At 43.4% G+C, this 72089-nt stretch overlaps 1 protein-coding gene across 2 annotated transcripts; it reads right to left on the bottom strand.

Annotated features, from left to right (window-relative positions):
• Positions 1–15728: 15728 nt before the first annotated feature.
• LOC147608444 (zinc finger CCCH domain-containing protein 33-like) lies at positions 15729–55685 on the bottom strand. Of its 2 annotated transcripts, XM_086789380.1 has the most exons (7): positions 55215–55685; positions 54714–54868; positions 54413–54472; positions 54211–54330; positions 17454–17741; positions 17042–17365; positions 15729–16883 (listed from the first exon to the last, which is right to left on the bottom strand). In XM_086789380.1, the coding sequence occupies exons 1-7, from the start codon at positions 55267–55269 to the stop codon at positions 16590–16592; spliced, it is 1296 nt and encodes a 431-aa protein (XP_086645506.1). In that variant the 5' UTR covers positions 55270–55685; the 3' UTR covers positions 15729–16589. The 2 variants fall into 2 exon arrangements, with proteins under 2 accessions (XP_086645506.1, XP_086645507.1); XM_086789381.1 differs by lacking the exon at positions 54714–54868 and having other exon boundaries at positions 55215–55487.
• Positions 55686–72089: the final 16404 nt, after the last annotated feature.

The following is a 72089-nucleotide window of genomic DNA, read 5'->3' as shown; positions in this document are numbered from 1 at the left end:
GTTGTTCTTTTGAACTTGTGAGTAACAATGGTACGCATTTTATAAATGAAGTGATTAAGGAGCTCACAACAAATTTCATGATATCCCATTATAAATCTACTCTTTATTATCCGCAAGCGAATGGCCAAGCCAAGAGTACCAACAAGACCTTAATCTCTATTCTGACAAAGACAGTTGAGGCTCATCGCACGGATTGGGATCTAAAGCTTACGTCAGCTTTATGGGTCTATCGTACTGCGTACAAAGTGGCTATTAATTGCACACCATTCAAGATGGTATATGGCCAAGAATCAGTCATGCCGTGGGAATTTGTCATTCCTAGTCTTCGTGTTGCTACTCAAGAGGGCTGGGATGGTAATCCCTTAGTAGAGCGTTTGTATATCCTTGAGCGGTTAGATGAAGAAAGACAATTGACGGTGTACAATGCCCTTGTAGAGAAGGATAGAAGGAAGAAATGGTTTGATCGCCACGTGAAAAATAAGGACATCAAAGTTGGGGATAAAGTCCTGATGTATGGAGTGCGTAACGAAAAGAAGAAGCTAAAATATGCTGGTAAGGGACCGTACAGAGTATGTGAAATTACCCCGCAAGGTACCATCCGACTCTCGAGACAGAGTTGAAACCGTTGGATTCCTGAATGGGAGTAAATTCAAAAGATACTATGACCCCCTAAGCCAAGAGGAATTACATGCAATCCATCAGAAGAAGGCAGCTAAAGAACAAGCTGAGACCGTTGGATTTCTCAATGGGAGTAAATTCAAAATATACTATGACCCCCTAAGCCAAGAGGAATTACATGTAATCCATCAGAAGAAGGCAGCTAAAGAACACGCTGAGCTTAAGAAGATACAAGCGAGAGTTGAAGCTCAGCGTGTTAAGCGCCAACAACGAGAGGCCAACTTGGGGATTACACTTGGGGATTACGCAAGCATTTTTCGAGGAGGCAGAGGAGGATTCACTAGAATCTGACCCGCCTCTACGATACCCAATTGGAGTCCTTACGGGAAGGTGCTATATAATGCATTATTGGATACGGGAGCTCAACACAATTTGCTGTCATATGGAGTGGGGTGTCAACTTGGAAAACCACCCTTATCCAAGAGTACTATCCAAGTTAAGGGTATCAATAAGAAGAAAACCACTGTCTTGGGAATTCTGCACACTCCTGTTGCCTATGACAAGGGGACTGTGGTTCAAAGCTTTTTGGTTATGGTGCCTGCTGGTACCATGGAGGGAACTGTAAACTTAGGGTATAAATGGATGTTAGCCACCACCAAGTGAAATATTGATTGGGCAACCAGGCGAGTTACAACGCAAGAACTAGCTCTCAGCCTGACCACTCAGGGTCCCACACCTAAGCCATCAACTCTGGACAAAACGCTAGATAAGGAAAAATCACAAAGTCAAGTGGCTACACCATCTTTGATTGTTTGCGAAAAATCACAAAGTCAAGTGGCTACACCATCTTTGATTGTTTGCCACCCCTCTAACGCTTCAACGCCAAGAGTCGAGACACAGGCAGTGTGGTCCCCAAGGCTCCGCTTAATTTACCGAAGAGTACATATAAATGGGTCCCAAAAGCTTCGTTAAAACGGCTACCTCTACTGCTCAATCTCGTTCAGACAAGAAGCCTCGTAGTAGGAAAGCAGCTACCCGCCCTAGAAAAGGCAAGGTAACATCACGTTGGATTCCTAAAATATTATTAGCAGCCCAAGGGTACTACGAAGGGAATGACCAGATTTGGGTTCCTAAACATAAGCTGAATTCCTCTGCATCACATGTAAAATCTTGTAAGCCAAATGTTGCCACCCCAACGACAATTCAAGACCGTGGTAAGGGAAAGGTAACGGAGTACTCCACACGACTTCTTCCAGAGCTAGTTTGGATTCCCAAACAATATCGATCGATACCACCTAGCTCAGGAAGGGGGGAGTCACAGGAAGCTTCTAGCTCCTCATGCCATTCACACGTTGATATAGAAGTTTTTGCACGCTCTATACCTACCCTTGTCAATACCCACCAAGAAACCAATGAGTCTACGTCTCCCCTTGTAAATGTATCGTTGGAAGCCATATCCTCCGTTTGTTCATGGGAGCGTACACTACCATCTCTGCAACTTGATGTGGCCACAAGGGTCATAAAGCTATCTGCCCACATCACCACCTATAACCCACTGGACAAATTGGTTCCAAGGGGCTACATCATTGCAAAAAAAATGATCTACCCAAGGAAGGGGGAGCATGTACTCACGTTCGACATTCTATTGCTTCCTCCCTAACCTTCTCCCCTGACCATGTAACTTCCAAATTCAAGGGAATGTATATATATAGCTTCATACACAAAAAATAAAATAAAAGAAAAAAAATATATATAGTAAAAAGAGCAAGAGCACATTAAGAGGAGAGTTATCCGCACACAATTAGAAACAAGATTGACCTGTCTTCATGAACCTACTGATGCTATATCTGTGTTTGCAGATATGGCAGATGTACGAGCATCACACACTTCATCCACTCCCACCTTTGGTGAGAGGTATCATCTGTACCTTTCTCAGATATTTCACATGTGCTATCCTGTAATCAAAACCGAATTGGGTCATATAGATGTACTAGCCAGTGAGGAAAATGTTGAGGAATTAGAATGGCTAATTCACCTATTGACCACGACTGACCCCTACTCCGTAGAGTACGTATCCCCGATAGCCCAAGTCTTTACTTTTCCACAGGATGACTATCCTCGCATGGTTACATTCTTGACGAGTCTATGTGGATGGGAGGACGAAGAAGATATATTTGACGATGAATGGATGGATGAGACTCATGGCACTACCAAGGCTGATTTTATTTATTTGGATGATGCGGATAGAGGCTTAGCCTTAGGGCTATAGCCAGAACTCTACAACATCCCCTCTTACCTTGATCCTCAGTATTAGTGTGGTGACTGGTAGGTAGGTTATGTTTTCAAGTTGTTTCTAGTTTTGTGTCCTTAACGAGTCCTTATTTTTTCCCACTGATGTGTCTCTCAAGGTATAGTGCTTGTTAGTTAATTATACAAGTTGAAAAGTTTGAGGTGGGTTCACTTTCATAGTCCTGGGACTGCCGCAATGTTCATACATGGATATCTACATCAAATTAGATGTCCAAAATACATGTGTAATTCTTCCATGCCCACTCTCTTTCATTTTTACCGTTCAATTAATTGCATGAACTATAATGCATGACCACATGGAATTTGTCAAGCACTACTTAGTTTTTGAAGTTTCCTACTAGGGTGTTAGTGTAAATCATTAATTGAGTTTAACCTTATTTTATAAATTCTTGGGAATGCATGATGTCTTTAGTTAACCTTGGAATATGGTTGTCTTAGGTCTAGGGTTAAAACCATCTTAATGCTTGAACAACCTAGCCGTGTGTGTTGACCTCTAAGATATAGCTTCTACCCCTTTGTCGAAAGGATGTAAGAACGCATGATAATTTGGGAGCAAAAATCCAAAGAGAAATAAAAAATAAAAAGGAAGGCCTACAAAAATGGTAATGTATGTCTGTTATGTGCTTTCATGTCAGCCTATCGCCCTATTGACACTTGGTAGGAGAGGAGTATTCCACTCCCCAGACCGATGCCCTGGGTTAGTAGGGGGTAGCCTTGCCTAAGGTGAGCTAGTAGATTCCTGGAGAAGGCCTTGTCGTAAACATGGCACCAGGGTCGATGCTAGTTTTTCTTTAGGGAGGTCGTCATTGTTTTTAAAAATTGTCACAGCAGCATAAAAGAAATAAAGGTAAAAGACTCCTATAACTCTGATATTTCTTGTGTCCTTAGGCTCTTGGGATTAGCTTGTTCTTAGACACATTGTGGTCATTTGTTTATTTATTACGCTTGGTAAATTTCTTTGACTTAGGCCAGTTGTTGTAGACCTTGATTAACCTTCGACACCTTGCTAACTCTTGAATTACTTTCAATAATTTTAAACTCCTGTTAATTTGCTACGCTAGCTCCTTAATGTGACCTCTTAAACTAGGTTCTCATGGCATACTTCCATTGTGGTCTAACATGCTTGATTTTATTTTTGATACACTCTATATCTTTTGAAGACCAAGCATGCTTTCACTCTACTTCCCTGTTTTTTACAGATACAGTCTACCACAACAAACCATGTCGAGCTTACCATACCATAGCTTTCAAGGATGAAATCTACATCAAGAAGGGGGGCATGTTAACCTATGGCGGACATTGAGACGTATTACTTTTTACGTCATATAATTATTTTACGTATTTTGAGTCATGGGCCGGGCTTGTCGGCACCACATGTAAAGGGTAAGGGGATTGGGTGCCGATGAGAGGCGCACCTCGAATTTCATCAAGATAAGGGTTAAGATTGGCCGGCCATGTGTGGGCGCCCATGTGTGAACGGCCAGGTCACATATAAAAGTTAAATGTAACCTAAAACCTCTCATTCTCTGAGTGTTGAATACAAGGAGTGCTCTTGCTTCATCTTCTCCATCTCCTTCTCCAGCGTGTGTGTGTGTGTGTGTGTGTGTGTGTGTGTGTGTGAGAGAGAGAGAGAGAGAGAGAGAGAGAGAGAGAGAGTAGCGATCGAGCATTGCGTGGCGGCACGGCGGTAGAGCGGCGACGACGGCTCCTTCTTCATCGCGACGCAAGAATCCTTCACGACGGCGGTCTGAGCAGTGAGTGACACACCATTGCTCCCTATTTTGAGCTTGCTCGTTTCCTGGTTGTGTACTTGCAGCCATTCGTGGCTCGCACACGATTCCTGGTAAGTCCCTAGCTCCGACACGTGCGCGGCAAGAGCGCACAGAGTGACAATATGGGTGTGGGTCACCATCCTAACATCTCAAATGGGAGAAGTTCACCATGAAAGCTTGGGCATGAGTGCAGGAAGAAAGATAATAGTCAAAATGATGAATAATGTGTACAATGCCCATGTGCCCAATGTATCATATAGCCCAAGGCCCCCAAAGGCACATATGGAAATGATTCTAAACCCAAGTGCCTAGGCCCCATCCCCTGTGTGCATGTGCCTGTGTGCATACCAAATCTACTTTGTTACAAATCATCTCCTCCTACAATGATTTCGGCCTTGAAATCAAAGGGTGGTCATGCAAAAACATATAAAATTGGCTATATACAAAAGCCAAAAAATGCACTCATGGCCTAGATGTATCTGTGATCAAAAACATGTCCACGACGCCCACCAGGATCGAATGGAAAGGATAAGAGGGAGTCGTCGATGGTGAGGCTAATGATAATAATGCTTGGATCGAATGGAAATCCAAGACATGCCTGACCCATGACCATATCAATCGTGCATCCTCTTGGATCAAATGGATGATGTTATGTACCACATCCATCAATGAGATACATGGAATGTCACCTTAGGTCAAAAAAAATAATGCACCCATGCATAGGATCCTACAGGTACATGATAGCCCCGTAGTATAACACCACCCACTCAGATCATAGGTAAATACATCATGTCCAAGAGTGAATGCCTGATAGACTATGTCTGTATCAATGCATAGGCATCCATGATCATCAAAAGATAATGCCTCATAATCCATATCATGCTCCATCAAATGTGAATCCATGTCCTCACTGCATCCATCACCATGAATAGGTCCATAGGCATGATCCACATCACAAATGACTACCTGAGCATAATCCATATGTACCAAGGCATAATCCTCATCACTGTCCATATAACCCTCGTAGAGGTCAGAATCATAGACTCTCCACTCATCTCTCAATAAAGGGTCATAGAGTAGGTTCCCATAGAACCTCCACGAAGTATCCAATAGCTGCTCACTACTAGATGCATGAATAGCCTCATCATTGATGTCATCCATATCATCAATATCACATCGATAATGTCATCCACATGCTCACTAGCATCATAGAACTCATCCTCATCATATGTAGCATGTGAATGTATACTACCATCATCCACATCACCATAGATGCTCTCCTCATCACTAGTAATGATGGTAGATGAATCATCAACACTTGCATAAGCATCATCATCGAGATGCCTAATGTCACCATGACTAATAATGCATATGTCTTCACCATATGCATAATCCACATCCCCATGTGCATGAACTATGTCAAATGCATCCTCATAGACATGTGTATCATCACATGAATCATAATCCCTTGTTTCAAACACAATTTCATGCACATCCAAAATATCCTCCATGATTATGTCTTCATGATATTGTGGCATCATATCATAAGCTGAAAATGTATCAATTAAAGCACTTATGGAAGTACTCCAAGCATTCCCATTTTCAACTTGTGTATTTCCATTGGCCCCACAAACACATCGGTGATGTCTTGTCGAGAGAAAACTGGCATTGAGATCTCCTCATGTACTTGCTGTCCAAAAATTACAGCAAGCGTCTCATCCACTTTAACACCCACAATGTGTGCATAAAAACCTACATAGGCATACTCTATGCAATGACCAAAAGATTGAGTGAGTGGGTAACCTCTTTTATCAATCTTGATATCCAAATCTTTTAACATGAGCTGAAGCATTCCATCCCCATTCAAACATGAAGCGTCTCATCCACTTCAACACCCACAATGTGTGCATAAAAACCTACATAGTCATACTCTATGCAATGACCAAAAGATTGAGTGAGTGGGTAACCTCTTTTATCAATCTTAATATCCAAATCTTTTAACATGAGCTGAAGCATTCCATCCCCGTTCAAACATGAAATGTAGCCAAGAATGGGTACCACCAATTCAATCATTTCTATCTTGCTTAGCTTAACAAACTTGCCCTTGTAATTGACCCTTTGGGTATGCATGTGGACACGTCTCATCAACACCATGATATCATCTAAACCAATATCCTCATCAATTTTCAAAAATACTTTGAGATACTTGCATGAAATATTTGTCTAATCTTTGCACAAAACCCTCTATACTTTCCTTCTCTTTGATGTTGGAAATGAAGAAGGAAAGGTACCAATATCTCTCCATATAGCTAGATAGAGAGTCCTCATTTGAGAATACCATGCATTGATCTCTAAAGCAATTTTTCTCTTGGGTGGTCACAAAGTATTGCACAACATCATATGCCAAATTTTGCGAATCCCAATTATAGTTGTGCATTTCCTTCAACCACCAAGATCTAGCTCTTCCTTTGAAATGAGAAGTCACTTTCTTCACTTTGGCAAGCTCTCGCAGGGCATGAAAATAAGCATCCAAATTATGAATCCAATCCTTAAGTCCCATGCAAGTGACTCCTTCACCATCAAATGCAAATAATCTTTATGCAAATGGCTCTCCTCTTTTGAACCATAAACTACTCACTTGAGTAGATACCATATAATCAAGAAAAGCTTGCACTTTCATTGATTCCAACAACCTTATATGCAAAAGTCCATGTATCATGGCAAATCTAAACCATGCTTTTGCATAATAATGTTCTATAATCCTTCTGTCTTCAAAAGCATATTGTCCTTTATCTTGACTCTCAAATGATAAAGGTCTTCGATAAGCATTTCCTTCCATTGCCTTGGAAAATGAAGCATCTCCGGTTGGCCTTGCTTGAGAGAAGCCTTGTCCTTGTACACCATATATGGTTGAAGAAGGTTGTTTGGAAAAAAAATTGCTTACAAGATACCCATTCACCATTTCCTTATCTTCCCTTATCTCTTGAAGTTACATCGCTTGCTTGAATGGACGCCCACTTGACATAATGGCTGCAAATGGAAATTGGCTAGTAGAAGGCTCAAATGGTGTCGGAATTTGATGATCTAGGGCTCTATTGAAAGATCTTGTGGCGTAGAATGCAAATATGAAAGAATGGAAGATTTTCAAATAGTCATAATATTCTCTGTTTTAGGGTTTATGCGACACTGCTAAAAATAGGAATTAGGCCATAAAGTACTTAAAAGTCATCAGATTTAGATGAAATTTGGTGTGTGGTCTTGTGATGATAAGTACTAACTATACCTAAGATGGTTTAACAAAAGTCAAAGTGCAGATATCCTGTGTTTTAACTTTTTGGTCAAAGTCAACTTGCTAGTTTTGACCTATCAAACGATGTTAAAAATAGAGTGGTTCTTAGCTCATTGGATAGTCCTAAGAGAGTATTACAAAGACCTCTAAACATTTTTTTGACAACCCTAAGGGTCTATGACTGAATTAGGATTTTCAGTTTACTGCTAAACCCTAATTTGGGTATCCTACAGGTGTCCGATTCAAAAGGTTAATAGCTCTCTTCGTAGCTTCCAATTGGCTCTTCCAAGAGGTGTGATTGTCCAATAGAGACTCTTAATCACCAATGAATGATTAGTGATTTTCTTGATCAGCTATGGACTTTTGGGAAAAATTGGGCAGCATCTTCTTTGTATTTTGGATAAAATCTCAATGTCAACAATCTAATATCCACCATTCACATCAATTCTTGTTAACACCCCATCAATAAATTTGCATCACTCTGCATCCCAACAAAGACATCATTTACCCTATCATGCATGTAACATAGGCTCATGCAATGCCATTGCCATTGTCCATCATTACTTATCCATGTGCCATAATTGCATTTGCCCATACAATTTCTTCAATGCAATGCCGAATGTAAGATGTTGATCATCTCGGAATCAATCCCAATTGTTGTTGAGGTAGTGAGTTGATGCTTGCCGATCTCCTGGCCAAGCACTTCCCACCCTCCTACCTAGGTTCAAACTAGGCACAAGTTGGAGCCATGTCTTCACATCCAATGTACCTAATCCTCCACCTTACCACTTTTCCAAGGTACTCACAGCAAGGCGGATTCAAAACATACTCCCCCCGGCCTCTCCTCCAAATACCGAGGTACAAGTGTGTGTGAGTTGTATAGCATGAACTTGAAAGTGTATATGAATTCACTTACAATTGGCACTTATAGTTGCATGCCCATAGCCATTCATAACAAGAGTTTAATTCCACTGAAGAGGCTCACAAGGTTTCACTCCAAGTGGTAGTATTCAAGGAAAACAACCGTAAGCTATGTCCTCGTTGCATCATAGTCTTCAAGGACACCACATAATGCATTCAACCTCTTCCATTCCATTGATTGGACCATGTAATACCATCAAATGGCATGAATCTTGAGTAGATTCAATGGAACAGTCTCAAGAAATCATGTAGATGTAAAATGTAATCATCCATAAACTTCATATTCATCTGCAAGGCATCTAAGGCTATGACAAAGCCCTTAATCAATCAAGAAACACCATTGAAGCATCAGTGAGGTGAATCTTTGATCAATAGGAATGCAGAGTGTATCCAACCTTGCCGTCGTGAGTGATGAAATATCAAACTAATGGTGTAGAGAGTAACCCTTCTTGATTTCTTGATGAAAATCAATGGTAGAAACATGAAAATCAACCATAGGCAACCAAGAACACTCACCAATGTATCAATCACCATGGAAATGAAGGAGCGTTGAGGATCTTGAAGAGCCATTCCACATTGCAATACATTCCATCATTGAAAGTAGCAATGGTAGCTTCAAATGATGGTAATGGAAGCTTCAAATGATGGTTCACTACTAGAAGCAACTCAATGTTCTTTGCACAATGAATGCATGTCTGATTTACACACTTGCAAAGCTTAAGGCAAGATCCTAATCTGCAGTTGGTCGAAATTGCCCAGAATAGGTTCCGTAGCAAGGTTGTTATGTGTTTAATGCTTAATTAGGTCTTGTATATGCTTGATCAAGCGCTAATTGACTTCAAGATCAGGGCGATTTGAACCTGCATACACGCATCAGACTGCCGAATCATAAACCTCCCCAAATGCTGTAAATCATGTCATTGCTGAGGTTTATACGCTTGTAATGATTCCTAAGCCTTAGCTAAGCTTCGCTAGGCTTAGCAATGCCAACCCTAACGTCAATTAGACCGGATTTAGGCAGAAAATGACACTGTTAAAAAAAAAACACCTAATCGGCCACAAAATTGTGTGGAATACAAGCTTGATGGTGCTCTATATGAAGAGAAGGACTAGGACAATTATAACCCTAAAGTTTGGGCAACAAAAATTGAAAGATGGAGGCAAGATTAACTCCAAGTATTAAACAAGGGTGAGGGAGAAGGGAAAAAATGTTTTGATTAGTTACATTCATCTTGATTAGTGGATTAATGATCCTCTTCCCCAAATGTGGTCCCGAATTTCAAATTTGACGAAACCATCCCCAAATTTGATCTACCATAACCCATAGCTCCCAAAAGCTCATGAAAATGTGAATCAAAAAGATCAAATCAACTCAAGCAGAATCATCATATCCCCATTTCTTGATCAAAGAAATCAGTTTTTCAAGAAAATGGATCAATTCAAAGCTCTGATACCAATGCAAGAAACTAGGGTTGGCCGCTCAAGGGATGGAGTGACAACATGGGTGTGGGTAACCATCCTAACATCTCATATGGGAGAAGTTCACCATGAAAGCTTGGGCATGAGAGCTCGAAGAAAGATAATAGTCAAAATGATCAATAATGTGTACAATGTCCATGTGCCCAATGTATCATATAGCCCAAGGCCTCTAAAGGCACATATGTAAATGAATCTAAACCCAAGTGCCTAGGCCCCATCCCCCATGTGCATGTGACACCAAATCTACTTTGTTACATTGGCCCTCACTTTGGATAATGTCCAAGAAACGTTGCATCTGCCCCAAGAGTAACAAAGCCATATCAGAAGCTAAGGGGTGTGTATAGGGAATGGTCAAGGACATTATCAAAGGTCCTACCAACAAGGATGGGGTAAAGTGGTAGGACCTCTCTTGCTCGGACATGGTTACCCTCCGTCACAGTGCTAACTATGCTCACAAATCTCCAATGGATAGACAATAATAGCAAGTGCAGCCTCTCTCTTCTCGCTTGTTTAAGAAATGGGTGTTGATTGGGCTGGCCACCTCCACCATGATCTGCACAATATCCGCAAGCAAATTTGGAGCTGCAATAATATAAAAGGCATCTATTATTTGTTTTAGGGTGGGAAGAGCTCCTAGAACCCTATAGTTACCAAGGTGCTGCCACTTAGGGAAGGCCCCTCTCGCTGCACACAACCCCAAGGCTCCCTCACCCCCCACTGGTTCTCCTTAACCCAAAAGCCAAAGCTAGATTAGGAGATAATGGCCACCACAAATTCCTATGTAGAATTCTTATAGAAACCAATTCGATGGACACTCCCACAAGGAATGTGGCACATTCGAAGCAAGTGGCAGGCTAGGTACCCATGGAGCACACCCTGTAGGAGGATCCTTAACTCGGCCATGTAAGATTTTTGAGGAGATGCCTAAAGGAGTCTGACACACATTCTACTTTCCTAGTACCATGTTCTCAAGCTCTTATACACTTGCCAAAAACGCTATTGAAACCCATAGGTGGATTCATGATGAAGGTTACCTTGCCTCAGTAGTGTAGAAATATTATCATGAGAAATCCTCAACTCCCAGGGCTGCCTCTCAAATTTTTAGCGGCATTTAATGTTATATTCCACAGCCTCATGGGCCAGAGGAGATATATACAGCCTAGTAGGAACTCCTCCTTTTCCCAAGCCGATCGTGCTCAGCTGGAGACACAAAAAATGCTACTATAGCACTTAATGACCAGCTACAAAGTGGAAGTTCCGAAGGCCGACTCACTATAAGAAATGATGGCGATAATAACTCAATCCATGGGAAAAATGAAATGTTTTAAATTCAATGTGATCAACAATGCCCCAATGACTGGCTAACTGAACATTGGTGAACTTAGTGGGACAATAATCAGTGTAAAAGAGTGCATAGGCGTTGACAACCATAATCTAGACATAAACGAGAACAGTTATAATCTAGACCTAAACGGGAATAGAACACAGCGACACCACATTATTGTGATGAATGATTTCAATATTTTTTGTCTTTATTAAAAGACCACGGACAATCGCATGATTAGCTGGGAGAGGTAGTCTCGCAACCAGTGACAAATCCATTGATGGAAAAGAACATGCTAGCAAATAAACAAAAACCAAGAGAATCAAAAGGAAATCGAACACAACAAGATTGCCGAAGTGCTGGAGGAAAGCCAACGCGTACCGTTATTCATATTAATGCGTTATAGACAGAGAACATAAATAAATAACAACACAAATAGAAGTAAACAAAATACAAGTAGTCGTCAAACCATTAGTCTCTGCATATATTGCTACTTCTTCTCTGAATACACATATGCTTCTAAGTGACTACGCTTTGCGCCATAAGATGTTAACAGTTGTGACACACACTTTCAGTATGCCGGTTGAATAATGAATAAGGATAAATGCATAACTTTTCGACAGATAACTATTGATGGATAACTAAGGGTAACTACCGGTTAACATATCACGCTTACACCTACATGTGTGTTCACGTATTCCACACCACAAATTCTAGAAACAGAAAAAGTCTTGCCACATCATTACTTTCTTGCTCATCTATTTTTTATTGCATTTTCTGCTTGCATGTGCTTTCTGCCATTACATGGTACTACACTCCCACTATCAGATTGCTAACTAGTATGTGATATGGCTTTCATGTGAATCCATTGACTGCTTTGGGTAGTAGCATACCATCTGATGAAGTTAGGCCGAGCGTGCCCTACCCTAATGTTCTAGTTATTTGATATGGTCAACACTTTTTCTTTCACCCCTTTGTGGAGTGGGGGAGGGGTAGGCCAAACTTGAACCCGCATCTAAGAGGAGAAAAGTTGTCACCTTATTCCATTTTATTCACCTAATTATTGTCCACACATCCCCCTTTGGCTGTTTGAGGTATTGTTTGGCCATACCATAGAACATGCCTCTAGATGGGAAGGAAGGGCAAGGGCATAGTTGTTTCTCATACTGGTACAAACCCATTCGTACCCTACGATTCGTACGGTGCGGTACCATACGATACGTCCCCCCCACCTTCTTAGGAAAAAAATTCCAAATGCTAAAAAAAATATAGAAATCCTGGTTAACGAAGATCCCAAATGCCTACAATACTTCGCAACTTTCGTGTTCACTGAGTATTCCATATGGGGTTGCTGAGAGACCTAAAAAACCTGGCAAGGTAGACTGGTAGTGTACACATGATTGGTAGGATAAGAGAATCTTGCTACATCACTTGGAGATCCCTGGTATAGGTAAGCTAGACAATCAGATCCTCAAGTTATATATGAGGGAGAAGATTTGGACATGGCCATTTTGATCTAGAGAGGAGTCCCTATGATCTAGAGAGGAGTCCCTAAATCTATCACCCTAGATGCACTGCTCGTATTTGTGCAAGGACGGTCCCTTAGTCATAAACGCTACATTGGGAGACCTTTGGTATTGCATTATCCATGCAGGTTCTTTTTTGGAGACAATTGGGAGATCCAACTGGGAGAGACACATCTCCATGTTCTGGTCCCTCAAGCACTATAGGCTCCTCTCCCGCCAACCTTCCCTCACATTCAAGCTTGAAGCTCCATAGTTTGTAGGTGTTAAAAAAAAATCGTATTTTATCATATGGTATCTGAAAATTTCATATCGTACCAAAAATTTCAGTACAGTATCGTATCATACAGTATCATATTTTCGTACTGTGACAACTATGGGCAAGGGGTACACAACCATGTATATTCTAAAGGGGCGCAATATCCAAAAGTAAAGGGAAAACTAGGCACTCACATGCTAAAAGCTTTATTCTATTTTTTCCCCTTTCAAAAGGTTTGCAATGCAAGGGGTGGGGTAATTTCCAATGGGCTATGAAAAAAAAAAGGTTTGCTAGCCCACCAGACTATGATCATATTGGTAGTAAATAATGTGGGCAATGTCGCTTGATGTATGGTGAGTGATAAAATGATCCTCTTATGTAGTAGATGATGTGGGCAATGATATGGCAAGTGATAAAGTAATGTTTTTTTAATCTTTGAATTTCAACAGTAGTATCCCAAGGTACTATCCACAAATAACATACAAATCAAAAGAAGAATACTAAAGGTCACACTGTGTTTCAAAATTATAATGCTAAAGATGAGAAAGCCTTTGTCAACAAGCAAGCAAGGCTACTTCACAAGATGAGGATCCAAGTTCAAACCCTGGTAGCTATATTCACCAAACATATGTATTGTCTTTCTCTACTTTGGGTGTTGCAAAGATAGATGCATGTCACACAATTATAAAGTTTTCAAAATGGTCTCTTCGATCTTTCAAAAGTTAAAGTATTTTTTGGCACTAAACTTATCCACCAATTGATTAAGAATAATCTCTCTCTCTCTCTCTCTCTCTCTCTCTCTCTCTCTCAATAAAGTCGACGTTGAAGCGTCTCTCTCTACGGGCAAGGGTGTGTGTGAAAGAGAACAATCTCACTACCTTTCTGCCGCCCAGTGTGGGCCAGAAGTGGCTAGTGGGATTGCCCTTGGGATGACATGAACCCACCCGGGTTGGAGTCTCTACACCAATTGGTCTCTCTAGATCAATAAAGTCAACGTTAAGTCTCTCACAAGAGGATTCAGTTGGACACTAGGAGGACATGGCTAGAGCCCTCACAGGAGTTGGGGACGAAGATGGCTTTCTATAGAGACCATCTTCTCCGCACCACTGAGGATGGCTTTATACTTAGACCAAGCTACATGGATACCCATCTGTCTCATGGATTGAGGTGCGCCATTGGGCAGATCCGCACCTCTTCATATCAGTTAGAGATAGAGACAATCAGATTTAGAGGCATAGCTCCAGGGGAGAGGATTTGTCAGATTTGTTGGATAAAGCCAAAGACGGAGGAGCACAACATCTGTTGCTGCATAGCATATTATGAGATTCGAGGGCGCTACCATTGCCTTTTCAGAGAGGGATTTGGACCACTGGCTAGAGTCATGGACTATTGTGATCAGCGATGCTTGGGTTTTTATCTCCTAGAGATCCGCAGGCTTAGAGAGTCCATTATCAAGAGCAGACGCCCGACTGGCAGGGAGTCCACACAGACAGATTACTGACTTCTTTAGAGGGACTACCCGGGAGGGGGGACAACCGACAGCCTAGCAGTGGGCACCCCGTGGGACTCTAGTTGAGAGAGCTATCCAATTGGGCAAATCAGATGCCCGAGGGCTCGCGGATCCTCACATAAGAGATGGTGCCTACACTGGAGGATTCAGAGCATCATTGCGAGGCATCTCACTATGGCAGATATCCAAGCCATCCGACAGAGACCCATGCTAGAGCTCCTAGGATGATTACCACTCCAACCATATACTGTTGTACTCAGTCACTTTTGTACTCCCCCATATTCATGTATTCATGTATCCATGTACTCATGTACCCCATTTTGACTAGTAGCATTAGCTTCCCACTCTCCCCCTAGTTGCTGCTTCCGGATGCTCCATACTGATGTATTGTAGGGCTAGATACTTACCTTCAGCTCTTTTTCTTTTCCAGACAGTGTATCAAATGTCACATGATTGTAACTTTGGTCTCATAGGTTAATTTGGCCTTTTGAAGACGTTAATATAACATTTCATTTCATTTCATTTCTCTCTCCCCCCCTTCCCGGCACCGTGGCACTTGTTACAAAAATTTGCATATTACCCCACCCAATCTTTACTCTTCGGCCTTTCAAAATTAAATCTACTTTTTAGCATTAATCTCCTCCATCACTTCATTAAGAATAATTTTGTTTTACGAGCCGGGGTTTATATGGCACAAAATGTTCATTAAGAATAATCTCACACAGTGGATCAATCATTTACTTTTTCTTTTGTTTGAAAAAGGATCATTGTTTCTATTTGTAAGATTACAATAGTATCTACCTATACAAATTGGAAAGAACAAATGACAGGTTTTAAAACAAATAGCACTACTCTTGGATCATCAAATGATTTCTTCTTCCATGTGGGAGAAGAAGCCTTCTTCCATGTGGAAGAAGAAACCTTATTTTCATAATTGGAGGTGGCACCTACGGCACACCCGCTGCAGCACTGAGGAGCAAAGAACAGTAGAAACTCCAACATTCAGTGACTTCCTTTCTTCAAGCCTTTTCCTTTCCTCTTTGTCTCAGTGTTACTTTCTCTGCATCCTCCTTCAGAGCCCATCAGAATTCCATTAAAAAAGCCCTCACTGCTTCCTGATTCTTGTGACCCTGACTCCAAAGCTGTCCACAACAGCTCTGCTAAACCTTAACAAGTTAATGTGACCCGGGCTAAAAACCATTCATTAGACTTCACATGCTGGCCTGTTTCCATGGTTTCTTACTACGCAAATTCTTCCAGAGTAGAAATGGAGCCCTCTGCCAAGAATAATTCACAAGGTTTTTTCCATTTATTAAGGACCACCTGCTTTCCTGGCAAGGGAAAATTTGTTAACAACCAAAAAATGGGTGGATTGTTTTTGTTCATTTTGTGGCAGTACATGCGCCAATGGCAATCGGTGATGAATAGGTGGGTTAAATTGGCGCCCTGCAGACCCTCGTGTCTGTAAACCTCTTGCCATGACACAGCTGCCCAATGTACCTTGTTTGCTGTGATGCAGGATAGTGTTGAAAACAGTGAAGTAGAAGGTTTTTCTTCAATTTTGGCAATGTTGCATACAGGCTCTCAAGATGAACCATGGTGACTATCCATTTGTTGAAAACTTGCTGACATTGTAACGTCTCCCTCTTCCAACACTTCTCTTGAAGAAGATGGCCCTTGAGCTTCGAAAGAGACTTCAGAAGATGAAGAGACAATGGGGACAGATAAAGGGCCTACCTCACCCATTGTATAATGAGACATGGGCATGTCAGAGAGCACATGACTGTATGCACTTGGCGTAAAGGAATGGTCAAATTTGCATGCAGATCTGAATTTGCAAAAGCCAAACCGGCTGTAGAAAGTGCATGGAGGAGCTCCCTGTTTACCACAAAATGCAACTCAATCAAGACTGCAATAACATGAAAAGGGGGCATGTACCCACTAAACCCTTAGGCTTTGGCAGGACAGTATGAGACTCAGGTGAAAAGTAAATTTGAGTATGCACTTGAACAAGCTTGTGAGAGCAGATCTCATACCGGTCTCAAAGGAAGACCCATGGGACTAAAGAAACTAGCTGGCGTGGAAGCATTTCTGTCCCTTGGATGGTGAAACCTGCACTGGGAACCATATCTGCATTCCCCAGTTCTCATGTAGTACTGGCATTCCGGATGCCCAGGCCTCTCTGGATAAGGTTCTTCTTGAGGTCCAGGGGTTGAAGGTGACAGAGGAGTGGGCAATCTCATAGATCCTGAACCCGGCATGAAAGGAGGGAACAAGCCAATGGTCACATGCTCCAGAGGAGGTACTGCTGCACTATATATGTAGCTTCCTTGTTGTCCCTCTTGAATTGCAAGGGGAACCTAGAAAAGTGTTACAATTTTAGTAAAGCACCACAATAATTTGGTGTGGCCATCACATGGACAAAATCTTAAGAGGTGATAAACTTACTTGATATGGATTCCATGGAGGCATAGAAGCTTGAGGAGGGGATACAACGATAGGAGAAAAATTGGAGGGACCTGCGAGGCGAGGGGACTGTAAATAAGGAGGTCTAGACATGGGCCAAGCTGGTAGACCTGCAGGATATAGCTGAGGGACATGACCTGAGCCATAAGGTGCCCCTGGAAACATACGAGAACCTGGCACAGACATCAGTGGTGGCGGATGATTAAACTTGCAGGTTGTTCCATACTTGCAATTCCCGGTCCTCAAGTAGTAAGCGCAATCCTTCTCACCCTGCCAACACAAAGGCAAATCCTCACCTGTTCACTAATTCTTTTGCTCAATCCGATACATACACGGGCACAGATATATGTGTGTACACATACACAGAATATATGAATATGAATATGTATATATACATATATGTATGCATGTGCGTGTGTGACGTGTGTGTGTGTGTGTGCAAGAATGCAAATGTGAATGTGATTGTCATTGTCGAATGTCGATGTCAACGTCAATGTCAATGTCAACATTAACATCAACACCAACACCAACACCAACACCAACACCAGCAACACCAACGCTGCCAACGCCAACGCCAACGTGTATGTGCAACTACATCTGTGTGTGTGTGTCACATGAGTACTAACAACAAAAGAAACACATGATTAATGTTAAGTAAACAGATCAACACTGATCCAAAAGATCTAGCAAACACGCAAGAGAAAAGAGATGTATCCATAATCTACTGTATATTCCAAAACATGAATATGAACAATGGTTCTTGGATCTGAAGTTAGATCCTACTCATGCCTGCCTATCTACTGATGCATACCAAGAGATCCATGGCTGCCCAAAAGGTTCTCAGCTGTCCTCCACTTATGCATGCTCTAATGCACATGATCGGTTCTTGCTGTTTCACAGCTTCTTCTGCTAATCCAAATGCCTTGGCTGCATGCATATTCTTGGCTCTCTTGCCCTTGGTCTTGGCTTTGCAACCTGTCTCTGAACACCCATGAATGACCCTTGACCCCCCCCCCCCCCCCCCCCCCCCTTCTTTTTATAAGAAGCTGATTTAGGTCGGCCATCCATTTTCAAGTCATAAAAACACCATCAAAAGGTCACAAAATATGTTCTCTGAACACCCATGAATGACCCTTGAACCCCCCTTTTTATAAGAAGCTGATGGCAAGTCAGATTTAGGTCAGCGATCCATTTTCAAGTCGTAAAAACATCATCAGAAAGTCACCAAACATGTTCTATTGTGCCTAATAAATGTCCCAACCATTGGTGCATGTCTTGAGCACCTCAGAGTGCCTATTGGTCTATCCAAACTGTTCAAATTGGTCCACATACCCCTCCAATCTTGCCCCTGAGGCAGCTGCAAGTAGGAAATGTGTCCACGTTGCACTCACATGGGTGATGCATGTGACATCCTCTCTCTAGCTTGGTAGCCTCATCCTCCTCCTTATGAAGTTCAGAAAGACTCTCTTGAAACTCCTCGAGAGCTAACAAACTGATGCCATCCTCCTCATCTCGGGATTTGAAGAGCTAGCTCTCTAGTTCACCTTCCAAGTTCAGATTTGGATTCGGGTTTGGGTTCGGGTTCTAGCAACCCGGGCAATGATACCTCTGCTAAAATCTCACCATCTATAATAGCATCACCTAGGAGCTCCACCTTCCTTGCAAGCTCTCCCTCACTTGGATCAACACTCTCGGTCTTGAGCTGTTCCTCACCCCTAGGTGACTCAACTACTTGCCAATGACATCAGCACCTCATCTTCGGGATCTTCCACCAGTATACACCCCTTACTTGCGGGAATGTTCTCTTGCTCCACTTCAAGTCTTGGAAGCTCTCTAGTATCCTTGGAAACTCTCTCTTGTTGAGTTTCAACCCCTGATGAACTCTCCACCTTTGTGCCCGCCGTTGGTGCTATTAGTTACAATAGATAGCAAAGCCCCACACCTATGTGCTTATGTGAGGAGGTTCGATGGCTAATATATAACTGCTAAGACGAAGATTGGCGGACATTGATCATCCGCCTCGGTGATAGCTTGCGCACTTACACCACTAGCATGGTTGGTGAGATCATGGGTGATATGCCACCAGTGGTTTACAGACTGTGTGACAACCACTTTGATGTATTAGAGTTATGGCATAGTTATAGCGCCACCTCATGTAGTAGTCGGATTCACACTATGGACTGACCTTTGTATGTTATAGTAGGAGAGTACTTTCCCTTATAGTATGCACTCTTATCTCTTTATGTTATGGTTGTAAAGAAGTGTCATGTGCATCCGTTAATCTCGATGCTCATAGACATGTATATTCTCATTATCAAATATATCGGTAGGTTCAAGAGCAGATTTAGAGCAAATTTTGCAACCCTATAGGCTCCCGGAAGGGCCCAAGACATAGCCCAATGGTTGGGACACCTTTTGGGCATAGTTTGGACACAAAATATGACTTTTTGGACAATGTTTTGTGAAAAAAATAGGCAAAACTGACTTGATTACGAATTAATACCTTTGCTTAATGATCCTCCCTATATATAGGATCATTAAGCATTCATTAGAATCATCATTCAAAGATCAAAGGGATGACGATAGTCATCCAAGGTCAGAAGTTGGAATCTCATCATCAAGTTTAGCAAAAGGGGATGGCATGTGCATGCACATGGACATGCTCATCCTAGGGCTAGTCCTTGAAGGGCAGCAAAAAAATAGATGAATTAGGGCATGAGCAGGGCACAAGGGATCTTAGAAGTCATCTTGTGGGTGCAAGATCTCGTCTGCAAGGTACTAAAGGTACTACATGGCTAGTTGGCATCAGGCATAATATTTTGTATATTTTTCTGCTGTCAAGGCCTATTTAAAGGCTCAGCCGAGAACTTGTATATCATTCAGTCCTTCACGGATTGGAGCCTTTTTAGGCATGAATAGGGCCGCGAAGATTATGTACCTTTTTGTACTACATGAATATACTGAAACTATAGCTGTCTCTCTCTTCTCTCCATCTCTTCTTTGCGTTTTGCATCGGGTTGTTCTTATGAAAGGTGTTTAGGGCTGAAAGAAGACACCAAGCTTCTGCGCATGTGACATTGGAGCAAAGGTGTATAGATTACCCCAATGCTCCAAGCCTAGTAGGAGGGACTCTCATGTGCATCCGTTAATCTCGTAGACATGTATATTCTCATTGACAAATATATGGGTAGATTTAGAGGCAAATTTAGAGTAGATTTTGCAGCCCTAAATGGATTCTCTTGATCTTTGAATGATGATTCTAATGAATGCCTAATGATACTCTTTATAGGAAAAAGGTATGAATTTGTAATCAAGTCGGTTTTGCCTATTTTTTCCACAAACCATTATCTAAAAAGTCATATTTTGTGTCCAAACTATGCCCAAAAGGTGTCCCAACCATTGGGCTATGTCTTGGGCACTTCCGGGAGCCTGTGTCAAAGTCTGCAAGCCAACAAGGACAGTGTGGTGGATTAGCAAGGGCTTCTCTTGTCTGATCGTTGCAAGTAGAGGACTACAGGGATCTTTGGTTTGCATCATGAAGCTGTGAATCAGCAAGATCATTGTATATATAGCATGTTTTGGCAATATATAGTAGATTAGATCTATCTCTACTTGTTTTCTGTGTCTTTGTTGAACATAGGATTAGCATTAATCTTCTTTACTCAGCATTAATCATGAACACACTTCCGCAACGCGTGTTACAAGAAGAGAAGCTCATAGAAAAAAAATTCAGCCATCCATCTCTCTTGAGTGCTTATCTACTCTTGTGTGTGTGTCTCTGTTTACAAGGAGCTCAAGCTCATCCTCTCCCTCGCATTCCTCATGGTTTTAGAGCGCCGCTCATGTGTATTGGACAAATTGATGTACATGGGATTTATGGATGTAAAAGAATTAAGCCTAGGCCATTTGTTCAAAGGTTAAAAGCCTTGCAGTAGATGTAAACTGTCCCAGTAAAGGTGAAAGAATCCATGAGGTGTACTAGGAGCCAAGAGCATTAAAAGCAACCAAGCTAGAATCTAGGACACGTGCAGGCTACAATCATGGAAAGATTCTACGGAGAGAATCATGGAAAGAATTTGGGAGAGAATCATGGAACTTAAGCATGATTAGCATTAACCTATTCATCTTGTACTTAGCCTATATAAGAGACACACATCTAATGGAAATTATCTCTCTCATTCTACTCATTATGCCTTGTTTATGTTAAACTTTTTTCATTAAGCTAATCTCTCATCATTACCATGACATTAGCACCTAAACTATAAGCTTCCTTGTGTACTTTGAGCTTCCATGATTCCAAAAATGTGAAGAGACAGGCAAGCAAAGGAAGAAATACATGGGTAAGAGTAACTTCGTCTCTTTCCCTTTGACTTGGAAGCAAATCTTTGCAGGTAGCTGCTAGGCAAGAGCAGTAGACAAGCACAACAGTAAGATACACTGTCACATCTTGAGGCGCCCTTTGTGGTGAAGCAAAGGGCCATTATATTGTGCCAGAATAGACCGTAGGATCCTAATGATTTCAGAATTTGGATTCGAGGCTATTTCGGGTCCCGTTTTGGCTCTACAAGTTTTCCGCAGGCACTCTATGAAAGTGTCGATTTTGATTGTGTATACCCAATTTATGGTTCATTGAAAAGTTGCGACAAAAATTTAGTTGCAAGGCAATCTGTGCAAAGAATCTCAGATTTTCAAGTTGTTGGTGGATGTATGTTTGTGTGACTGTTCCATATACAATTATGGTATAACAGGTTTACAACGCCCAACTTGTTAAAATTGTTAGCAAGAAGCTGGATAAGAATAATTTCCAGGTTTGGAAATTCAAGATCACCAATTTCCTTATGGAAAAAGGATACTGGAAGTTTGTCATAAGTGATGAAAAGGAGCTAGAGATTGTTGAAGAAAATCCCACCCCACAGCGGATGCAAGCATATAAAGCATGGCATAAAAGAGCCATAAAGGTGTTGTTCTGGTTGTTTGTTAGTGTGACAGCTATTATTGTGCATATACAGGATGCACAAATGCCTAAGGAGGCTTCAGACACCTTGGTGAAGATCTACAGTACAAACACTCACGCTCAGAAGATGCAGATAAAGGAGAGGCTGCATAATGTGACTAGAGGGAAGTTGAGGATAGATAATTACTCTTGTAGAGACCCTTGCTACTATTGGATCACCAGTAGTAGTGTCGGTGACCTTGAATGGTCTTGGTAAAGACTAGAGTCAATCTCAATTCTCCATTGGAATTCGATATTTTCAGGAACTGATTTCTCCCCTCATCCATGAAGAGATGAATATTGGGGGAGGTTCATCCTCCAAAAAGTCACATGAGCACACCTTCTACTCAGATACACATAGAGGTAGAGACAGATCGTCATCTAGAGAACATGGTGGTGGTCAATTTGAAAATTAGAATTAGAAGCAACAACAACAACAAGAAAATCAGTCTCATATAGGTGGAAGAGGCCGCTCTAGAGACAAGGGAAGCCAAAGAGGCCGAGGTGGTTAGCAAAGAAATTAAAATGCAAATGGTATGGAGTGTTATTACTGTGGCAAATCAGGGTACATTACGAAGGATTGCTATAAATAGTAAAATGATATCAAAAGCCGAAAGTTGCAACAAGGCAACCATCATCAAGTAAACAAGGTGATGATAGAAGTGAGCAGTTGTTTGTGATGCAACACATGCTCAGTTCCACGATAGGAGATGTGTCAGGATTAGGAGATATTTGATATGTGGTGTCATGTGCAAGAAGTGTGCAGCTCATTCCTAGGGTTGATCCTTGAAGGATAACAAATAAAGAATAAATTTTGGACCAAACTCAACTATCTCTCTCTCTCTTCTCTCCATCTCTCTTGCTTGCATTTTGCTTCAGGTAGAAGACTCCTAGAGCTTCCGCATGTGACATTGGTATCAAAGTATCAAGCTCAACAAGGCTAAACATTGATTTAGTCCTAGATGAAGGTGCACAGTCCAAGGAGAGTATGAAGTACTTGGCAGGTGTACTTGTAACTTATGGAAGCTTGCAAACAGGATTATACTTTAGATAACAAATATTTTGCACCTTGATTTATGACAATTGCACAATGTGGGAGAGAGAGAGAGAGAGAAATGAAATGAAATGATATATTAATGTCTCTAAGAGGCCATAGTGGCCTATGAGACCAAAACTGAGAGTATATCTGAAGTTGGTGTCTCATCAAAGAGAACAACTAAATGAGACTAAAAAGTACAATAAACTGATTGTCCTACAGTTATAAGAACAGAACTGTAAGACTCCGAGATGATACTGAGTAGAAAATACTGGAAAATACTGCAAAATGTATATCAGGTAGATCCATGTATGCTGATTAGTTGAAGTGTTGCCCTCTCCTTAGATCAAGTATCTCCGCCATGGGGCTGTCTAGAATGGAGAGGTCGTAGAAGCGAGGTAGGCGCCTCCGATGCCGAGCAATAATGGCTCTGATCTAACGATGTTGAGGATGCCGTGGTCGGGATCCTGGTGGGCGTGGCCGACGAGCACGACATAAGATAACTACTCTATCAGTGGTGACTCCTTGGGAGCGTGGTCGGTGCCCTGATGGCCCAATGGAGGAGGTATCAGGAGGTGTGTGGGCTGGGTTGCTGGTGCCGATGCTAAAGAAATCTGTCACGGTCCTCTGTCTAGGTACATCATGGCTCGGCCTCCTGTCTGCCAAGAGGATCTCTTTGTGTCTCCTGAGCTCAAGTAGAAACAATCCAGGCATCTCGATCCTCAAACTCCATGACCCTGCGTAACGGCCCAAAACCCTCTCGGAAGAGGCAGTGATATCTCCCTTGGATCTCATAATAGACTGTTCATCGGCAAATGTAGTGTTCCTCTGTCTCTACCTCCTAGTAGCATAGCTGACAAAAGAGAGAGAGAGAGAGAGAGAGAGAGAGAGAGAGAGAGAAGAATCACAAAAAAGACATGGTACACTTGATTGGGTCCCAAATAACCTCTGTAGGACCCCCACCAAGGATGGTGTATTTGCTTTAATGAATGATGAAAAAAAGACTGATTTCTGCGTTGTAAACCTGCTGCGTGAAGATGCCCTCATTCTTGACCTTCAAGTTCACCTTTGCATTAGGGATTTCCTGTCAAAGGGTAGTGGAAAGATATAGACACAAATAACAAAAACGTTGAAGCTCCAAGAGAGAGATGAGAGAAAACAGCAAAACACTGATGCCCTAATCCTAAAGAAAAGATGGATACACTTTTTGTGGCTGTTGGCACACAGGAGTTTGGCGGTTGGCACATTGTTTGCCATTGGCGGTAGACCATTAACTTGTCCGAGGTGTGGCCACCCTCAGGAGTCTCAGTGACATTGTCTTTGGGATTGCCCGAAGGCTCAACACGTTTGGCAACGGATTCTCCACACTTTCACAATGGATAGGACCTCTACTCGTCATTTCATGGGGCACTATCGCTTGGGCCACTGAGGCTAAGATTTCCACGGCTTATGAGGAGGAAGGTGGGGGGTTAGCCCTTCATGTCTGTCACCTTCGCATTTCAGCAGTACCAGTCCCAACCCAATCTACTGATCATTGGACTCCAAGTTCATGCCAAAGATGGGAGATTTGTAACAGCATTGCACCCTGGCACATCTAGAGAGCTCAATGGAGCGAAGTCATCAAGACACCCACACTCGGCCTGCGGAGTCCATCTGGAGCATTTGGCTCGACATCATTCATACCCGTGGCTAGTGGGGGAAGTTGCAAGGTGGCTATGACCATATGCAGAAGCGGCAAGAAGCCTTCCTGAGGCTCTGGCGACTTGGCCCTTTTCTCACAGATAGAGGTGGTGAGCCCACTTGGCACTCCACAACACCTGTGTGGTTATTCCCTCCACCACCCCTTGTATGAGATAGCCTTCTCCAAAAATAGGGAAAAATATGAGGAAAAAATAGGGGAGTGCCTGAGCATGGGGAGGGCACCCGTAGACACCAGAATAGCCACCAACAAGAGATGATATATGTTAACACCCCCTCTCAAGTCTTGGGAGTGGCCCAAGGCCCAAGGAGCTGCCATGACTGCTGATAGCTAACTGTGATAATCCTTTGGGGAATAAGTCTGCAACGTTGTCCTAGGTAGGACAATATTCAAAGATAATGTCTCCCTCCACAGATCCGCTCCCGCACAAAGTGGTACTGGATCTCTATATGCTTAGTCTACGCATGAAATACCGGATTCTTAGCAATAGTCAAGCAACTCTCGACTCTGGCTGTTACATGAGATAAGGGTAGCTATAGTTGTTGAAAATCGATCTCAATTAACTACCGCAACCAAATCACCTCACAAGCAGTCGAATAGGCCGCTCGATACTCCGCATCAGTCGATGAAAGCACCACCGTAGGCTACTTTTTACTCATCCATGAAATTGTTCTAGATCCAAGAGTAAAGCAACACCCTGTAGTAGACCATCAAGTATCCGCATCTCCAGCCCAGTTGGAGTCGCTCCAGCCACGTAAAGTGGCCCCCTCTCCATAAAAAATACCATAATCCTTGGTACTTTTCAAGTACTGGAACAAGCCGAGTGCTGCCCACCAATGAACATCCAAAGGTGCCTGCATGAAAGCATTGAGAGTTCCCACCACAAATGCACAATCAGGCTGTGTGTTGAGCAACCAAATCAAGGAACTAATCAATTTCGTGTGTAAAAGTGTATCTGCCCCATCGGTAGAAGGGGAAGCACTATGGGCCATCCCAAAAGGGTTTAAGGCCCTTGCCTACAAAGGGGGTAGCCCTTGTGGGCCACCCTAGGGGCCAAGGAGGCCCATGGCCAATGGTATGGCTGGGCATGCTGTCGGCCAGGCCTAGAAGACCTGGGCAGCAAGGTGGTCAGGCCTAGATGGGCTAGGGGCCAAGTAGGCCAGTCCATAAGGCCTTGACCAGCCAATCGGCCAGCCATGGAGGGCAGTCCAGCAGGCGGCCAGCATAGCTAGGCAGCCCGGACAGTAGGATCAAAGGCAAACAGCATAATGGAAGAAAGGCGCCTATTTAATGAGCGTTACAAACAAGTTGTAGAGCTTATTAAAGCAGGTCAACCCATGTAAGCAAACCGACCAGCAGCCCTTCTTGCCTATAAAAGCCAAGGCTTGGCAAAGGCTTTAATTACCTCATATTCATAGAAGTGCTGAAGGTATTCAAGGGCCAGGACAGCCAAGGGAATGTTAGCATATATCATCTCCTGTTAGCTTCGGCATTTTTGTAATTCGTCTACATCTTTCCACTGCCCTCTAACATAGTATCAGAGTCTACAAGCGTCTAGACCTGGAATTTATGATTGGAGGCCGATTTTTCCGTGTTTTCATGTGAACTTGGTGGCTGCCTGCAGTGTTTCAAACCTGCGTTTTCTTCTCTAGAGGGGCAGATCTACATTTTCTGCATTTTTTCTCCTCTCCACTAACTTTCTATCCCACCCACCCTCTCTACAAGTGGAAAGAGCAGCTCGGGCAATTTTGGTGTCTGCGTTTTTCAAAGGGGGTACTTCTGTTAGAAGTCATCTCCTGTCTTTATCAGACACCAGCCCCTTTGTTGTGGGTGTGCCCGCCCTTTGTAGGTGTTTTCTCATTTTTCTTAACTCCCTGTATTTTTCCCAATTTTTACCCTATTTTTACTAGGTGTGGGAGGCAGTTCTTTGCATCCTGGCTGATCCAGACATTGGCCGACTGCTGGTCAGGATGTCCTAGATGCTAGCCGACTGGTGGATGGAGCTGGTCTTAAACATTTAGGTCCAGTCGGCTGCCTTTTCTACAGGCTGACTGCATGTTTGGGGCCATATAAAATGGCCCCATGGCCCCCACACCATTGTATCTTGTTTTACACTTCGGGATCTTGTGTATAGAGCAGAGTTACACGCCTATCTCTCTCCTTCTCTTGTGCTGTCTATTTTCTGCACTCTACTTGCTCTTGTGGTCTCAGATTTGGTTATCATCTGCGCTGCGTATTTTGACATGGTATCAGAGCCCTAGGCTCTTGAAAGATCTTGGGAGTTTTCTGAGTAAGAGGGGGATTGTTGCGTTGCTGACTGGTGGATTGTTAGGGACTGTTCGGGAAGAGAAGAAGCAAGAGGAAGGCGGGTTGAGTTGCTAGACAGCCACTTCCAAGCTTAAAGTTTTTTTTCCCACACACCCACCCTTTTTCACTTACATCCCCGCGATGGCAGATTTGTTAGAGATGGCTGAGAAGCATGTGAAGATCCCAACACTCCCCACGTTCCCAGTGGACCGTCAGTTGGACGGGAACAATTACGGCATTTGAAAGGTTAAGATGGAGTCTGTGCTAGAGTCATATGACCTTGCTGATTTCATTGTTATGGGGGTTCCACGGCCGGAAGCAGAGGAAGGGGAGTTACAGTCAACCAAGAAGGACCGCGAGGCACAGGCACAGATGTGGGATCGTGTCAACGCCATGGTCATTTCATTTATCTTCCTCAACTGCACACCGCAAGTAATCAATCACGTAAAGCATATGACGCTGGCCAGAGGCATATGGCAACACTTGGCTTCTCTTTATAACAGGGTATCACCCATGAAGAGGATTTCCTTGGAAGTACAGATGCAAGTTACGAACCCTGCAAAGTCGTCGATGATGCGGGAGCACATTAACAAGCTGCAGGCCCTTCAGCAGGAAGTCCTCCAGGCTGGGAAGGAGATATCATCAGAAGATATGGCCATTACTTTGCTGTCCCACTTGCTTGCTCACAGTATTCCGCTTTCTACTCCTCTTTGATTACTAGCGGCAGGCTTAGCACCATTACATGGGAGGATCTTGTGCCCATGGTCTTGGACCAGGAGGAACGATTCACGAACCCTCCTCACAGCGGAGGTTCGGAGGCCTTAACTGGCCAACGGCAGAAAGGCCGGAATAACAACAAGGGCAAAGGGAAGGCTTCCCCGGAGAAGTCTTCTGAGAAGAAGCCTGACACAGATCGAGAGAAACTAAAGGCCGAGAGGTCCTGCAATGATTGTGGCGAGAAAGGCCACTATTGGAGGAAGTGTCCTAAGCGGACTGGAAAGAGTGCTGATTCTTCGCCTTAGCTGCAAAGACTCTTGCATTTGTGCACTTAGAGATGATGGACTCAGATGCTTCATCGTTTTCGAGCGAGGAGGCAGTTGGCTTCACCGCAAAGGATACTCGGGAATGGATTCTTGACAGTGGTGCTTCCAGGCACATGACTCTGTCCCGAGACTTCTTTTTGGATCTGAAACGATAGTCAGGTCACATCTTCATTGGCGACAACTCCACCATTCCGATACACAGTGAGGGGCCGGATGGAGATTATTCCCGACGGCAAGGGGGGCAAGCATGCCTCCCATTGACAGGTTCTCAGGTCGGAGATCTGTGGCACTTTCATTTTGGCCACTTAAGTGTGGATGCACTGCGGCGAGCTTTCCGAAACCAGATGGTGGTTGGCTTGCCAGATGTTGGCAGCAGGCAAGGAAGTTGCAGTTCTTGCATACGTGGTAAGCAGCACAGGGAATCCTTGCCGAAGCAGGCTTCCAGGCGGGCTTCAAAACCATTGGAGTTGATTCACACTGATTTGTGTGGACCTCAGCAAACACCATCATTGGGAGGATCTCTCTATTTCATGCTGCTACTTGATGATTGTACCAGATTCACGTGGGTCTACTTTCTTTCACAGAAGGACCAAGCTTTTGCAAGGTTCAAGGATTGACACGTGATGGTGGAAAAGGAGTTTGGATTGCAGGTAAAGACTCTCAAGGCTGACAAAGGGGGTGAATTCTCTTCGAATGTTTTCCTCAGATTTTGTGCAGATCATGGCATCAAGAGGAAACTGGCCAATACAGGATCGCCTTCAGAGAATGGAGTTGTGGAACGCAAAAACAAGACTGTGGTGGAGATGGCGAGGACCATGCTGGAGCATCGTGATCTTCCTCGTCCACTTTGGGGAGAGGCTGTGGCAACGACTGTCCATACCCTCAACCGGTCTCCAACGACTTCAGTACCTAATATGACCCCGTTTGAGGCATACTTTGGCAGGAAACCTGATGTCTCCCACTTCCATGTTTTTGGGAGCGATGCGTATGTACATATTCCGAAGAAGCAGAGGGGGAAGCTTGACTCCAAATCTCGCAAGCTTATATTTGTGGGGTATAATTCTCTTTCCAAGATATGCAGATTGTATGATCCAGAGAGGAATGAGATTGTTGTCAGCCGAGATGTGGTCTTTGATGAGCATGTTCCAGTATCCACTATCGAGGAGCCGCCACTTCTTGGAGATCCAGAGGAGTCTGATAATGATTCCCAGACCATTGTTCCAATTGATCAACCACAGTCAGTACAGGAGGTTGAGCCCGCAGCTCGAGTAGAGTCCCCGCAATGGCAGGAGGCTCCACGATCTGTTCAAGTACCCAGGTGGTTGATGGACACCCTTCGGGAGTCAAGAGTCACGGAGCTACCCTCCGAGTGGACCACAGAGGATGGCCCTCGAAGATCGCACAGAGTCTGTGACAAAGGCAATATAGCGCAGCTTCTTCATGTAAACTATGCTTTGATGTCTCGTATTATGCGGGACAAGGAGCCCACTTCCGTTAAGGAAGCCCTTTCACAGGATACTTGGAGGAAAGCCATGCAGGTGGAACTTGATGCCATCGAGAAGAACAACACATGGGAGTTGGTACTGAGGCCATTGAAATGGTCACTCATTGGTGTCAAATGGGTCTTTAAGACCAAATATGTGTCAGATGGGTCGGTGGACAAACACAAAGCCAGACTCGTGGCTAAAGGTTATGCTCAACGGCCAGGCATCAACTTCGAGGATACCTTTGCACCGACAGCAAGGATGACCACGATTCGGACCGTTCTTGCCCTTGCTTCTTCTGAGAGGTGGCCTGTGTATCAAATGGATGTAAAATCCGCGTTCCTTAATGGTGACCTGCAGGAGGAGGTGTATGTTGAGCAGCCTTCAGGCTTTGTTGTTCCAGGATAAGAAGGGATGGTTTATAGGTTACGTAAGGCCTTGTATGGTCTTAAGCAGGCTCCTAGGACTTGGAATCAGAAAATTGATTCCTTCTTTGTTCGGACTGGTTTTCAGAGATCGGTTGCAGATCCCAACCTGTATCTCTTTCGAGAACGCGGCATGGTTACGATTATCATCCTTTATGTGGATGATCTCATTCTCACCGGCGGTCATGTGGAGCACATTGGCGTGACGAAGGTTGCCTTGTCAAAGGAGTTTGAGATGACCGACCTAGGCTTACTTCACTTCTTTTTGGGATTGGAGATCTGGCAGACCCAGAGGGGGTTTTTTGTCTCTCAACAGCGGTATGTTCATGAGTTGCTTGAGGCCTTTGGGATGGAGAACTACAAGCCTATTACTTCGCCGATGGACCCAAATACAAAGTTAATTGTTAATGGTCCTTGTGAGCCAGTTGATGCCTCGCAGTATCAGAAGTTGGTTGGTTCATTGATATGGTTACTGAACACTAGATTGGACTTGAGCTTCTCCGTGGGGCTGTTGAGCTCTTTTATGCAGACACCATTGAAGTCTCATTGGGACGCAGGATTGCGGATCTTGCGGTATCTGTAGAGTACGAAGGATCTAGGACTCTTTTACACAGGAGGGGATGGAGTCAGACTCCAAGGTTGGAGTGACTCAGATTGGGGAGGAGATCCAGACATGAGGAGATCTACTTCACGTTACAATTTTACCCTCGGTTCACGAGCAGTTTCTTGGAGCAGTAACTATTGCCCTATCTTCGACAGAGGATGAGTACCGGGCTGCTTGTGGTGCTGCTTGCGAGGTTGTGTGGTTGCGGAGGCTGCTAGGCGAGATTGGGTTTCCATAGAAGGAGCCCACAGTCATCCAGTGTGATAACCAGAGTTGTATAGCTATTGCTCGGAACCCGGTCTTCCATGCCCGGACCAAGCACATAGAGATCCAGTATCACTTTGTACATGAGAAGATCTTGGCTGGTGACATCTTGCTACTTTATTGTTTGACGGAGGACAATGTGGCGGACCTCTTCACAAAGTCTCTACCTCAGGCTACGCTCAGGCGGCACTCCAACTCCCTAGGGTTGATTTCACAGCCAGGAGCTGAGAGGGGGTGTTAGAAGTCATCTCCTGTCTTTATCAGACACTAGGGCCTCTGTTGTGGGTGTGCCCGCCCTTTGTAGGTGTTTTCTCATTTTTCCTCACTCCCTGTATTTTTTTTCCATTTTTCCCCTATTTTTACCAGGTGTGGGAGGCAATTCTTTGCACCCTGGCTGATCCTCCAGACACTGGCCGACTGCTGGTCAAGATGTCCTGGATGCTGACCGACTGTTCCTTCTGGTCCCCGACCTCTCATGTATGCTGGCCGACTGGTGGATGGAGCTGGTCTTGGACATTTAGGTCCAGTCGGCTGCCTTTTCTACAGGCTAACTGCATGTTTGGGGCCATATAAAATGGCCCCATGGCCCCCACACCATTGTATCTTGTTTTACACTTCGGGATCTTGTGTATAGAGCAGAGTTACACGCCTATCTCTCTCCTTCTCTTGTGCTGTCTATTTTCTGCACTCTACTTGCTCTTGTGGTCTCAGATTTGGTTATCATCTCCGCTGTGTATTTTGACTTCTTCATGGCACTTATTCCACCTTGGGCGGTTCAGATACCCACTCTTCCGACTTTTCCTTTAGATGCCAAGTTGGATAGCACAAATTACAACATCTGGAAAGTCATGGTGGAAGTAATCTTGGAGACATATGATCTTTTGGAGTTCATCACTCGACCAGTCCTCCTCAGGCCTAACCCAGACACCGTACATGATGCGGATACGAGGGATGCCCTTACGCACGAAGTTGCTCTATGGGATCAGCCTAATGGTCGTCGTGCTCGGTCATTCATCCTTCTGAACTCTCAACCCTCGGTCATTGCTCACATCAAACGGGATACCCATGCACATGTGGCCTGGAAGGGACTCTCTGACATCTATGACCGGAAGACACCCATGAAGAGAGTTTCCCTGGAACTTCAAATGTTGAAGATTTCACCCACTGATTCTACTTCCCTGTGAGATCACATCAACTAACTGGAGGTCATTTTGCGGTCTAAGATTTTTGGGTGCGGGAAGGAGATTTCCATTGAGGATATGGTCATCCCAGAGAGGTGGGCAGCCTAACAAAGGAGAAGGTGGAAACCACCCTCTAAGGACTCTAAGGACTCTAAGGACTCCAAGGATGCAAAGCCGAAGAGGCCTTCAACTCCTAATTCTTCTGGCAACTAGAAGGTTTGTGATTACTACTCCAAACAGGGACACGTATGGCGAGAATGCCAGAGTCGCATGCGGGACTTGGAAGGGAAGTGAAAGGACAAAGGGACTAGCTCATCTACCAAAGTTGTGGAGTCAGCTTTCGTCACCTTGATTGACCTTGAGTCTGATACTCCCCATCTAGTGGTGGAGCAGGCTTTTCCTTCTAGTTTCAACTCTCCTCAGTGGATTTTGGACAGCGGTGCCACACAACACATGACTAGCTTGATGAATTGTAACAACATCACGACAGAGTTGCCATTGGAGATAACTCTATTGTCCCCATTCTTGGCGAAGGGACAATGCCCTTCATTCCAGATGGCAATGGAGGGAAGTGTACCTCAAGAGTGCTATATGTGTCAGATTTAGGATTTTATCTCCTTTTCTGTACATGAGATTTGCAAATTGGCAAGAAGGGTGATGGATCTCCACTGCCGGATCTCCAATATGTCACCACCCTCCTTAGGAATCAAGTGTATCAAACCCTTTGAAAGCATCTTTGGCATGGCATCTGTGATCATAATCTCATTGAAGGAAGCTCGAAGGCCGCCTTCCATGAGATCCCAGTGGGTGGCGAAGAAGAAGGAAAGTGGAAGCCTATCACCCCGGGCATTTGTTCCTAGGGAGAGACATAAATGCCTCCGCTAGCTCCTCTACTGTGAAGGGAGTCAATAAGAAGGACGGTAGAATGGGGGGGCCACCTCTCTCATGTGCCGCTAGACCCTCTCGCGCGCGTCCATCACCTCTAGGGATAATGGGGCACCCGTGAGGAGGGATTAAAAAAAATCAGTGGTGATAGCTCTCACATGGGGGGGGGCCAGGGGGGTCATGTCAGAGACAATAGCTCCATCCTGGCCCCACAACCTGCGAGTACCATCTCTCCGCCAAAGAAGTCCCCCGTGACTCTATCTCTAGCCTGGGTCCAAAAGAAAGCTCTGGCATGGTACCCATACTCCACCCTCCTCTCCTTGATGGATCTGATCTCTATACGAGCGACAGCAAGCTGACTCTCAATCCACGGTCTATCGGGGAAACTCTCCTGAAGCCGCTAGAAAGAGGCAAGACCTCTCCTCAGCTCCTCTCCTTCTCACGAAATCCCTCCAATCTGCTCTGTACTGCCTCCTACAAAAAACTGCTGATCTCACCACGGCCCACATTCAAGGTACACGCGGCAAAGCCTGAGATAAAATCCAGTTCCATCCGTATCTTCTCTATCCTGCTGCAGATCTCAAGGTCCTGTATGATTACGCTTACATGGACTTGGAGGCAGGTTCGTTACAAAATCCATCGAGATATCCAAAAAGGATCCTTAAAGAATAGGTAAAGGCTATAACAACCCTATCTTCTTTCACGAGAAGCTTTCACTTTTTAACAAACCAAGCATTGTTGCACATGCGTGAACACGTCTCGCCTAATTCTTGGCCAATAAAACAGTAGTAGTTTGTGGAGTTGATGATCCGACTCCGTCTCCATGGCCTTGCTCAAGCGGTATGGAAACTTATTGGGGGGTTCAAAACCCGTGAGGAGCTCAATTTTATGGTTCTCCAGTCTAGATGGGGAAAGTTTGGTGTCACATGCACTCTGCACTGTAGGTGCATGGTGACAAGAAGGCTCATCATCATCAATGCAACATTGTACATTATTAGTGCCCTTTAGGATGATAATTGCCGTACGCCGTGAACCCATTGTAATCCTTAGTCCAGGATATGTCAAGCACGAGCTATGTAGGTCATTCCTCAGCCATAGTGAGCGAGTCAACCAGTCAAGTCCCTTAATCCACTTGGAGAGAATTATTCATGCATCTAGATGTCTTAGAAGCCTTAGTGTTTGCATCAGGACATGTTTGCATTATGCATAGCATTCATTCCATGTGCATATACATCACCTAGAACATTGCAGAAGCCTTAGGATATCATATAGTATTTTTTCCTAATTATTTGGCTTTTCCCATATTTTTCCAACATTTAATACCATCTTTAGCCATTATTATTCATAAGACTTAGTCGTGTAGAAGTAGGGATCCAGTCGGCCAGCCCTACAGCCAACCGACCAGCCCTTAGCACCCATATAAATAGGCTTACTTTTGCACTATTCCATCAATCATATCATAAGTCAGCCAAACGTTGCAGTCCTCAGCCCCTGGAGCATTGTCGCTTGCATCATCAGCCACACAACAGAAAAACGCAGCATATACACTAGCCGGCCAGCATCAGGACATCATCAACCTTGTGTTTTCAGCCCATCCAGTAGCCGGCCAGCATCAAAGCATTCTCAGCCTTGCGTTTTCAGCCCTGAAGCAGTTTTCAGCATTGCATAGCATCAGCCTTTGCTACAGCCCCTTTGGTGAGGGTAACACGTATGCATACATTCATTTTCAGCATTCATACATAGCTTAGAACAGTCCCAAACAGCCCATACCTCAGCCTTAGATTTGCAGCCTTCCCTCATTCCATTGGGAAGAATGCATAGGCTCGAGATCGGTCATTATTGGTGCTTCTACAACCGTGTACAATTCAGCCCGACTCTTGGTCTTCCGAGATCTTGCGTTTGGCCTTATCGTCAGTCCCAAGTCATTTTTCTTCAAAGCAATAAAACAAATACTATTCTGGTAACGGGATAGGGGGCCCTTCAATGGGTAATTCGGTACCCCATACGGTGTACAGTTTCTACCTCTCTCTAAATCTCTTAAAGTTTGAAGTCATAAAAGTGGATTGCTAAACTCGCGAAACTTAGGATACAGAAGGCGGTGTGAGACTTGTGTGACATGATCCTTAATTACGAATACTTACGCTGCATGTTACATTGGTATCAGATTTAGATTGTCCACACACCGCATCCTAGCGTGAGGGCTTCCTTGGATGGTCAGATTGCGTTTCGGCACGACCATCGACTTCAGCATCATGTCTACAGAGGAAAGTACACATCAGCAAAAAGGCGTCTCCCCTGAAGGAGACCTTGCTCTTTCGACTACCACACATACCATAGCTCTACTTAGAGCTCAGAACCAGCTTCTTATGGAGCGTTTCCAACTCTTCGAGGCAACAACATCACGACCACCTCCTCCTTTAGCAACCCCCGACTACATCTCCCTCTTCTTTCACATGGAACAACAAAGAAGAGAGGACGAGGTTCGACAAAGAGAAGAAAAAGCTGAAGCTGAAGCAAGAAAGCAACAAGAAAAAGCAGATAGACCGGACTATGAGGAAGCCCAACGCAGGATCGAAGAAGACCGGCATCAGGCCAAACTCGCCGCTCGGGAGCACCAACGAGAGCTCGATTGAGAACGTATGCTACTCGAGCACCAAAGGAAAAAGGAGGCCATGCATCTGAGATATCAGCACCTCTCTTCAGCTTCCCCAGCCATAGGTTCCACCAGCCTGCTAGCAGCCCACGACATCGACTACCGTCATTCGAACTCAACCAAATTTTAGTAAGTATGATGGTAAGTGTGATCATTTAGCAGCTAATCAATTCATTCATCAATTTACTGCTCATTTTTCTTTAGCTAGGATTACAGATCCTCAGGATAGAGTCCACGTAGCGGCTCCCCACCTTATGGGTGAGGCACTCACTTGGTGGTAGCATTGGTCTAGTCTTCATACACACCAAACCACATGTGTCCCAGCTTTTCATTGGATACGTTTGTCCATGACCTAAAGACCAGATTTCTCCCTCCCCAGTATATGACCAGCCTGGCAGATGAGTTCTATGAACTCAGACAAAATGGGTCACCCGTGCTTCAGTTTTCCAGAAAGGTTATAACTTTAGCACAACAGTTAGGGTTATCTAAGCAGGCCAAGATGGAGCAATTCATTCGTGTATTAGATCCTAACATCCAGTTCACAGTTTGCAACTTTGAACCCAGCACATATGACCGGGCTTTGACTTTTGCTCAAAATGAAGAAATGAGAATGAAGGGAGGCAAGCCTAAACAACCGTAGTCTAGTACCAAACCCCAACCGGGGAAGAGTAATTCGTCTTCTAAAGACACTAAGACAGATAACAATCCTAGCTCTAGTTCAGGGAGTAAAGAACCCAAGCCTAAGAAAACCCCGAGGAAAAGGCTATAGCAGACATCACTGGAGGCTATCTTCCTCTAGAGGAGCAAAGGAAGTATCAATCAAAAAACCGATGTTTTTTCTGTCATACCATTGAACATGGTAAGGAGGATTGTCAAAAATGGCAAGTGGAGCAAGCCTCCAAAGAGCCTTCTACCACAGTTTCCGTAGTATCCCCCGCTCCTCTAGACCCACATGCTACCACCAATGCAGTTCAGATCTTACCTTCTATGAATCCCATGTCATCCGTGGTGCTTGATGCTAAGCAGAAGGGTGAGGCTACAGCTTGATCCGAGCTTATGGCTCTGCCAAGGGCTACCAGTTCATAATCCTTTTTGACATGGGCAGTTCTAAGGACGCCATCTCTCCCTAGTTGGCTACCAACATGCGTTGTACCTTAGTGCCCTATCATTTGGAGGTAGACGGGTTTACACCTGGTCTCCGCACCCACATATCTCAACGGGCACAACAGTTTTCTTTTCAGATTCAAAAGGCCTCATTCCAGCGAGATTTCATTCTCTCTCCTCTCTTGGGATGTGACATGATGTTAGGAATCTAGTGGTTTCGTCACTATGAACCTATTCCCAATTGGGAATAGAACACCTTTATTATCTCTAAAGGTTTTCCTGAGCCTGTCATGATTCGTGGGGATAGGAGCATTTCTGGCATTCCTATGATTTCTCATCTCTAGGCCCGACGAGCTATCCGCAAGGGACCAGAAGGAGCATTGATTTATGCTCAGACAACTTCTATCTCATCCATAACAGCTGTCTCATCTTCCTCTTCAATCCCTCAGTTGGCAGATCTCCCTCCTCATTCAGACATTTTGCTTAAGGATGATCTCCCACCCAGTATCCCACCTCTCGTCCTGAGGATCATCATATCCATTTGGTCCCTAGGACAAAACCTCCTAGCAAGTTTCCCTATTGTCTTTCCAAGACTTTCAAAGGCAAGCTAGAACAGCAGTCAGTATTCAAACATTTGAAACCTATTCCCTATGGACGAGTTTTCAAAGTCAACACACACCACCAAGCACTTGAGTGGCTCCCGACGATGCTAAGTGCCCAGTGCAGTGATCAACACACTAGACAGGATCAGCTCTTTCACCAGTTTGGAGGAATTATCCAGTACGTCCCTGGTCAGTATAACCCAGTAGCAGATGTTCTTAGTAGAAAAACCAGCATCTAGACCATTCAAGAGTCTACCATTCTCAATATCTCTAGAAAAGACTTGGATAGCATAGAAGATCAATATGTCAATTCCATAGAGTTTGGTACTCAATCCAATTTGGCTCTCAATTCTGAGCTTGGCCATTATTCAGTTCATAGACAAGCACATAGGTCTAGACGAGATGTCCACTTCAAGGAAGGGGATTTGGGTCTATCTGTGCATCATGAAACAAACAAGTGGACAAACGTTGTCCCAAGCTTTCTTTCCGTAGTTTTGAACCTTTTCCAATAGTTAAAAAGATTAGTGATGTCTCCATGAAGTTAAAGTTGCCTAATAGTTGGACAATGCATGATGTTTTTCATGTTTCTTGGCTAAAACCTCCTTTTTCACCGTTAGAAGCATGGTTTCGGTTGACAAATACGTCAGTTCTATACGAAGTTCCGAGATCGAGGTACCCACGAAGCCGTTTGGCTAGACGAGGAGTTCTTTCAAGAGTACCCCCAGTTATTGGCGAACTATTTGGAAGCCATGAACCTGCCGCTAAGCTAGGCAGGAGGGAATGTCACATGCACTCTGCACTATAGTGCATGGTGACAAGATGGCTCATCATCATCAGTGAAACATTGTACAATATTAGTACCCTTTACGATAATAATTGTCGTACATCGTGACCCCATTGTAATCCTGAGTCCAAGTTATGTTAGGCACGAGCTATGTAGGTCATTCCTCAACCATAGTGAGTCAGTCAGTTAGTCAAGTCCCTTAACCCACTTGTAGAGAATCATTCATGTATCTAGAAGCCTTAGTGTTTGCATCAGGACATGTTTGCATTATGCATAGCATTCATTCCATATGCATATACATCACCTAGAACATTGCAAAAGCCTTAGGATATCTTATAGTATTTTATCCTAATTATTTGGCATTTTTTCCATATTTTTCCAGTATTTAATACCATCTTTAGCCATTATTATTCATAAGACTCAGTCGTGTAGAAGTAGGAATCCAGTCGGCCAGCCCTACAGCCAACCGACCAGCCCTTAGCACCCATATAAATAGGCTTGCTTTTGCACTATTCCATCAATCATATCATAAGTCAGCCAAACATTGCAGTCCTCAGCCCATGGAGCATTGTCACTTGCATCATCAGCCACACAACAGAAAAACGCAGCATATACAGTAGCTGGCCAGCATCAGGTCATCATCAACCTTGCGTTTTCAGCCCATCCAGTAGCCGGCCAGCATCAAAGCATTCTCAGCCTTGCGTTTTCAGTCCTGAAGCAGTTTTCAGCATTGCATAGCATCAGCCTTCGTTACAGCCCTTTGGTGTAGGTAACACGTATGCATACATTCATTTTCAGCATTCATACATAGCTTAGAACAGTCCCAAACAGTCCATACCTCAGCCTCAGATTTGCAGCCTTCCCTCATTCCATTGGGAAGAGTGCATAGGCTCGAGATCGGTCATTATTGGTGCTTCTACAGCCGTGTACTATTCAGCCCGACTCTTAGTCCTCCGAGATCGTGTGTTTGGCTTATCGTCAGTCCCAAGTCATTTCTCTTCAAAGTAATAAAGCAAATACTATTCCGGTAACGGGATAGGGGGCCCTTTAGTGGGTATTTCGGGACCCCATACGGTGTACAGTTTCTACCTCTCTCTCTCTAAATCTCTTAAAGTTTGAAGTCATAAAAGTGGATTTGCTAAACTCGCAAAACTCAGGATACAAAAGGTGGTGTGAGACTTGTGTGACAGGATCCTTAATTATGAATACTTCCGCTGCATGTTACATTTGGAAGGCAAGTTGTGTCCCGAAGAATGATCTTCTAGAACCGATCATGTAGGGCGGAGAAGTGCTTGTCATTGTCAGGGTAGTCTGAACGTAGATCACCGCACACTATGTGCCTTTCTGTCACCATTTGGTCCCTTCACCCCTCTTGACCAGTGTTTCACACATCAGGTGGTGGAACCAAGGTGTGAACGGGGATTTTTCCACAGAAGAAAGCGAGAGCATTATCCGACAACGTTTTGGCCTGAAAGATGGCATCTCGACAAAAGTAGCATGGGATTTCTTCATTAAAGTGATAAGTCACTGTTTTCACACATTATTAACAAAGGGATGGACATATTATTATTATTGGGTAGGTATATGTGGACAAAAGTGCAGGCATATGCTCACTTATGGTAGTGCTACGTGTAAACAAGGCTTAACCAAGGGCACTTTTTCCTATGTGGTCTTTTCCCTTGGATATCAAGTGTGAAAGGACACTCTATCCATATAGCTTTTGTACTTTATATTATATGGATGTGACTCACATGCAAGAGTTGACTTGCATTTTGTGATCACCACATTTTGTGTCTAGCGCTCTCTTTCTCTCTCTCTTCTATGTGAGCTTCTTCTCCCTGCATCTAGCCCTGATCTACAGGAAGTATTGTTGTGTGTGAGTGTGTGAGTCCTGCAACAAGTGGTATCAGAGCTGGGCTGCCCCCCTATGCCCATGTAGTTTTTGGCGCAGGGTTCCTTCGAAAATCTTGCGTTTTTCCGTTAACTACGTCCGTCCGTCCGTCGCCATTGTGGATTTCCGTCGCTGCAATCCGTCCGACAGTCTTCCCGTCGACGCAGTCCGTTCGGCAATGTCTTCCGTCGACGCATTCCGTCCGGCAGCGTCTCCGTCAACGGTTTGCCGCCTGTCAACGCTCCTGCTGCCCGAATCCAGCCTCCCAAAGGAGCAGAGCTAGTGGGGAGAGCTCCGCCGATGCCCCGCTCGACGGCAGCGCTCGCAGCACGCGAGGCGGCCAAGTCTGCCCACTCCCCGTCGACGGTGCCAACTCCGTTCGTCCCAGCTCTGTTTTGTTTCTTCCGCCGTCGCGTTTCCTTCTCAGCTCCGTCCAGTCTACAATCTTTCGAGCTTGGAGTAGTCGGGGATATTCTCAGTAGTGCGTGACCAGGGTGCCGCCCACTCCACAGCCTGGGTGCCCGGATCAAAGAATTCCACCCACCGCTTGCTCTCCACCCATCGCTTGCTCTATGCCCACCCCATTGGCAGCAACTAGGTATCCACCTCCCATGAATGATCTCGACTTCTCTGTACCAAGTCATCTCAAGCGGGTCACTTGCAAGTATTATTTGTTGCAAACATTCTGGTGCACGTTCAAAGAATTTTGGGGGTTTGACAAAATTCCCCTTTGCATGAATATTTGCAGGAAGCACCATAAGTAGACTTCTCAATTTGATGCAGAATTGCCAAAAATTGAACATGCTGCTTTGGTTGGAATTTGGGGGTTTTTCAAATTAAGTTCAAAATCAACAAATTAAGTTGCAGAAATTTGGGGCTTCTGTGAAAAATGGGCAATTGACTGCACATTGACGCAATTGCAGTGCATAGAAATTGGTGCTTTTCAATTTGGAGCATGTAATTGGGGATTAGAGCGGTGATTTGTCACATATGTATACACATTGTGTGTAATTGGACAATTTGGTGGAGATCTATACTTGCTTCAGATTGCAGGCAAAAATTTGCACAGGACATTTGGTTACCTAGCAGTTCACATTGGTGCTTGGTTTGCCTGCAGGTGTATTTTGTCGAGCTCAAAATGCTACAAATGTATTTGGTGTGCTCACCCAGGAGGATCAAACTACTCCCTCTGGAGTTTCATGATCCGTAATTTGCTAGTAACCAAAGGGCTTTGGGGCATCGTGTGTGGTGACAACACACGCCCACTTACCATACAGCCAGCAACACCTCAAAGGGGAGGTGCTGAAAGAGCTCCTGAGGTAGAACCTACTTCCACACAAGAGCAGAAGAGATGGGACTCTAGGGATGCACAGGCCATGTCCTTGATAGCCCTTTCAGTGAAAAGGTCTATTATTCCACATTCGGTCTTGCAAGACATCGAAGCTTGCATGGGAGACATTGGACAAATGTATCAGGTACGTAACAAGGCAAGAGTTGCCTACTTGAAGAGACAATTGGATCTTCTTTCTATGGATGAGGGTGACTCCATGTCAGATCATCTCACCAAAGTGAAAGATTTGCAGGAACAATTGCTCAACATTGATGAGGTTATCCTAGACAGACACTTGGTCACCAACACTCTTCATTCTTTATCACCTTCCTACTTGGGCTTTCACACCTCTCTCAACCTCTCTATGAGAGGAGGTGGTGATCTCGTCACTTTTGAAGAGCTGGTGGGTTTTCTCTTGCAGGAAGAGCAAACAAGAGCAAACCTCTCTCAACCTCTCTATGAGAGGAGGTGGTGATCTCGTCACTTTTGAAGAGCTGGTGGGTTTACTCTTGCAGGAAGAGCAAACAAGAGCAAACCTATCTAGTAACCATGGTGGAGACAAGGCATTTATAGCCAAGGATAAGGGTAAAGCAAAGAGCTTTAAGCATGGGGGACAACAGTCTAGTAAGGTCTGACAAAGGGGATACAAACAAGCCTAAAAAGAAGGGCAAATGTCACTACTGCCATAAGCCTGGCCACTACATCAATGAATGTAGAAAGCGGATTGCAAAAGAGAAAAAGAAAGATGCAAGCAATGCAGTAGCAGACTCTTTTGATGACAAAGCACAGCAATCGGCTAATGTAATTCAGAAAGAGTACACCTTTTTGGTCACATGTACTAGAGACACACCAAGTGCTTCAGTCAATGATATGTCTTGCATTGCGTCTGATAGACAGTATGTATCATGGTATTTTGATAGTGGTGCTTCGAGCCACATCACTTCATGCAAAGATGTATTTCAGTACTTGGTTTATGCTTCAAATGGCCGCACTGTATCATGTGCAGATCATACCACATATCCAAAAAAGGGAATTGGCAATGTCATACTTGTCGCATGCAATGGTGCTAATATATGTGTGACAATTGTGTTGTATGTTCTAGGGATAAAGAAAAATCTGCTCTCCATCTCAGCCATAAATGACCAAGGTTTAAAGGTTGAATTTGAAGATGAAAAGTGTTTGGTAAAAGACCCATCAAAGGGTTATGAAATAGTCACTTCCGGAACACGATACAAAGGCTTGTATAAGCTGGACAGCTATGACAAGCGTACTTATGATGCAAATACAGTGACTACCCACACTCCTGCTATGCATGATGCAGAGCTATGTGAGGGGTGCATTTTGGGAAAGATGCATCGAAAACCATTCCCCAAGGATGGAGTTGTTAGAGCTGAAAGTAAATTACAACTCATACACAGTGATGTATGTGGTCCAATGTGGACACCATCTATAGGGGGTCATCTTTATTTCGTCACATTCATTGATGACTACTCCAGGTTTGCTTGGGTTTACCCCTTGAAAGCGAAAGCAGAGGTGTTTACATGCTTTCAACACTTTGTAGCAATGTATCGATGTAAAGTCCAAACACTCCGCTCAGATAGAGGTGGAGAATGCATGTCAAATGCATTCAAGGATTATATGCTTCAAAAGGGCATCAAACACCAATGTACTGTGCCTTATACACCCCAACAGAATGGTGTAGCTAAGAGGAAAAACCGATCTCTCATGGAGATGGCAAGATGCATGGTGAAAGCACAAAAGTTACCTCACAATTTTTGGATGAGCTATAATGTGTGCAACTCACGTGTTGAATAGGTGTCCAACAAAAGCTTTGAAAACCATAGCACCATTTAAGGCTTGGTATAGCCAAAAGCCAAAAGTGGATTATATGCGTACATTTGGGTGTTTGGCATATGCACATGTGCCAGAACAACTCCGAACAAAGCTAGATGATAAAGCAATGAAATGCATTTTTTAGGGCTACAACAATGAGAGCAAAGGATACCGTCTTTATAATCCAACAAGCAGGATTTTTGTTAGTAGAGATGTGGTATTTGCTGAAAATTCAGTACAGCCCATGTACAGCTTGTATAAAGTCATGATACAAGCATACTGGACATGTTTGATGGGATATTACCCATTGCAATTAGGGGGGATTCAGATCAGCCAGACTCTACACAAGAAAATCCTCATGTAGAACATGTTGAACAGCCAGCAATTTAGCCCCCTTCTATGGAAGAAGTTGAAGATCTTGTCAGGGAATAGCAAACAACCATAGACACAGCCAAGTCGGTGCCAAGTCGGTTGCTGAAAACTTTGCAAGATAGCAAACTTGCAGCTCCATTGATAGGTAGAACAAGGGCTAGTTCCAGCCATGTATTGAATATGCATCATGGGGAGTCTGCATTAGCCATGGGTGGTCTCTTTGATTCAAAAGAGCCTTCTTCTTATGAAGAAGCACATGAGAATGTGCATAGGGTGCAAGCCATGCAGGATGAAATCTCTTCTGTCATGAAGAAGAATACTTGGGATCTTGTAGACTTGCTGAAAGGCAAGAATGTCATTGAAACAAAGTGGGTGTACAAAGTCAAAAGGAAGTCTGATGGTACTATTGACCGGTACAAAGCAAGACTTGTGGCTAAAGGCTATTCTCAGAAAAAGAGAATAGATTATGAGGAGACTTTTGCTCCTACTTCAAGAATGACTACAATAAGATCAGTGATTGCATTGGCTGCACATAAAGGATGGAAAGTGCATCAATTGGACATCAAAACTGCATTCTTAAACGGGGATTTACAGGAGGTAGTATCTGTAAATCAGCCCATTGGTTTTGTAGTTTCTGGTGAGGAACATTAAGTATGCAAGTTACACAAAGCACTGTATGGGTTAAAGCAAGCTCCAAGAGCTTGGTATGATAAAATACATGCTCATCTAACCAGCCAAGGTTATGTGAATAGTTCAGCTGAAAGCACATTGTATGTGAAGAAAACCGGTGCTGATATTCTCATAGTCATCTTGTATGTAGATGACATGCTCATAACAGGGACTAGCAAAGCACAAATTTCAGATTTCAAGGCTGATTTGAAAGCTGAATTTGATATGTTAGATTTGGGGCCTTTACACTACTATCTCGGCATACAATTTATGCATAGAGATGATGGCATTGTTATGCAGTAAACTAAGTACATAAAAAGTTTGCTAAAAAGGTTTCACATGGATGAATGTAAGGCTTAAGCCAATTTCTACTCCAGTAGAACCAGGTGTACAGCTTACTATGCATGATATTGGAGAGCCTTTTGAGGCCGGCATTTACAACCAAGCTCCTCATTTACTTGTGTAACACGAGACCTGACATATCTTTTGGGGTGTCTTTGTTGAGCAAATTCATGCACAGCCCAGGCACAAAGCATTGGCAAGAGGTCAAACGTATTTTTCGTTATCTTCAAGGTACCCTGGATCTTGGTTTGTTCTATCCCAGGGGGGACAGCTTGCAACTTTATGCATACAGTGATTCAGATTGGGCCGGTGATTATGATACCAGGCAATCCACCAGTGGGAATTGTTTTTTTCTTGGCAGTTCATGCATATCTTGGCTGAGCCAAAAGCAACCCACTGTTGCCACATCTACTTGCGAGGCTGAGTACAGGGCAATCTTCACAACTACAATAGATTGTGTATGGTTGAGGAGATTATTGGATGATCTTTGTGAGTGTCAGCAAACACCCACCACCATTCTCACTGATAGCTAGAGTGCTATGGCCGTGGCACAAAATCTTGTATTTCATGCACATACCAAGCACATTGAGATTCATTATCACTATGTCAGAGAGACGTTACATGCAGGGGAGATCAGTTTATCTTACTGCCCTACACATGATAATGTTGCAGATCTGTTCACAAAGGCTTTACCTCGAGAGAAGTTTGAAGCTTTCCGCAAAGCTTTGGGCTTACTCTCATACAAAGAGTGATCTGCTACCTTGTGCAGGTTCACACTTTCACTACAGGGGGGATTTGTAGGCATATGCTCACTTATGGTAGTGCTACGTGTGAACAGGGCTTAACCAAGGGTACTTTTTCCCATGTGGTTTTCCCCTTGGATATCAACTGTGAAAGGACACTCTATCCATATAACTTTTATACTTTTATATTATATGGATGTGACTCACATGCAAGGGTTGACTTGCATTTTGTGATCACCACACTTTTTGTGTCTAGCTCTCTCTCTCTCTCTCACATGGATGTACACCTATCACATGGGATACGTTGTGCCATTGGATAGATCCGGACCTCATCACACCAGCTGCGAATTGAGACAGGGCGATATGTGCATCAGATCTTGGATGACCGCATTTGTCAGCTATGCTACCAGGAGGTAGAGACAGAGGAACACTACATTTGCCGATGTACAGTCTATTATGAGATCCGAGGGAGATATCACTGCCTCTTCCGAGAGGGTTTTGGGCCGTTACGCAGGGTCATGGAGTTTGAGGATCAGAGATGCTTGGGATTGTTTCTACTTGAGCTCAGGAGACATAGAGAGACGGTAGACCCTCTTGGCAGACATGAGGCCGAGCCATGATGTACCTAGACAGAGGACCCTGACAGATTTCTTCGGCACCAGCACCAGCAACCCAGCCCACACACCTCCTGATACCTCCTCCATTGGGCCATTAGGGCACCGACCATGCTCCCAGGGAGTCACCACTGATAGAGCAGTTATCTTATGTCGTGCTCGTCGGCCACGCCCACCAGGATCCTGACCACGGCATCCTCACCATCGCCAGATTAGAGCCATTATTGCTCGGCATCGGAGGCGCCTACCTCGCTTCTACGACCTCTCCATTCTAGACAGTCCCATGGCGGAGATACTTGATCTAAGGAGAGGGCAACACTTCAACTGATCAGCATACATGGATCTACCTGATATACATTTTTCAATATTTTCCAGTATTTTCTACTCAGTATCATCTCGGAGTCTTACAGTTCCGTTCTTATAACTGTAGGACAATCAGTTTATTGTACTTTTTAGTCTCATTTAGTTGTTCTCTTTGATGAGACACCAACTTCAAATGTACTCTCAGTTTTGGTCTCATAGGCCATTATGGCCTCTTAGAGATGTTAATATATCATTTCATTTCTCTCTCTTCTGTGTGAGCTTCTTCTCCCTGCATCTAACCCTAATCTGCAGGAAGCATTGCTGTGTGTGAGTGTGTGAGTCCCCCAACAAAAAGAAGGCGCCTAGCTCCAGCTTGGGAAGCAAGTTTGGGAAAAGCTTAAAAGTAGCTATTTTTTTGGGAGCAAAGCCACTTATGGCAAAAAGGGAAAAAAAGCACAACCAAAATAGAGCTAGTCGACTCTATAAAAAGAGAAAGGAAGGACCTTCATGGAATATACATGCGCATCCACCTTCAGCACTAATCATACAGATCTGGGCAGGCCGGCAGCAGCTACTGCTCTCTCCCTCCTTCACCCTCTTGCGCTAGCCGTACACGGTACGAAAACTGTACCACTTATCTCCTCGTTGCACAGGCCGTACAACGGTGCCGTTGAATAATCACTCTCTTCTCTCTTCCTAGGCCGAACAGAGTTATAGTCGTTGTACTGCAGCCGCCGACAGAGTCTGTCCGTATAGCCGTACAGGGACTGTACTAGCTCACACGTGTGAAACCCACCACGGTCGGTTTGAGGACAGTTTTTGGGAATTGTTTTTGGTTTGTCTTTGGATAGCTTTTGGGGACTCTTTGTCAACCTTGGAGTTGAGTTGTTTTTGCCAAAGTATTCCAATGTTTTCACCCGCACCTTGGTTATCTCTGAAATAAGCTTCTATCTCAATAAAAGAAGTACCTACGGGGAGCCAAGCATTCCAACTCAGTGTGGTGTTTTTATATCATTTATAGTCTTCCGCTGTGTTTCCATGCTCTGTCTGGTATTTGAAGTGTTGGTCTACTATTGTTCCAAGAGTCCCCCATTTTGTGACACTTTCCGAATCTCTCCTTTAGCATGGACATGTCTAATGAGCAGAAAGTAGGTATCCCTGGTTCACGCTTAATGATCACGGGAGCCTTTGACACATTTCGGGTAATCCGGAACGTGTGCTGGAGCCTGGTCCCAATCAATATCGAGGGTGAACTTATAAAGCCATTGGATCCCTAAGATTATGTCTACACCTACAAGAGGAGCAACCATGAAATCTCGCACAAATTTTGTGCCTTGGATGACCAATTTAGCTCAGTGAGCTTCAAACTTAATGCTCGTTGCCATGCCCATGCTAAATCCCTCCACTTTCTTATCTACCAAGGTCAACGAAAAACGGGCTCGTTGAGCGGTCTGTTCCGTGACCACTTCCTTTATACTATCGCTGTCAACCACCAAGGCAATGACTCTCTGGCCACCTATGTAGCCAAAAGTCTTGAGCAATTCATTTCCCTCATACTCCAAGTCATGGTTGCCCATGATCTCCTCAGTAGGTGGTTGTGCCTCCTTTCCATAGGCAGCATCTTCCTTCTTCAAGAGGTTACATCTGGTGTCCCACTCAAGCAACTACAGATACCTCGGGTATTGGACTTCCATCTACCATCCACAAGTAAGTGAATTTTCAAATTTAAGTAAGGTACTTTGTGATAAATCTGATAAGGAATTCTCTCCACGGCAACACCCGTTCAGTGCCGGGTAGTCCAAGCTCTATTGGAGAACCTCGGTCCAAAGGTGCTGAGATCGGGAGAGCCAGGCGTTAGTACGGGAGCGCCTGTTTGTGCGTGGGCCTGGAACACCAGTTGGGCGCTCTCCGCGGAGTCCAATGAAACTCAGGACCGTAGAGACTGGACCACGCTAGTGGTCGTTCTACTTCGAATATCTACTTCGAGCCTATTTGTTTGGTACTGTATTCATCTTGTTCAAGGACATCATCTGGTTCTTGGAACCCATGGAGCATTGTATTTGTTAAATACTCCCAATAAATATATCATATATTGAGGGGGGGTCGGCCCGTTCCGGCCCCAGTGCTGGTGTCCATTTATCTCATGTCATTTCATTTCAATTTCAAGTTGTAATTAAGTTGTCCATTTCAAATTGTGGTATTAAGTTGTGCTATTACGCGTGTGGGTGTCCAACGGAGTCTTTCCCACTTGACGGGATCGGTTTCATTGGTATCAGAGCACGGTTGTTTCCCTCTTCCTAGTGGGGAAACGAACCTGTGTACTGGACACCCCGCTTTTAGCACACTTAAACACAATGGACAGCCAAGGCAACCCTTTGGAAGTGCCAAATTCGAGGGGTCCATCTAGTGCCTCGCGTGGTTCTGATGCTCTGCGAGGAAGGCACAAGCCCCTTGAAAGGGTTAATGATAGTGAATCAAAGGGTCAACTGTCTCCAGGAAAGAGAGTCATGCTTGAACAAGAGCCTGATGCAATGAGGGCTGAAATGGAACATATGAGAAAACTTTTGCAGGCACAAGAGCAAGAGTTAAAATTTTTGCATGAAGACCCCCATGTGCAAAGCGCCATTGAAGCTAGGAAAGTTGATGCAATGGTAGATGTAACTTTTGAGTCCATGGCACGGGAAGTGGGCAAAAAGCCAAGGGAGTTGGCACTTGCCTACCTCCTCCGCAAAGGTGATATCAAAGAGGGGGACGACGGAGAGCTGAAATTCAGAAATCCACCTCGCTTGAAGCATGGAGATCCCGCATCTCAAAGACTGAAGTCTTTTATGCAAAAGAAAGAGGTGACAGTCACCTCTCGTCATGCATCTTCTCCACAAGGCACAAAACCTGACAGATATATGTATGCTAGTGCTCACGGAGGGCATGAAAGTCACATGCATTCAAGACATGTATCCCATGGTAAGGGTGACAGGTCTGCTTCTAGAAGGATTTTGCCTTCTGAACTGTCTCATGGAGAGACAATGCCTTATGCAGGTAAGTCACATGCATCTGAGTTTCAAGTTCGTAGAGCACATGCCACCGTGCCTCATGAAACTTCTATGACGGCTCATGGAGCCCATGCAGATAGGGCTGCTCCGTTGGATAAGGGGACAAGAAAAAGAGAAGACCATAAGCCTCATGCCAGGAAGCTCAAGGAATTTAAAGCAGGTGACAAATCTGTCAAGTTTGATGTCTTTCATGGAGAACATGATGCTTCTAAAGTGTTAGCATTTGTGGCACAGTTCGACATTGCTTTTAGCGATGAGGACTTCACCGAAAAGTCTAAAGTACGCCATGCTAGCATGTTTTTGAAAGGAACCGCTGCTCATTGGTGGATCACTGAAAAGATCACCAAGGATCCCATTTGCACCTCGAAGGAATTTAAGGATAGATTCTATGCTCAGTTTTTGCCACCGAATGCGGAGCAAACTCTCACTCAAAAGTGGGACAGGCTGGAGCAAAGAGATAATGAAAGCGTGCAACAGTATGTTAACAAGTTCTGGAAAGTATTGCTGGAAGTAACTCCCTTTATGCAAATCACCGAGGATGAAAGAAAGAGGAAGTTTCGCTCTGGACTGCAACCAGCATATCGTTCGGGCATTGAATTGCACCTGAAACATACTTTGCAACAGCTCACAGCTTCTGCTCTTGCTACAAAGCAATTGGTGCTCAAAATTAAGCAGAATCAAGGTGGTTCAAAGGGGAAAGACAAGGCTGTCCCAAATCTGCAAAAGAGTGGACAGCCACCTAAAAAGAACTTCCGGGAGACCCACAAGGGTAGTAAAGCTGAAAATACCACATCTAAAGATCAGGGCCCAAGGAAGAACAAATTCGGCTTAACCCCGGAGCAAAGAGAGCAATATGCCAAGGATGGAAAATGCTTTTCTTGTGGTAGCAAAGACCACATGTTTCGACAATGCCCAGATCGCAAACCTAAGCACGAGGACAAGCAGACCAAGGCTAATGTACATGCAGTTCCTGATGTGCAAGGAAATACAAGTCATGTTGCAAAAGAGCGAATGGTATGCAAGGCTTGGGGGCAAATCAAGGATCAGCCTGCCCTATTCATGTTTGATGACCGTGCAACCGATAACTTCATCTCTATGCAAACGGCAGCTGCATTGGGTATTGAGGTTGAGAACATGGGACCTCAGATTGAAGCCGAAGCTGCATTTATTGGTAAAGAGGTGCAGGTTACCCCATTGATAGGGAAGTTGCGCATCCATATCCAGGGCTACCTTGATAATGAACATTTCCTAGTTGCTCCACTAAATGGATGTGATGTATTGTTGGGCAAGCCGTGGCACCATAGGCTTGAGCCCCGCAAAGACTACAAGTCCAATATGATTTCTTTTATGCATAAAGGCCACATGCATTTTATTGATGCTAGCAAAGAAGGGGATTCCATCCCACTTGTATCACACATCCAAATTAATAAAGCAATGAAAAAGAGTTTTTCTGGGTACTTGGTTTTTGTTCGTGATATCCTTGTGCCAAATCATCAAAATGTGGATGCTATGTCTAATGATAGGCTGAATTTTCTTCATGCATTCAATGACTGTTTTACTGATACTTTGCCAGGAGAATTACCTCCCCAAAGGCCTGAAGATCACTGCATAGATCTTGTGCCAGGTAGTTCTTCACCCAACAAACCCGCATACCGAGTGAGTGCTGCACAACAAGAAGAAATCATGATGCAGGTAAATGAGCTTTTAGAGAAAGGTTTGGTTCAGCCCAGTTCCTCACCTTACTGCTCTATTGTGCTTCTTGTTCAAAAGAAGGACGGATCATTCCGTATGTGTGTGGACTACAGAGCTTTGAACAAGCTTACCATCAAGAACAGATTCCCAATCCCGCGTATTGATGATATTTTGGATAAGCTTGATGGCTCGGCTTGTTTCAGCCGACTTGACCTGAAGAGTGGTTATCACCAGATACGAGTGGTGCCACAAGATGTCCATAAAACTGCATTCAGGACAGCCTTCGGATTATATGAATTTTTGGTAGTGCCTTTTGGTCTCACCAATGCTCCTGCTACGTTTAATCGTATGATGGATAGGATATTCCGACCCCATCACAAATTCACAGGAGTATTCTTTGATGATATCTTGGTTTTCTCCAAGAATGAGCAGGAACACAGAACTCATTTGGTCACAGTGTTCGAAGAATTGCGGAAGCATAAACTTTTCATTAATGCCAAGAAAAGTGAGTTCTTCCTTTTAGAGATTCATTATCTGGGTCATATCGTATCCAAGGATGGAGTTACAATGGATCCTACAAAGATAGAGACCATTCGGAATTGGCCCAAATTGGAAAACGTACATCAAGTACGTAGTTTTCTGGGATTATGTTCGTACTATAGGCGTTTCATAAGACACTTTGCTATGATAGCCACTCCTCTACATTATCTCACAAAGAAGAAAATCACTTTCAAATGGACTTCAAAAGAACAGGATGCTTTCTTGCAGCTCAAGCATGCTATCATATGTGGTCCAATATTGATTGTTCCTGATTTGCACAAGTCATTTGTAGTTGAATGTGATGCTTGTGGTGATTGTATAGGAGCTGTTCTAAATCAAGAAGGGCATGCAGTTGCATATGAGAGCCGTCGTTTGCATGATGCTGAGCTTCATATGGATATCTATGAGAAAGAGCTCTTGGCTGTAATTCATGCCTTAAAGATATGGAAACATTATCTTCTTGGGGCTGAATTTGTGGCAAGACAGATCATCAAAGCTTGAGATACTTTCTATCTCAGACAAAGCTTTCAGAGAAGCAGATGGAGAATGGCAAATTTTCTTTCCATGTTTCATTTTCAGATTGTGCATACTCCAGGAAAGAAAAATGTAGTGGCCAATGCACTATCCAGGAGGCCTTATGTAGCTGCAGTCTCAGTGGCCTCTCATGGGGACTTACCCTAGATGAGAGCAAGAGACCTATATAAAAAAGGTAGCTCCAATCTTCAAAAAATAGGAGAAATTTATGGATTTTTGCCGCCTAGTTATTAGGTTGTCGTGGTCATGTCTGGTGATGAAACGAGCTAAGATTTCATTTGTGGCTAGCTTACACCATTGCTAAGTTAGCCCTAAAGGAGCTTGGGCCAATTGTGCACAGCCACGAAGACCCCAACAAAAGACCAGTCAGTTGTTCATCGTCGTTTTCACGCTGTAGGAGGTGACTTTGTCTAATTACTTTTACCCACTACTTGGCTTTTAGTTGCTAAGCATGACCACAAAATTTAGAGACAAATGGCTAGAAGAATGGGCAATGGCAAGCTTGTGAAGTTGGACCACAAGAGGGTGAAGAAGATAAGCTTGTGATTAGTAGCTAATTAGATAGTTAATGAAGAGATTAGAATAATATGAGCTAAGACTAAGCTAATGAGAAGCTCAAGGAGAGAGGGAAGGCTCTGATACCATGTTAAGATTCATGGTACCTCCTACAAGAAGCTACCTAGCCTAATGACATACTAAGCACATACTAATCACATGAACCTACGGTGGATGGTGCCTAAGTGCACTCATAATGATGAGTGTATGCATTAGACTCAAGCACAATTAGGTTACAAGATTAAGACTTGTACTCATAAAGAGGCTTGAGATGTGTGCAAGTGCTTGTACTTCTATTGCTTGAAAATGACCTCTTTTATATGGGTAGAGTACATCTTTGCTTGGTCCTTGCATGTGGGATAAGCCACTTTTGCCATATAGCTTCCTCCTCACCTACTCACTCCCTGCCTCTACATGTGCTCTATGGCACCACACTTCTCAACAATTCAAGCCCCGCAATGTCAAGAGAGTGTGTCCAAGACTAAAATCAACCTATTTCATGTGTGGACCGTTATGAGATAACAATCCAGTGTAGCATGTAGCGGCTAGCCTATTGCCAAATCTAATCCAAGCCGTCTCTAAACCATCTAGCCTCCTCGGCCACTTTCCCGTGTGAATCCAGGGATGCTCAGTGCCCAAGTTGCTCAACCATGGCTACTCCTCATAAAGAGAACCGTACAAACATGATCTAGCCAGTGCTTAGGAAATACAATACGAGGGTGGAGCACTGGTATCCATCATGTGCATGTGCATGTTTGTCAGTGTATGTGTGTGTTTGCGCGCAAACACACACATGCACGTGTGCACAAACACACTAAAGCTTGTTATCTTAACCCTTTGACAAAATTAATAACAAAAGGGGCTTCTATTCCACTTAATGCTTTGCAAAAATACTCATCTGCCAATGAGGTGATAGCTCAAGTGATGAAGGTGTTTGCCTAGGACCAAGAGGTCTTGGGTTCGCCTACGGGCAGGCGCCTACACGTGTGGCAGAAAATCGATGACTACGGAAGGATCTTGGGCCTAAGACCAGTCAAAAAATAATAATACTCCTCATTTGTGCATGCATGCCAAGCTTCAAAGGTTACTCTCTATGCTAGGAAAAGCTAAACTCTACTTTTCAAAAGTGTCTACTTTGCATCAGTGCCTCTATGAAAGGAAAAATTGTGCGTGGCTTTTCACCATATATATAGTTGGATTGATTTACCGGCCTCATTGGAAGGTTGAGAATGTTGAGTTGAGCTCTTCCTGCTGTTCCGGCCCTTTCTCGGGGATGATGGTATTTACATGATGGTCCAAACTTGCACATGCCAGTTTTGAGATAGTACTGCAAAGTATGAAAAGGAACGGATTAGACTTAATCTTGCCCCTTAGAATAACCCCATTATAAAAGCAAAAGTTTCACATACTTGACATTCTGGCTGCCCAAGTCTCTCAGGGTATCCTCCTCTGCCCCGGCTTACTGACACCTGCAAGTATGTACAACTTTTCCAATCACAGGTTGACCCACTATATAGAGACAGCTTACACATGCATACTACCATTAATAAAATCATGGAAATGCCACATTGAGAGTTTGGATATCAAGAGCAGTTGACATGCATGCTGCCAATGCATATCATTGAATTGTTCATGATATATCACAAAATTGCTTATATAAGGGCGGGCATTGCCAACATGACATAAACAGACTTAAATTGAAGGTCTTACAAGACTGTGACTGGGAGGATGGTTGAATTTACAGTTAGCGCCGAACCCGCAGAGCCCCGTGCGCATGTAGTAGGGGCAATCAGGCTCACCAGGGCGCTCAGGGTACGGGGGGTCCAAACCCTCCTGTGGCTGGAGTGCCAACCGCCACATTGCCTCTGCCAAGGGAAGAGAAAAAAGATATTCATACCCCACCCATGAAATGACAATTCAAAATGCAGTAAAACCCTCATTTGATCAATCCCATGGCCAGATCGTGAGACACAAGCAAGACCGAGAAGAAATGGGACCATGACAGATTGCGTTTCATGGACCTGTAACTAGCAGAAAACGGAGAACCCCCTTCGTCAAATTCCACTCTTTCTTTCCCAAAATGGCATTGACAGGGGATGAGAGAGAGAGAGATCGTGATCAGCAACAGATTAACTTACACAAACATCGATAATTGAAGCAATGAATTTCCAAAAAACAAAAACGATGCAGGGAGATATGGGCCTTTCTTACCTTCCAAGCCAGTTTCGGCAGATATGGAGGGTACCTGCTGCTGTTCTTCTGCCATTCTGTGTGAACGGCCAGGGGGACTGAGCTTGTGGGTTGTGAAGGAGAATCAATGGCGGGCAATTGAGGATTCATGAATTAAAGCATAAATTAAATTGTTCTGGAAGGGGAGAGAATCGACCCAGAACTAAAAAACTGCCCCAGTGGCTATGGCGACGATTTGGGCAGTGATTAAACAGGGCGAGATAGAGGAATGTGCAGAAATACGGTGACGGGGGGGGCAGTAAGGCGACGTGGGCGATTGTCGCCAAGAAGGGCTTGGAAGAGCGTCTCTCTTTATGGCTATGCCGGAAAGCAAGCTCTGAACGCAGCACACACACAGTGTGACCTGCAAGTAAAAAAGTGCTCCCAAAAGACACCACTCGGGGAGGACGACGACGAAAAATTACAGGAAAATGCTTCAAAAATAGCCCCAACAAAAAAAAGAAAAGAAAAAAAGGTATAAAGGCAATAAAACCACGAAACCAGGAAACCGTCTTCTTCCCCACAAACCCACCTACCAAGGAAACGGCCTTGTTCCAGGAGCCGGCGGACAGCTCCACAAAAAAACCGCCCACAATCATTTGCGTTCAGTCGGTAGACCTGAAAATTTCACCAATTGTTTTTCTACACGTGTTTCTCGAACACCTGTACCACGTGTCATTTATGTCCCACGTGACCTTTAGGCACGTGCTCATTCTTTTATTAAAATTCCCAAATTTAAATCACAGAACCTTCGTTTTCAAATTTATGGTGGAGATTTGATTCATTGGGTTCATAGAAAACCTGCAGCGTTTTTATATTCCAGTGAATTTAATTTTCTCAATTTTGCCAAATGTGAGGCATTTTAATTCTCTTTTATGTCAAAAATCTGCAAATTCTCAGCTAAAGCATCCGAAATCTTTTGGCTTTAAAGTTTTCGGATTTGTTGCAAAAAATGTTTTTTGAGAACATTGTACACGCATCTTTATATTTTATAGAGGAAAAGTTTCACAAAGCTATCACATGGCAAGAATTTAGAGATTCGGGAAGCAACTTGGAGGTTCGAGGAGAGGTAGGCTCCTATTACTCTAGAAATTTGAAAAATATCAAGCTAGGAATTTGTATAAGTGCGAAGCACTAGTCTTTCAAAAATTTGGGGACTTTTTCTAAAATTATGCATGGGCAAGAAGATGAATGACAGAAACTCCCATCCCCACGAGCTTGGGCGAGGGAGATATCCCCTCAAAGCAACATTATTCAGTTGAATTTATGTAGCTACCCAATGTGTGTGTAAATACTAAAATCATACGTTTGCTATGATATCCCATATTTTCATTGCCAATTCTTTTGTTTAATATTTACACACATCCAAGCTTCACAATCTCTCTCTCTCTCTCTCTCTCTCTCTCTCTCTCTCTCTCTCTCTCACACACACACACACACACATACACACACGCACACACACCAAGACATTTTCATCTCATTGCATATGAGAATATCACCTTAAAAATCTTGTAATGGCATACCTCATACCGTGGGTGTGTCTTTCATGGAGTGGTCTTTAAATGCCTTTTTATTCCCACTTCCTAGTAGATTCTTTCATGTGGTATAATGTCCCTCCCCCTTTCATTACTCGACACTAGTTAATCTATGTCGGAGGCTTTCCTTCTCTTAGAATATCATCATTGTAAGATCTAAGAAAGCTTTATTTCAATAGTTGCATTTGCAAACAAGAGTTTTCAGTATCGTTTTGGGGGCTAGCATTAAAAAATTTATGATCCTTCTATGAACCTATTCCTTTCTCCCTCAAAAAATGAACTTAACAACCTTGCTCAAAGAAACCTTTTGCCATTACATGACATGTTTTATAGCATTGAATAATTACATAATGAGTGACTTCTTTAGTTTTGGATCCATCTGTCTCTCTCTCTCTCTCTCTTTGGAAGAAAAAATAAAATGAATTGATTTTATGACATCACATAGATAGTCATAGTTTGCATTTGTAAAGGTAACTTGCCAACTATTTTTAATGGCATGTTCAAATCAAGAGCTTTAGGGGAAGAATGTGTGTGTGTGTGTGTGTTTTCTATCCAACAATATGTCATTATCACATTGGGCCAACCTCATAAGCAAATCAAGTAGATTAAATTTCATTGAGCCAAGCAAAAATTAAGACCATAACTATAATGGGAAATTTTTATGGCAACAAAATCTTAGCAAGGGACAAGTACATAACACATGGGTCATGGAACCCACAAGATGTCATGTAGCAATGTTTCACAAAGATATAGATGCCAAGTACGCCAGTTATGTCCACCATCAATCATTATAAAGCCGAAGGGGAAGGACACTTACATGCCACCATTGGTCTAAGGGGAAGGCATGTGAAAACACTCTCCCCCCCCCTCCCCCCCCTTGTTATTATAGTCCTAATTCTGTAGAAAAACATTAACAATGGTAAACCAACCTCATGCTTATTAGCACCAAATGTACTCAAATTGTATGAGCAATATGAGTGGTCGAATGTATTATTATAGCTTGTAGAAAGTATGAAAACATGTTAATAAAATGCAATATATATACTTCATGAGTGGTAAAATTCAAGTTAGCAATATAAAAGCATTTATATACCTAAACAACACTAAACCAATCCATTATACCAGCTTTTGCAAAGAAATTACCAAGAAAAGTGTATACGTTATGGTGTTCAAAAGGGAATTATGTGAACACCAAGTTAACAATTATGTTCATGATTTCATTGACAATACTTTTATCAATCTTATTGTAAATTTGTGTGTATACATGAGTGTATAAGCAATCCATATGTAAGTTGTGTACAACAAAGCCACAACCACATATTAACAAGAATCTCATATTAATAATCTAGAACAAGGCCAAAGCCGCATAAAGAAGAATTGACTTATTAGTAATAACATTCAATAATTTTTTTGTTCTACAGTATCAATTATTTTTTGAAAAATATTGTAACAATTTCAAAAGACAATAAACATTTAAAAACTATTTATAACTTTAGATTTTATATATTTAAATGTTTTTAAACTAAATATTATTTCATGTGAAATATCCTTTCGTACAAAAGGTTTAGGGATAACTTGGAGGTTCAAATTTAGTTCATACAATTTGTTAATTTTTGCTTAAAATTCAAAATTTTAAATAAGTCGATCAAATTAATGTAAATGTAGAAATAAAGCGAAAGCTAAGACTACGAACATAAAGTCCAAAAACTAGATAAAGGGAAAAATCCAAGTCACAAATGGAAGGCAATTTATCTATTTTTGGGAAAGGTAGAAGTCATACTGAAATAAATAAATACAAAAGAAAATCAATTTAGATGGAAGTTGTAGACCTAAAAAGTTAAAGACGCAAAAGAAGCCAAGGAAGAAATCAATCACTAGGTCAAAGCCAATATAAATAGATATATGTAAAATCAAATACTAGGTCAAAGCCGATATAATAGAGACATGTAAATAAATTGTAAAAGAAAGGGAAACCAAGGAGACCAAGACAACATTATAAACTCAAGAAGAAGGAGATTTTGAGAGAAACATGGAACGTGTGGAATGAAAAAAAAAAGATGGTTGACAAAATCATTGTAAGAGGATACAATGTGCGGTGTATGCAAGAGAACACTCACAAGAAGTAGGATTTTTCATAGCACAAAACTTTAAAACAAAGAATAGGAAAAATTCAATCAAAGGGAAAATTCTCTCTCTCTCTCTCTCTCTCTCTCTCTCTCTCACACACACACACACACACACACACACACACACACACACACACACACACACACACACACTAGCATTCATTATCTCTCTCAAAACATTTGTTAAGAAATGTACTTTTAAAGAAATTTAAAATGGCCATTCACATTGACCAAAAAAAGACAAAAGATTATGTTTACCTTTAAAAAATCCCAACAAATCCCACACAATATATAAACGAGCACTAATTCTTTGAGGGGCTAAATAAAATCATCTAAAGTGCTCCATGTCTCATTTGAAGGGAGGGAACTTGGAGGTATAAATAAAGGGGGTGCAAGGGGCACATGGTAAGGATAAGGGGCTTGCAATGTTGGATTGATTGTAGCTGAAAGAAGGGATGGGTCACCCCCTTTATAGCCACTGGTACATGCTACAATTGAGGTAGCATGTGGAACATTACTTATAGATAAAAATGATGCCAAAATTGGTTGAGGCGGAATGACCTTGGAAGGCTCTATGTCCCTAAAGCTATGGGACCGCCAAGGTTTGTCAATGTATACTAGTTTTCTTCCTGTTGTGGATAAACAACATGGAAAGTTCAACATACCAATTAACTTATTAATCCACAAAAAAAGATACAATAGAGAATCTAATCCTTAAAGTTTTCATGAAGCAAATTGGAGAGCCTCTTATTTTTACAAGTTCTCATCTCCATAATTAGCAACTTGTTGCATGATTGACACACATTAGCCAAAGTTGTCCAATCTATTGTTTCAGATTCTTGGTAATAATACCTTGACCCATTGGGTGAGTTTTCCACATTTTTTAATTGTTAAATTTCACGGTATGGTCACCCTTGCGAATGTAAATATAAGCAATGTCCCAATCATGCACCAACCTTGTATCTCGCATGTAAAAGGCCTTCCAAGGATCATGTGCATTGGGAGTACATTACCACAAATGAGAAATGCTTGATTTATGCAATAACCTTTCATCTCGAATTGAAAAGGCCTTGTAGGATCATGTGCATTGAAAGTACATTACCACTCATGAGTGGTAATAATTGAGCCCAGAGGTCTTGATCTTTTACATCGTGAAGGAGTCCTATTGGTTTTGTTATGCTCTAGTCAATCAATTTCACCACTAGGCTTGTATCTATAAATGGTGGGGCTATCCTACGTTTTCCAACAACTCGTAGTGATTATGTTGACTCTGGCACCATCATCTAAGATTGCAGTAACATGTTTTTAATAGGAAGTGTTAACCTATGGCGGACATTGAGACGTATTACTTTTTATGTCATATAATTATTTTACGTATTCTGAGTGGCTTGTCGGCACCACATGTAAAGGGTAAGGGAATTGGGTGATTGCCGATGAGAGGCGCATCTCAAATTTCATCAAGATAAGGGTTAGGATCGGCCGGCCATGTATGGGCACCCATGTGTGAACGGCCAAGTCACATATAAAAGTCAAATGTAACCTAAAACCTCTCATTCTCTGAGTGTTGAATACAAGGAGTGCTCTTGCTTCGTCTTCTCCATCTCCTTCTCCAGTGTGTGTGTGTGTGTGCGTGCGTGCGTGTGTGTGTGTGTGTGTGTGTGTGAGAGAGAGAGAGAGAGAGAGAGAGAGAGAGAGAGAGAGAGAAGAAAAGAGAGAGTGAGTGTGTAGCGATCGAGCATTGTGTGGCGCCACGGTGGCCGGCGAGGCGGTAGAGCGGCGGCGGCGGCTCCTTCTTCATCGGGGCGCGAGAATCCTTCACGACGGCGGTTTGAGCAGTGAGTGACACACCATTGCTCCCTGTTTTGAGCTTGCTGGTTTTTTGGTTGTGTGCTTGCAGCCATTCGTGGCTCGCACATGGTGTTTGGCAAGTCCCTAGCTCCGACACGTGCGGCAAGAGCACACATTTTTGGTGCCGCTACCAGGGAATTACCTTGCATCAAGCTCCAGATGCAGCTCGAGCTGCTGTTTGAAGTCTATTTTATCCTGCAGGAAAGGCAAAGAGAGGCGTGTTTGTGTGTTTATTGTTGTTCTTCAGTCATTTTTCAGTTATGTTTTCTTCATTTTCTGCACATTTGAGTTCTGTGTGTTAGCTGTTAGAGCAGTAAGTTAGTTAGTGTTAGTGTGTTCGTGCGCGCGTGTAGACAGAGGATAGAAGAGCTGCTGCGCGCTGTGCTGCTATGTTGGTAGCCGCAGAGGGCGCTGCGGTGGCTAGCGGCCAGCCCTGGGTGCACGTGAGCTTTTAAAAAAAATATTTTTTAAGTAAAAATAAATAAAAAATAAAAAAATAAATCAACCCAACCCACGTGGAAATAAATTTTTTATTGAAAAAGAAAAAATCCCAACCGACCCGGGCCTCAATCTTTTGATATATATATATATAGGAGAGTGAGCCTCCATAGCTTCCTCTCAAGTGAAAGCTTAAGGGGAGTGAAGCTCTATATATAGTCTACCCCCCCAAGGAGTGGAGTGGGCATGTGGGACAAAGCCTTCACATTTCCCCCCATGGGCACCCTTGGACTTTTTAATTTAAGCCTCACACCTAGGCACAAATAGAGTGTTCTGAGGGCCACGGGAGCTCCGGATAGGTGAACAGTGTGCTGTAAAGCACGCTAGGACCACTTGAACGATATGCTCGTCTCGAGCTATCACACGCCTTAGTCCAATTTCGACCATAAGTAAGGGGGTAAAAATGGGTTGAAAACAAGATAAAAACAAGTAAAAACGGGATGCGAAACACCTGAGAAACCACTTGTGTGGGCTTCAAGGGTAGTTACCAACGCCCGTAGGATACCCACGTCACATGCATCTACGCTCTGGTCGGGTGCTAGAGTCTGAGCAACTAGAAAGCATTTCAATTTACGTAGGCTCATACCATCCCTCCACGTTAGCATCTTGGCCTTCAATTGGAACCCAAGGAAGTGCAACCCAAGATCCACGAATAGCGGTGGCTAGTGACTCGTCCTCTGACTCTGAAGTCACGGAAGGGCATCCTACCCAGAAATCTGAGGAAGCAAGCCAAAACGTGCCAATTTGGGCCCCACAACGTGGATCTAGCATGTTTAGTCATCTAATAGAGACTTTTAGTAGAGCTACGTGCTCTAAACCTCCGACAAGTGAAGTAAACGAAGGAGGTGAGGAAGTAGATTTGCCATTCACATCTCATGTAGACCCTGCCCTCCCAAAGAGTGTCCATGTGGATATTCTACCCACTTCATGTAATGAAGGCCCTACTGAGCTACCACCTTCTGACGCTCTTCCTAAAGTAGAGGCCCCTAGAAGTCAAACCACAAGAAGTGACATTGCGTCCACTTCGAGAGAACCTTTTGGCACGCCAAGTTTAGATGGGATATTTCTCAATGAAAATTGGAAATATGACCTACACATAGAGACTATGACTGACCCATACACGGGTTACACATACCATGTAGGTTGGTTAGAAGTTATACGATCTACATCTAGTGCCACCAATCTAGATGAACAACAACAAATGATATGTGAAGTTATCCATAGAATTATCCAATTCGAGAGGCAGAATAGGGAAGTGAACCTAGTTTCAACTGGCCCTATGAGATTTTTGGATACGGGCAAGTATAAACAACCAACCCTGTCGCACTTGGAGACTCCCTCGATGAGTCCCATAGATCCTTCATATGTTGTTTCACCTGGAGTCTCAATGCAAGTTGAGCCACGAGCAGTAACTTTAGCTTTCCAACTTTGGCTCAACTTTCCATTAGGAAATCCACAATGCCTACTCCGATGATGAGCATGATGGAAAGTGCACCCGTTACCACTGTAGTTAGTACAACACCGCTACCTACACCGCTACCTAGTGGTACAATACCTACAACAGTGTGTACTAGTGCATATCGACCATATGTACCTATCGCTACTCATGCTCATGTAGCTCCTATGCCTCCTGTTATGCCAATGGCGTATGCTCCACGAATGCCTTATCAGAACCCTTATCCAAGAGGAGCTATGCCTAGTCACATATCATATCCTGCGTAAGCTGCATACATACCAAGACCAATGCCAACTCCTGTACCAGGCCATCCCAGAAGTGCCTCCACCAGCTATGCCTGCTCACTTAGGTGATCTAGCAGCGTTTGCTCAAACGATCAGATGATCTATTGCGGAAAACATGCGTGGCATACCTGAGAGAGAGCCTAGAAGCAAGGCGGTACAAGTTGCCAAGCTCACTCAGAACTTCAGTGGTGAAACGAAGATGTTAGGAAGCACATTGAAGTTTTTGAACACGTGTGTGATTCCTTGGAAGAGCACAATGAGCTACATAAGTGTAAAGCCTTAGGCTTAACCTTGAGTGGAAAAGCCGGAGATTGGCATTAAACTTTAAGGGTTGAAGAGCGTACTCACTATTCCACTCTCAAGAGATTGTTCTTGAAAGAATACATACGTGAGGGTGTGCTTTGGGGTGTAGCATCTCAACTCCAAAAAGCTGAACGCGAGGAAGGAGAGTGAATGAGAGACTTTATCAGTTGCCTAAAGCATATAAATTCTCGCTGTACTCCCGACGATGAGTGCTTTAATAACAGCCAACTTCTTGATAGATTCATTCGAGGATTGCGCCACGAGGACATATACAATGGCCTAGTCATTAGAGGTCTTACGACGTGGGAAGCAGTCTCACTGCCAATGCAATCCAGTTAGAAGACAACTTGATGATTGCAGGTAAAAAGGTGTCTTCGCGGAGACAAAGTCTGTTAATGACTGTAAAACCTATTGCCAGGGAGCCCAAGATATCCGAAATGTCTATAGCTGACCTTACTAAGGCTCTCCAAGAATACTTTAGGGGTAATCAAGCTCCTCAAAATAGCCATATGTACCAAGAAGAGAGCAACAATGGTGTTCGGTTTGCTTAGGACCACATAGCACGAGTGAATGTCCCACATTCAGAGTTAAATTCAATGGGGCTTGCAATACTTGTGGTAAGTATGGCCATCAATCTAAGGATTGCCTAGAACTTAAGCGTATGTTAGCAAATCAGGCACCACTAGCCTGGTCAAACACACCTCAAGTACCCGCACTGATGCCTGCACCACCTGTCGAGAGCAACTGTCACAACACAGAGTTCCAAGGAACCCAAATTTAGTCCAGTATGTGCCGTTACCACCGCCAGGGACCACAACCTCCGTATCCAAGGGTTACCCTTATAAACCAGATGGGTTGTGAGTCACATAGTGCATGTGGGGATTATGAAGAGGATATAGACCCCACTGTTCCATATGGGATTAATACGTTTGAAATGACTCCCCAGGATTACATGGAGGATCATTTCTCAGGCAAGTCAAGCTTGTATATGAAGCGGCTGCTCTTGCCAAGAGGGCAAAACCTTAATACCTTTGCCAGGAGACCACCTCTTTAATGCTACAATTGTGGTGGACCTCATCGTGTAGCGGAGTGCCCTAATAGGCTATAAAAGATCGCTACTCAAATGCAACCAAATCAAGGGAGCACGTCGAGAATGCTGGTACTTACATGTAATCATTGTGGCATAGATCATTTGATTGCTCAATGTCCACATAATCCAAGTGCACCCAAGATTACGCTATTGAATTTGGTTGAGGTCACCAATGAGGCACTAGGAACCACACCTGTTGTACCTGCAAATGTAGTCACACGGTCAATGCTTCAAAATCAAAACTACATTCTTGAAGAGAGGGATACTGCATCAATTGTCAAAGACTAATATAGGGACAGGAGACGACCCTGTCTATATGAATGATCCTGAAGATGATTCTGATTCAATAGAAACCATGGAGACAAAAGCCACTACTTTAAGAGAGGAACCCACTCGGGAGCGCAACGAAGAAGAATCAAGCAAAGACATAAATCGGGGGAAACAAAAGGAAACTCCTCCTGCCCCACAACCAAGTCAGCTAATGCACTCTCGGCTACCCATACTGACTGAGACTCTCAAAGACAAGCCACGTGGGCCAAAAACCCTCAAGAAAAATATTGGGACTTACCCAAACCCAGTAGAGGAGATTGAACGAGTGCAAAACTTAAGGGGTTTGGTGGAAGAAACACAAATAGAACTGGAGCCAGAACCTAGAAAAATCAAGATCCCAGACACAGTGTTTCCTACACAAGTTCAGCCTCATAGGAGCCATAAACCATTAGCTATACCTAGTATCATTCGGGAAGAAAGTGAGGATAGGACATCAGGAAGTGGGTAGACGAAAGAATGTTTAGTGAGGGAATGCCTGATCCCATCGAAGAGGAAGTGATTCCATCTTCACCAGTCCCCTAGTCAAGGGCCGATATCTCAAAAAGTACTGTTGAATGTGTCCAAACTAATGGATTTCATGTTCTCTAAAATCAGAACCACATACGGAGATCCTGAGCTATTCTTAGCTCTTCGGGCATTTCTCAATGGAGAACTGAAGGTGGGGTTACCACAATTTGCAAATATGGATAGACCCAACACGCTTCAAGATGTGGAGGAACATTTGGATCTACAGCCCAACCTAGTTGAAGACTCGGTCATTGAAATACCTGTTAACAAGTTGGGACAGTACTTTGAAGGTGGCGAATCTAACGCAACCCTCCCCAATTACTACCAAGGGATTAACTCTAAAGGGAATCCTTGATGGTGGTGCTAGAGTGAGCATTGTGACTAAAAACTGCTGGGAATCTATGGGAAGATCTCACCTAGAAGTCACAAACATAGTGGTTAAGATGGCAAACGGAACTATAGCTAAACCTATTGGAATGCTAAGGGACCTTAAGATCAAGGTTCAGGGATACAAGGTAAGGCATACCTTCATTGTAATGGATTTCTCTAAGCATCCTATGTCATATCAAATGATCTTAGGACGTCCTTTCATGAGGGAAGCACAAATGGTGCATGACTGGTCGAAAAACCATGTCTACTTACAATTCTAGGACTTTTTCATTCGAGTTGATCTTGAGAATGGTCGCGCGCATCCTTTAGGAAGCAAGGTTATCATTGATAATCGATCGGATACCACTATTCACTCAGCCCCATTAAAGTATTGCTATACATGCAAAAAAGAGATCGATGATGGGGAAGATTCTCCTTATATGGATGTCCTACCGGGCATGACTGAGTCAAATAACGTAGATTGGGTACACCTAGCGGCAACCATAGACACATGGGGAAATAGAGGCACAAGTTGGGTAACACCTAAGGGGCAAGATATGCCACCATTAGTGCCAGTAAGCATGATAGGTGTTATGCACTTGACTTCTGATGGCAAGAAAGTAGCAAACTCCCTTGACACTGAAAGTAGCGAAGACTCTGACCAATGCGACTCCGAGTCTGAATCTCAAGAAGAAACTGACTCTAAGCCTGATAGGGGGTATGAATTGAATATTCACCCAAGTGTGGAAGCCACGTGCTGAGGCCGAGGATAGTAACCTCTTGCAGTTCATCCGAGAGTGAGAGGGGCACGAGTGAAGATCGATCAAGTGAGTTTGAATCTGATATAAACAAAAATAAAAAACTAGGTAAGAAGAAGACGAGACATAAGCAACAACGCTATCGAGCTAATGTACGAGCTAGAATAAATAAAGACAGATCCACTGCAGAATGGCTTAGTTATGTAAGAGCATATGATGCTCATCGGAAGTTAGTGGATAATTGGGGAGAATATCTCCAAAGTGTATGTGGTGTAGTCTGCAACCTCATGACATCGCCTAATTAGAAATCGAAGAGAAGCCGAAACTAAGTTGTACTGCGAGAAGGCGTCAAAACTGAGAGTTAGCTCATCAACAAAAGGAAGCGAAATTTAAAGAAAAAGGCATGGCACAACAAGAACCAGTAGACTTATACCCCGTACCCGAGCATTTCAAATCTTTTACCATGGGGGAATGTAAAGTCGTCTACACAAAAGCCCAACGAACGCCTACTAATGGGAGTAGCGGTGTCTACGATGGCCCGATGGTAGTTAAGGAGATAGAACTAGCAGATCCAGGTGAGGAGTCTAAACCAGTTTTTATTGCTCAAGACCTCACCAAGACGGAAGAAGCTACACTTAAGATGCTTCTTAAAGATTTCAAGGACATATTTGCTTGGACATACCATGATATGAAGGGTGTTCCACCCTCTGTTAAACCAGTCCAGCAATGTCCCTACCCAATGAATCCTAATAAGTATGCAAAGATTGTACAAGAGGAAATTGAAAAGCTTATAAAATGTGGATTCATATACCCTATTGAGCACTCAGAATAGGTTTCTCCGATAGTCATTGCACCAAAGAAGAATGGGAAACTCAGAGTGTGTGTTGATCTCAAAAATGTTAATGCAGCCACCAGAAGAGATCATTACCCCTTGCCGTATTCGGAACATGTGCTTGAAAGAGTTGTAGACAAGGAGGCTTATAGCTTTTTAGACGGGTACTCTGGTTATAGTTAGATCACAATTGCAGTAGAGGACCAAGCTAAAACAGCTTTTATAACGGAGTTTGGAGTGTTTGCCTTTTGCGTCATGGCCTTTGGCTTAACCAATGTACCTACAACATTCCAAAACGATTGATAAACACAGCCTTTAAGGAATATCTACGGGACTTTTGTGAACCCTTCTTAGATGATCTTTGTGTTTATTCCTCTTGGGACGAGCACTTGATGTGTTTACGAAAAGTATTTGAAAGGTGTAGATTATATCGCATCTCATTGAATCCTTTCAAATGCCAATTCTGGGTTAAACACAGAGTTATTCTAGGGGATATAGTGTCCAAAAATGGGATTTCCATCGACGAAAGTAAAATCAAGGTCATTCTAGAATTGCCCCCACCCACCAACTATAAGGAAGTCCAGTGCTTTATGGGCCATGTTGGTTATTATTGAAGGTTTATTTTATTCTTCGCTGAGATAGCTCGACCATTGTACAAGCTTCTCATCGAGTTTATTTGGACCAAAGATTGTGACCGTGCATATGAGTTATTAAAGAAAGCCCTAGCGAGTGCTCCAATCTTACGAATGCCTAACTGGGATTTAATCTTCCATGTGCATATTGATGCATCAAACTTTACTATTGTGTGTTATTAAAGAAAGCCCTAGCGAGTGCTCCAATCTTACGAATGCCTAACTGGGATTTAATCTTCCATGTGCATATTGATGCATCAAACTTTACTATTGTGTGTGTACTAACTCAACATGGAGAACATAAACTAGACTGCCCCATTAGCTTTACCAGTCTGCCAGTTGAATGATGCTGAAATGAACTACACCACTACAGAGTGAGAAGGGTTGGCAATGATATATGTAGTAAAGAAATTTCGTTATTACCTTCTTGCCACCAAGTTTGTTTTCTATGTGGATCATCAAGCATTTTTGTATCTGGTGAACAAACCATGCTCCACAGGAAGAATCACACGATGGTTGTCGATTCTTCTTGAGTTTGATTTCACTGTTGTTGTGAGACCTGGCAAAAAACATGTCATGGCTGATCATTTGTCTCGCATACCTAATGGTGAAGCTCCTACGGGAGTTGATGATGACTTACCTGACACTTCCTTGTTCATGGTGGAGACAATGTCTGAATGGAGTGAGAAGATTGTTAACTTCTTGGTGGTTAATGGTTTTCCACCCAAAGAGCTTCATAAAGATCTAGCTCGAAAGCTGATCAAGGAATGCAAACCCTATTGCCTAATGGCCGGGACTCTTTATAAAAGAGGAAAGGATGACGTTCTTAGGCGTTGTGCCCGAGAGGATGAGTATCTATATATTTTGCAAGAGGCACATATGGGCGTAGCCGGTGGTCACTTCTCAGGAGACTTAACTGCGCGAAAGATATTGCAATCAGGGTATTGGTGGCCCACTATGCTCCAAGATGCATCACTTTTTGTGAAGGGTTGTGAGATGAATGCCAACGCTACAAGAAACCCCAGCGGAAAGATCAGATGTCCCTACATCCAATTCAACCGTTTGAAAAGTGGGGTTTAGACTTTGTAGGTCCAATTAGCCCAGCGGCCCGTAACACACAATCTCGCTATATTATTGTGGCCACCGACTATGTGACCAAATGGGCTGAAGCGAAAGTGACACGTAAGGCAAATGCGAGGACAACAACCAAGTTCCTCTTTGAAAATATAATCACACGCTTCGGTTGTCCTTTTGAACTTGTGAGCAACAATGGCATGCATTTTATAAATGAAGCGATTAAGGAGCTCACAACAAATTTCATGATATCCCATTATATATCTACTCCTTATTATCCGCAAGCGAATGGCCAAGCCGAGAGTACCAACAACAAGACCTTAATCTCTATTCTGACAAAGACAGTTGAGGCTCATCGCACGGATTGGGATCTAAAGCTTACGTTAGCTTTATGGGCCTATCTACTGCGTATAAAGTGGCTATTAATTGCACACCATTCAAGATGGTATATGGCCAAGAAGCAGTCATGCCATGGGAATTTGTCATTCCTAGTCTTCGTGTTGCTACTCAAGAGGGCTGGGATGGTAATCCCTTAGTAGAGCGTTTGTATATCCTTGAGCGGTTAGATGAAGAAAGACAATTGGCGGTGTACAATGCCCTTATAGAGAAGGATAGAAGGAAGAAATGGTTTGATCGCCACTTGAAAAACAAGGACATCAAAGTTGGGGATAAAGTCCTGATGTGCATAACGAAAAGAGGAAGCTAAAATATGCTGGTAAGGGACCGTACAGAGTATGTGAAATTACCCCGCAAGGTACCATCCGAGTGGAGACTCTCGAGGACGAAGTTGAAATCATTGGATTCCTCAATATGGCGGACACTGAGACGTATTACTTTTTATGTCATATAATTATTTTACGTATTTTGAGTCATGGGCCGGGCTTGTCGGCACCACATGTAAAGGGTAAGGGAATTGGGTGATCGTCGATGAGTGGCGCACCTCGAATTTCATCAGGATAAGGGTTAGGATCGGCCGACCATGTGTGGGCGCCCATGTGTGAACGGCCAGGTCACATATAAAAGTCAAATGTAACCTAAAACCTCTCATTATTTGAGTGTTGAATACAAGGAGTGCTCTTGCTTCATCTTCTCCATCTCCTTCTTCAGCGTGTGTGTGTGTGTGTGTGAGAGAGAGAGAGAGAGAGAGAGAGAGAGAGAGAGAGAGAGAGAGAGAGAGAGAGTGTAGCGATCGAGCATTGCGTGGCGGCACGGTGGCGGCACGGCGGTAGAGCAGCGGCGGCGACGGTGGCTTCTTCTTCATTGCGGCACAAGAATCCTTCACGAGACGATGACGGTCTGAGCGGTGAGTGACACACCATTGCTCCCTATTTTGAGCTTGCTGGTTTCCTGGTTGTGTGCTTGTAGCTGTTCGTGGCTCGCACACGGTGCTTGGCAAGTCCCTAGCTCCGACACGTGCAGCAAGAGTGCACAGTAAGCAAGGTGTTCATATTGTTGCTCTCAGAGTAGTGTCTTAATTTATTCACGGGCTCCTTAGGTAGCCTTGCTTGGTTTTTTGCTCAAAAGGAGAGTTCTTACTTAATTTATGCTCTCTCTTTTGAAGCTCCCACTCATCCAATCAAATAAGTCTCTCCATAGATGGGTATTTCCTTTTAAGAGAGAACCTATCAAAACTCAGACTTCTAAAGGTACAAAGGCTATGAGGCCTACTATGTCTCTCAGCAGATAACATTTGCAAGTAGGCTTCTAAAGACAAGTAGGCTATAAGGCCTACTTGTCCCTCAGATAACATTTGCACTCACTTATAGGTGGGCTTCTAAAAACAAGTAGGTTGCTAGGCCTACTATGTCCCTCATATAATGTTTGCACTCACTTGGAGGTGGGCTCACATGTATGATCATGTGAGGGAAACACATTGATTCCTCCCTTGAAGGTTGTGCCTCTGAAGGGGACAAAATGAAGTCATCACTTTGGAGAAATAGTATGTTGGCCCATTAGAGCATCACTTTGGAGAACATAATATTTTGGCCCATTGGAGGCATGCTTTGGCCTTCCTCTAAGTCCATTATTATTACAGTGAGCAAGATCAATCTGTCTTAATGAGGTCTTGGATCAAGGACTCTCATAGATCTTAGTCTTTCCTTGAATCTTCTTTCTAGGGAATCACTAGTCTGGGTGCGGCTAGGATTTCAACCTAAGGGTCCCTAACGAGTTTTGGAATTGGGTCTTGGATTGTTTAAGACAATAGTGTACCTTAGCCTTTGCCAAAACAAGTGTCATTTGGTCTTACTATAGAGACATAAATGCAACTTTCTAATGTGGTTGTGTTAGTCCATCCATTAAGTCCTCACATCAGTCCACTGTCACACCAAAATGCTTTCATGGCTAGAGGGTGTGGGGGGTAGAGCTTCAATTACCTTGATAGAGGTTAGGAGAAGGTTTCATACACCATGGATCAATCACCAAAGTGGTGGATAGAGAGGAGAAGCTTATGTAAGAGATATCCTAAAATAATCAAAACTATATAAGCAATAAGCATTCATCAACAAGATTCAATAGAACATAAGCAAGAAAGAGGGTAGGGAGAAGATGGAGAGCTCATAAGTATTGAAAGGGAATGAATGTGTATTTCTTAATATGTTGAAAAAGGGTAGGGAGAAGACATAGAGCTTACAAATATTACAAGGGAATGCATGTGTATTGCTTAATGTTAAAATTGACATATTTTCACACTAGGCCACACAAAACTTAAAAGGAGAAGAAGGAGAGTACACAAGTATTCTATTGTAAGGGAATGTAAATGTATTCTTGAATGTTAAAAATTTACTTATATACATATGATTAGCTTTCACACTAGATTGGAAAAACTTAAAAAAGATCCATGGTCAATAGTTCTAACCTTAAGAAAATATGTACACAAAGTTTGTGGCTTTCCTATTTGGCATTAGATTCAAGGTAAGGATGCTTCATAAAGTCCAATTCCATCCTACAAGGAACGGTTTTTCACTGTTACCCATGAACTTAAGATGGAAAAACACCCGATAGTAGGATGGGTGGTTGAAACCATGTTAACAAGCAAGGTGGTTTAACATACCCCCCTTCCTAATGGTGATTGCATCCTCCCGTTCACCAAGTTTGAATGGTGAAGATGTCCATTTCAGAGAGGTGTGAATGGTGAAAGATGTAATCGGTGAACAAGCCGATCCACATACTTTGGGGCCTATTAAAGATAGAGTTTCCTTGGCCCTTGAGTTAGG

This window comes from Cibotium barometz, chromosome 53, assembly GCF_041138505.1.
Source record: "Cibotium barometz isolate CiBa-2024 chromosome 53, ASM4113850v1, whole genome shotgun sequence".
Classification (NCBI taxonomy): domain Eukaryota; kingdom Viridiplantae; phylum Streptophyta; class Polypodiopsida; order Cyatheales; family Cibotiaceae; genus Cibotium; species Cibotium barometz.
The sequence above is the reverse complement of the archived record's forward strand: the minus strand, read 5'-3'. Positions and strand labels throughout refer to the sequence as shown.

What these genes read in the sequence shown, in the direction of transcription:
- LOC147608444 (XM_086789380.1), bottom strand. Translation starts at nt 55,269, where the DNA reads ATGGCAGAAGAACAGCAGCAGGTACCCTCCATATCTGCCGAAACTGGC. An exon ending in TGCCGAAACTGGCTTGGAAG is followed by an intron (nt 54,869 to 55,214) that starts GTAAGAAAGGCC and finishes TTCCCTTGGCAG; the next exon opens with AGGCAATGTGGCGGTTGGCA. An exon ending in CTCCATGGAATCCATATCAA is followed by an intron (nt 17,366 to 17,453) that starts GTAAGTTTATCA and finishes ACACTTTTCTAG; the next exon opens with GTTCCCCTTGCAATTCAAGA.